This window comes from Arachis stenosperma, chromosome 7, assembly GCF_014773155.1.
Source record: "Arachis stenosperma cultivar V10309 chromosome 7, arast.V10309.gnm1.PFL2, whole genome shotgun sequence".
In the NCBI taxonomy this organism is placed as follows: Eukaryota; Viridiplantae; Streptophyta; class Magnoliopsida; order Fabales; family Fabaceae; genus Arachis; species Arachis stenosperma.
In genome coordinates this window covers 25,461,213-25,533,301 of record NC_080383.1, presented here as the reverse complement: position 1 = coordinate 25,533,301, position 72,089 = coordinate 25,461,213, and the positions used below count along the sequence as shown (strand labels likewise).

Sequence of the window (72,089 nt, the reverse complement as noted above, 5' to 3'; positions counted from 1 at the left end):
GTAAAAGAAAACAGGTGAGATAACAGTAATAATAGTAAGAATGGTGCAGAAAAGGGGATGAAAAGAAAACAATAAGTATGTGCCACTCAAATCAGGTACAATTTAGTTGGGGCTACAGGCACATATACTCAGTTCTTGTGAGTCATCAACATGGGTTTCTAGTTTAAAAAAAATAATAAATCACTCCAAGAGGATAAAACTTCTAGACGCATCAGGATGTACTTATATCGTCAACCATTCATTACTTTGGACGAATATTAACAGACCCAGAATATATTGATGCATAATAAGTGAAATACTCCTCTTATCTATTTATCAGTGCCTTTTAAGGATTTTGCATCAGATTAAGGGTGTTAAACAGGTAAAGATATAGAATAAATATGGCTTTTACAATTTATGACTGGATTGACAAAGCAGAGATGCATTGTACTTTGGATGTTCAATGAAATCAAATCCTGGTTCCAGGTAAATCCTCTCTCCGTGATGATTTCTATGGCTTCCGGATAATCTGACTAATTTGAACACAAGATAATCTCAAAAACACCAAAATAGGTCTCTGCATATAAACAGATTCTAATTGTATATCCAAACATACCATGGAAGCAAAATAGAAAACAAGTCTGAAGTGAAGGTGTCCACTGTTATTTTAAATTTTTTTCAAAAACATACCCAAGAAAACACTTATCTAGAACCTGCTATGCCAAAAAGGGGACTTACATCCTTACAATTTACAACTCAGGATACTATCTATCCTAGTCAATAAAAAAGATGAAGCAGTGTTAATCAATAAAACTGAAAGTTCAACTTAAAATGTTTTATATATAGAAAGGTGATTTTTGCTATACACCTGCTGGTAAATCTCTTCCAACTCATCCGAAGCTACAGCCTTGTCAGATAAATTTTGTGGTGTGAGTTTTAGGTTTTCTTCTAAATACATGAATATCTCTGTTGTGCATAAAATCAAAGCATCAAGTCTTTTTTCGTGTGCGGGGAAGGCTGCCTGCCAAAATTAAACAAAGAATCAACCATATATATCACAAAACATAATTGAGGATCATTGCAAATCATTTTGAACACCAAGCCATAGTTCATAAATATCTTTTACATATATATGAGGACTTTACAAAGTTAAGTGCAACTTTACAGGTTAGAGTATATGACCGTGACACTACTATCCAGAAAACCTTTCCTCCATCATAGAACTTCATCTGAGAGCAGTGGAGGGGAAAAATAAACAAATAAAAGATTTTATATTTCAACCAAAACAAGAACTACAATCTAGGATTTAACGAATATATCAATCAACCGGAAAATCAAAAGGAGTTGAGTCTTTTCTAATGTAAAATCACTAATCATAGAGGAAGATTCTCATTGTGGCTCCTTCCTCAATTCCACAAAAACTGTAATATAAAAATTAAAGTGAACACTAGAAGTTCTGAGCAATAGCTAGCCATTAATCCTTCTACACATAATACTCAAGTAAATATTCGACAGATCATTTGTGTTACCCACAGAACGAAGTTGAAACCACATGCATGAATGAAACAAGCAACAGATTCATAAAAAATATAGCTAATCTTTTCTACTTCCAACAATGAAATGGGATCATTTAAAACAAACAGTAGTTAGATAAAAACCAATGTAGCAAACCTGCAAAGACCTTTTTGCTGCCTGAGAAACTTCATAGGCTGGATCAAATTGCGCAAACCACCATGGTCCCATCAAAGTCTTCAGATGTGGAGCCAAATCTCTCCTGAGAAAGGGGTGAGAAGTCAAATATAAAATCTCTATGTGAATGTTGTCCACTCCAGCATATTCAGATAAGGATCAGGTATTGATGGACAAATAATATAAATAAATAACTAACAATGAAATTCATTCAAAAAAACTTTTGTTGTTGGGTACACCTAAAGAAAAGGATATCCATTCCAGCATATTCAGATGTATTAATGGACATATAACACAAATAAATAACTAACAATAAAATTCTTTCAAATAAAATTTAGATGCTGGGTACACCTAAATAAAAGGATATCTGGTTACTAAAAGCTCCCACCTAGTCAGAAAAGCTTTTGTAGATGTTGGTAGACTACATAGATATTTGGCTTCTCAGAAGCTATTGATGAAAGCATTCAAATGGCAGAATTAAAACTAGAAGTTCAGTGAGTATCACACCTACTAACATCCAGCAATGAAGTGTGAAAATAACTTAGATTAATATTACTTAAGAAGGGTAAAAAATACCAATATATTTTTCAAACTTGCAAGCATTCAGATAGCATAAAGTTATACAGTAGAAAAGGCAAGATGTGCCTGGAAAAAGTTCTAACCCAATAGAGACAACGAGAGTGGTCATTGTATCATGAGTGGCCCGCCGAACCTCCCTATTGTAGTCCATCAATAGCTTTTTATATTCAAATGCCTACATAAGAGCAATTTACATAACATGATATCAAAATAAGTGTCTTTGACACATGAGATGAGCACATTTATCATTTTTAATTAGTAAGGTCATAAAGCCATTTGATGGCACAAATGAATTATCATCATATTAAAATTGCATACCCATTGAGGAACAATTAGAAGAACGTCCTTTGCAGATTTTTGTTGAAGCAGCACAGATAAAGCTCCCAACGCCTTAAGCTGCAAATAAAGAATAAAGATAAAAAGGGGGACAGATAAAGGGCAAAAACAGCAAAATCAATGAGATACTGGTACCATATAACATAAGAATAGATTCATGACCAGACCAACCACAATGATCACTGGAGACACTGAATAAATCATTAAGCCAAATTAGAAGCATCTCAACAACAGATAGCAAAATAGTAATAGACACAAGTGGCAGTGGCACCATCATCTTTAAAGGGAACAAAAATCAAAATCTATACAGTTCCATTACCCTTTAAGCATGCTTTATTTTTCATCATCTATGATTGGCTAATTCATAAAGCTGGAAAGTTGCAAGCTCAAAGAGGAACAGGACAAGGTGCACCAAAAGATGCACAAAGAATATCATAACTAGCTCACATGACATTGTCATCAAATAGTACCCCAAGTTGATCCAAAAATTACCTTAGTAGTGGGATCCTTCCTGCCTAGCCTCTTCAAGTGCACCGCGATTTCGCTATCTACATCCTGCATATCAAGACAAAAACAATTTACATATTAAAGAAAGGTATAAAGCATTAATGACAACGTTATTTCATTAAGAGAATGGTCATGACCCAACCAAGAAACTTGGATCCTCTAAAGTGTAGAAGGTAAAGGGTGACATTTAAACCATTGATGGGAAAACTAAAACCATTGATGGAAAAATTGAATTCTCGAGATATAATTAGACATAAGATCATGCACAACCAATCATGTATTTTGTGCCATTAAATTTTTTAAATCGACAGTTCCAATATTACACTTTACTCTTTAAAGTACACACTTCAGAGGAGCCTGATCATTGATTAATAACTGAGATTAAAGCTACTAACATTAATCACAATAGCAATATGCTTATTTGATATACACAAAACAATCATGGTTAATTCAAACTCAGCTCGTACAGTTAGGAATCTAGAATGCTAAATAAAGAGAGAGAAAGAATCCGTAGGGACATACGGGAAATGGGAGAGAGTCGTCGGTAGAAGGAGAAGGATCAAGGCGTGAACTGCCGACATAACCACCGAATCCGACGGCGGCGGCGGCTGCGGCGGCGGAGGAAGAAGAAGTCGACGTCAAGAGCGACGCGGCAAGACTGCAAGAAAGATAAAAATAATAAAAAAAGAAATAAATAAATTGATTATTGGTGTTGAGAGAAGAGAGAGAGAGAGAGAGAGAGAAGGAGACTGAACCTGCTGCTAGAAGGGCGTGCCTTGGTTCTTGCGGCTTCACCTTTTTGCCTTCCCATTCTAAACTGTTTCTTGTTGCTTCTGTGCGATTGGTACTGTAAGTCTGTAAACTTGTCTTGTGTTGTGTTGTATTGAGTCGTGTGTGTGCGAGCTTGTTGCAGCTCCTTCCTTGCAGCTGATGCTGGCAAACACAACTAGTTGGGGTTTTTTTTTCACTTCTTTGGTTTGTTCCCTCTCTCTTCCCTTGCACAAATTCCCAATTTGCTCTATTTTTTGCTTTTCCGCTAATAGCCTTTTTTAAATAATAATTAAAATCTTACTTTATCTTCCTAAATATTTTTTTAGATTAAAGTATTGTTTTTGTTTCTAATATTTGGAATAAGTTTTATTTGTGTTTTTAATATTTAAATTGTTTTATTTATTTTTTTAATATTTATAAAAATGATTTAATACTATTCTCCCATTAATTATACTAGTATGTCAGATTATTTTTATTTGGATGTATTCATTTTCAATTAGATCTCACGTGAATGTATTCAATTTTAATATTATATCCAAAATTTGTGTTCAAGTTCAATTATGTCCCTAAAAAAGTGAATTATGTAAATATTACAAAGATTAGTGTCAATTTTTAATAATTTATTTTTTGGAGTGGATCATCAATTCTGACCCAAACATTTGTATTCTAATTTCAAGAAGACATTTTTAGAACTCCAATTAAAGCTCATTATGTGTAATTGACAGCAGAATAACATTTTGAATCACTTTTACAAACGTTAAGAATGCATATAGGACGATTTAAGCGTTAGAAACACAAATAGAACTTACCCTAAAACGATATTTTACTCTATTTTTTAAAATTTTAAATACATTTTAATTTTTAAAATATTGAAAATATAAAATTTTAAAATTTTATTTATTTTAAAAATAAGAGAACAATTTGAAAATAAATTAAGGCTCTATTTTTATCTTTTATATTTTAAAAACAATGTATCTGATATCTAAAATTACCATTGATTTCATTGTTTGCTACCTAACATATGAAGTACGGACACTTTGCTAAGTTGTCATGTCCACATGTCGAACACATTTTGGACATGATATTCACTGACATTCGTTTAACACGCGTGTCTGCTATATACAACTGTGTCTTAATAAAAAATAAAAAATAAAATTTTGGACACACTTGGACACACATAAATACAATCACGTGTCAGTGTGTCCAATCTTATTCTTAACATGTATTTTTAAAATAAATTTAGAAATAATATATATTATTTATTAAAACAAAAAATATTTTAAATATTTATATAATTAAAATAAGATATTAAAAATAATTAAAAATTAATTTATGTTTTAATATTAATAAAATATCAAAATATATTACAATTTATCTAAAAATACTTTATATTTTATATGTATGCATATTCTCGTATTTTATAAAATTTTAAAATTCGCATGTCAGCATCTCCCGTGTCCGTATCAGTGTCCGTGCATCATAATACCTAAGTGTGGTAATTAACGCGGGCCAAATATCAGTTCAGAATTTCTTTAATAAAAGAATCGCTTTGTTGCAAGTATAGTTCCAAACCGACACATGATTCGAATCAAAGTTTAATTTCTGTTTGTCACGAATGCAAACTAATAAAAATACCAAGAGTATTATATCTCGGGTCGTCTCTCAAAGGAATTGCAGTGAGGTATACGTGTTATCGGTTATGAGAATCAGGGGATCAAAGATGATGATAGGCAAAAAATTAAATGACAAAAAAATAAAGGTAACAAATACTAAAAAAGTTATCTTGGCAAGGATTGAGAATTAAGATTTTCTATCTTTGTTATTAATCATAACATCATAATTACCAGGAATTAATCCTACTTCGTTATCTTGAACATCGGGAGAAGATCAAATAGGCCTAGTTTTCCAATTCATAAATAACATCAATGGAAACAAGATTAATTAACAACTCTAGATTACCAATCCAAATTGGACATTAATGACTCAAGATTACCTAATTTTCATTCCAATCCAACAATACAAAAATATACTCTAAAACTAATTTAAGCATTTCATCAAACACCTAGAGTGCATAAACATAAAATATAATAAATTACAAGAATTAGTAAAATCTAAGACTACCAATTGAAAGAAAACAATAATAATAAATCAAAGGGTTAAGTACTGTTTTCGTCCCTAAAGTTTGGGGTAAAAATCAAAATCGTTCCCGACCTTTTTTTATTATTAAAATCATCCCCAACGTTACAAAACGTTATAAAATTGTCCTTTTGTCCATAAATAAAATTTTTTGGACAATTTTACCCTTAAACAAAAATTAAAAAGTCCCTCCACCTTCACCACTGCCCTCTGCATTACCCTCTGCATTATCATCACCATCACCATCGCTACACCATAACCACCAACAATCCAGCAACACCAACGGCAACAATCACAAAATAAATCAACAAAAATTTCAAATTAAACAATTCAGCAATCATCAACCATAATTTTAGATCCAAAATTAGCAACAACATAAATTAAAAAATTTTAAAAAGAACTCATATGTTCTTCAAAAATATAAAAAAAGAAAAGAAAGAAGAAGAGAGAAAGAGAACAACCGAAGAAAATAGGAACAAGAACTCAAAATTGCAGTATCTCTTCCTTCTATTTTCTATTTCTACCATTTACTCCCCACCCTCAACACTCCTCCCACCTCCATCATACCACTGCCTTGCCCCTTTCTTTTCCTACTGCCAAAAAAATATCACAAGTTTTACTTTAGCTTTGCCCAAAATCAACAACAACAACAGAAACAAAGAGAAAGCGAATCAGAGAAAAATGATACAGAAGAAAGAAAATTAGAAAAAATAAAAGAAATGAAGAACAAATTGAAATCCAAGAAATCAAGTAAAAGGAAGAAAAAAGGGAGCATGAGTTGTTACTACTAGCAATTTCATTATTGGTCCAATAATCCCAATGTGCTTGCTATTGTAAATGATGATCGCGCTAAATCCAACATTATTGTTCAAGATTGAATAAAAATTAAAGAAGAAAAAGTTGAAGAAGTATCATTCCAATGTTCTTGCTGTTGTGGATGATGAACAACATGTTAGTGTTACAAGTGTGAGGAGTGTCGAAGTTAGTCTCACATCAAAGAAAGCAAGGAAGAGTGAAGAGTTTATAAGATGAGAGACCCGTTAACTTGACACCTTAAGGTTTTGAGTTGGATGTGGTGTCTTCTCATCTTATGTTCTCTCACTTGATTTCTCCCCGAAGTCTCCCTGGTTGTCGAGAGCTTTCCACGTTTGGCCCAAAAAGTGGTATCAGAGCTGATGGTTTAATCGGTCTGGTTTAAGGAGTATTCAAGGTGAAGCATCGAAAGTCTTCCACTGTGATGGACGAATACTCATGTGGTAGAGGAGCTAGCAGGGAGTTGATGCTTGATGTAGAGGCTCACACTTGAGGGGGAGATTGTTAGTGTTGTAAGTGTGAGGAGTGTCGAAGTTAGTCCCACATCAAAGAAAGTAAGGAAGAGTGAAGAGTTTATAAGATGAGAGACCCATTAACTTGACACCTTAAGGTTTTGAGTTGGATGTGGTGTCTTCTCATCTTATGTTCTCTCACTTGATTTCTCCCCGAAGTCTCCCTAGTTGTCAAGAGCTCTCCACGGTCGGCCCAAAACAGCATTGAATCCACCATTATTTTTCAAGATTGAAGAGAAATTGGGAACCTAGTTTGCATTGGAGCCATAACTGAAGCAAGCAGTAATAGTGGGCCGGTGAGGCTTGTTCAGAGCAAGGAAGAAAGTGAGAGGGATGGAGGAAGGGTTGGAGAAGGAAAAAAGTGAAGAGATTCACGCAGGGGAAGGGGATTGGTTGGGTTAGGGGGATTATTTTTTGTTTTTAATATTATTTTTATTAATTATTAAGGGTAATTTGGTAAAGAAAATTAAAATTAAAGTAAAAAATGACCATTTTATAACGTTTTGTAACGTTGGGGATGATTTTAATAACAAAAAAGGTCGGGGACGATTTTGGTTTTCACCCAGACCTTAGGGACGAAAACAGTACTTAACCCTAAATCAAACAAACATCAATAAACATGAAAATACTAAATTGCATCAAAGAGAATTGAGATTAACAACAGAGTGCATAATCCAAAATTGACAAAATAAAGAAACTAACAAATAAAACTAAGAGAATTAAGTCAATTGAACAAGGAAAATATAAAAAAACTGCCCTAGAACAAGATCAAAGACTAAAACTAAAGAGAAATTAGCCTAAGTATCCTAAATTCTAGAAAATTATCCTAAAACATGTTCTTAAACTATCCTAATTGCTCCCTCTTTCATCCTTCTTGAGTTTGACTTGAAATACTTTAAAAATGAGTTGGATTGGTCCCAAGGAAGTCTTGAAATCACGACCCACGTGTTCACTTAATTGAAATCATGTGCCTTCAGTCATGCATACGCATGAGGCATGCGTACCCACGATTTCGGAAATTCCAAAACATGCGTACCCACAACTTGAGATATTTGCGTACGCATGACCATGAAATGCTCCAAATGCTATTTTTTCATAAATTCTCCACTTTTGCATACTTTTTATTCACTTCTTCAAGTCATCCTTGTCTTCTAAACTTGAAATCACTCAACAAACATATCAAGACATTGAATGAAATTAAAGTGAATTAAATTTAGTAATTTTAAGGGCCTAAAAAATATGTTTTTAATCATTAAGCACAATTAGGAAAAATTCACAAAACTATGCTATTTTAGTGAATAAATGCAAAATAAGTTGATAAAATTCACTCAATTCAATACAAGATAAACCATAACATTGTGGTTTTTCAACCTCTCCACACTTAAACATAGCATATCCTCATGCTAAATATCAAGAAAGACAAAAAAGAGTATCAACATTTATTCAATGTAAACTATCCAAATGCAATCTATCTAAATGCATGCAACTACTCTACCTAATATATCTAATTATTTATATGTATCTACTTAATTCAAATAAATTAATTTTCAAGAATACATATATAAACAACTAAGGGCTAAAAGCATTAACAACCAAGCCACATCCACAATTGAATTGAGTCATAAAAAAGAATTACAAACTTGCAAGATAAAAGATAATCATAGGTGAAAACATAGAGTTGAGCAATCGAACCTTTCACCGAATGTGTATATGCTCTTGTCGCTCAAGTGTTTAGGGTAGATTCACTCAATTCTCTTCTAATCTTGATTTCTAAGACTTATTTTTCATCTAACAATCAATAATTATTCAATGTATGCATGCAAGTATCATAAGGACTTTTCAAGGGTTGTAATGGAGTTAGGGTCAAGGTGAGGATGTATATGGTTAAGTGAGTTAGAATTTGAATCTTTGATCAACTTAAACTTTCACCCAGCATATAACAACCTATACAATTCTAAAACTAAACCTATTAACTACCCATAATTTCACTTTTTACATATTCTTGCATTCTTTCCAATCCATATCCCATATGCATTGATTATTATTACTTTTCTTTGGGGGCCTTTGTCACCTTTTTATTACTTTATTTATTTATTTATTTTTATATACAAAAGTGAATGCATATGATTTACACAATTAAGACATGAACATGTATCCAATTCTCAAGGTTTTCAATAGAAATATAAAGCACATTTTTATCAACTAATGTTTCCAAATTTTCTCACACTTAGACAAGATTACAAGAACCGGACTGGTCAATAAACCAATAAGATCACTGGTTCAATGGTTTACTGTTTCGATCGAGGTTCAACCGGAATTCAACCGATTTAATAAAATATTAAATAAAATTATTTAAAAAACTTATATATAATTTTAAATATATAAATTCAATAATTTCTAACTTAATAAAATTCAAAATTTCACAATTTCACATAAAAATTATCCATAACTTTGTCTCCCATTATTGCAGGAGCTGGAGGTTGTATAGAATTAGACAATTCACACTCTTCTTGTACTTGTGTTTCCACATCATAACAATCACTTGCAAATTTTTTTCTGCCTTATTTTTTTGTTTTCCTCTAAGAGCCTTTTGAATTTAAGTTCAACAGCTTCAGTGACTTTATTACAAACTTTAATTAGAATAGAAATTTTTGCAAAGTGATCTTTTATTCTATATATCCCCCTCCATTGTAAGTATTCAAGCAGAAAATACATGTATATTGAGCCTTGTTATTTTTGTCATATTTCACTATAAAATATTGCCAAATTGGATCAGATTATCTCTAGAAGAACCAATTTGTGATTCTTGAATAGCATTATCTTGTGGCTGTGAATTGCTTTGTGATTGTTTCATCTGTAACATACAACAAAAAAATTATGAACAGAAATAACAAATAACCAATAACCTCAGCAAAAAATCATAAACAGAAATAATAAATGAAAATCAATAACCTCAGCAAACAATTACTAAACCAGCAAAAATCAATAACCTCAGCAAACAATTACTAAACCACTAAACAATAACAAGAAAAAATTATGAACAGAAAATCAAAAATAACAAATAAATCAATAACCTCAGCAACCAGCAAACAATAACCTCAGAAAATCAAGCTAATCAGAAAATCAATTACTAACACATAATAAGTATTATCAAAATCAATTACTAAACCCTAAACCAGCAAGCAAACGCCGAGGAGATGGTTGCGAAGTGCGAACAGAGTATTATCAACATCCAAGTATTATCAAAATCTAAGTCACAGTGCTTACCGGCAGCGAGGAGGAAGGCGAGTGACGATGACGACAAAGGATGCGACACCGACAAACACAGAGAAGGTGAGCTTGGCGATGACAACGACGCGGTAGGGCTGTGGAGGCTGTGGTGGTCAAAACCGTTGTTGCGATGGTTGCGGGCTACGGCGGCTGCGCGATTGAGGGTTGCGGTGGCTTCTATGGTTCAGTTTCAGAGAAGAGAGGAGAGGAGATGAGTTTGAAATGATGGGTTACGAGGATGAAACATGAAAGCGATTGATTTAGGGTTTTGCCGTTTTTCCTTTTTTTTTTCTTCTAAAGATAAAACGGCGTCATTTTTTAGGGTTTATTTTCGAACCGAAAACCCTCCAAAAAAATCGGCCAGTTCAGCTGGTTCACCAGTTAACCTCCGGTTTGACCAGTTCTATAACCGGTTTTTTGCCAGACGGTTTATAGGCCTAATCGAACCGGTTTGGTGATCGGTTCTCAGTTAACCTAGTTGAACCGGCCAATGCGGTTCGGTTTTTAGAACTATGCACTTAGATATTACACAATCTCACTAACCTAAGCTAATCAAAGATCCAAATTAAGGACATCCATTGTTTTCACTTAAGGCTAGTAATGTGCTAAAATTAAGAACAAAAGAGAATTAAAAAGGCTCAAAGTGGGCTAACAAAAGGTAGATGAAATGGTAGACTATATGGATAAATGAGCTACAATGAAATAAAGGCCTCAATCATGTAAATACATATACACACTAAATAATAGACATAAAGAATCAAACAAATCAAATATTGCAATCATAGAAAGAGAATGACACACAAGAATGAAAATAGTGGTTAATAATATGTAACCACACATTAAGGCATAAAACTCATAAGGTTGTGTGTTCTTAGCTCAAAAACTATGTTTCACATTGTATAATTCAAGCAAGTTTCAATGAAAAATATCCACTCAAATCAATTGAAATGTCAATGCCCTATATAAAAAGAAGTTTTCTTGGAAAATTTCATTATTCAACTAATCTTATTCTATATATGTAAAATGATTAGGTGAAAATCATCAAAAATCCTAAGTTCATTTTCTAATTTCAATCAAACTAAATCATCAAGTATGTAGGAAACTAAACTAGGTGCAATCATCATATTATCCAATCGCAAACAACAACTAAAGTCTAAAAAGCATATATACAAGCCAAAATAAAGATGCATCCAACTATAAAGATACTAGTTATGTTCAAACAAAACTAATAAAAGTGCAATAAACTAAAATGTATCCAAAATAACAAAATGCTAACAAAATATCTAAAAAGCATAATAAAAACCAAAACTGAAGTGTTCGGAATGCAAGAATTGTCACCCAAAATTCGCCGATTGGTCGGACGACTCCCCACACTTAAAATCTAGCTCCGTCCTCGGTGCTCATGAAGTCATGTAGAATGGAAGGAGTTGTCATCATCATCATCTCCACCGTCATCTGTTGGGGCCTACTCTTCCTGCTCACTGGGCTCAGAAGGAGTGTCAGGTTCCTCCGGTGGGAAATCAGTGCAGCCAGAGATCCTCTTCAGGAAGTCAAAACATCGCTTATTGTGACATTCCATCTAATCCATCCGGTAGAAGAGGCTCTGTACAAGGTGGTAAATTGACTATGATGATGCTGAGCATGTTGAAGGTCCTGCCTTTGAAGCGGGTGCTGCCTGACATCTGCCTCTGCATCTGGAGCTTGGCTAAGGCCCGAACCAGTTGCTGTGTAATATTACCTTCTTGCTTCCTGCGATGGTCAATCTCTCATATGTGGCCAGCTAGAGAACCCCTGCCTCCATAACCAACTCAGTAATCAAGCACGAGAAGGCCAAGTTGCCAATATAGTGAGCTCGTCCCATGTACTTTCTAATGAGCCTTGGAAGGTACATCTACTTACCTTCCAGGACACACCAGACCAATACCACCATATTAGCAATAACGACGGTATGTTGGGTGCTCGGCATCACGTAATTGGCCAAGATCTACTGCTAGATCCAAGCCTCATTAGTCAGAGTGTAAGAACCTGCGTTTTCACGTAAAACCGTTTTAATAAAATAATTTTAGTGTCCAGAATAGATTTAAAATTTAGAAGTTTTAATTAGAAAATATAAATGTGAAATTTGGTTTCAGTGAATTTTTCTGACTCAAAAAATGTATTTTCTGAGCAAAACCGAGAAAAGCCGCGAATAGGCAACTGAACCGGCCGAACCGATTTAAGTCTGTCCGATGCTGTGGTTTTATAAAAATAAGATTTTGGAAAATTAGTTTATTGTTTTAAAAGGACAAAAATAATTTTTGAATTGAAAACCGGACACTAATCTTAAAGGTTTTGGCCCAAAGTGGGCCAAACGGACTAAAAATGCTAACGGGTTAGACCGGGCCCAAACCAGGCCCAAGGTCCAACATATATAAGCTCACTTAATGAGCTTTTCAGCTCATTCATGCCCTAATTTGATGAGAGGGGCGCAGCTACCATGAGAGGAGAGGGAGAAGAGAAAACACTATTCACCCTCACCTTTTTTTACTTGTAACTTGAGCTATGGACCTCCGATTGACGAGCCGTTTATGGCCACGCGAAGCCTCGACGAGCTCTTTCTTTCTATCTAAAAAAATTTGGTAAGGGCTCGCACCTCACTCTCCAGTTTTGTGCACTAAGTTTCTGCGCGTTTTTGGTTAAGAGTTTTGAGTAGATTTTGTGGTTTTGCTTGTTTAGGTGATCTCTAGTAGCGAGTAATTGTTGGGTTTTACCCCTACTCTTGTTGGATAAGGTAAGGTTTCACTAAACCCTTGTGTTTAGTTGTTTTGTGTATCTTGGGTTGTGATTTTGGTGATATATGTGTTGTTAGTTTGAGCCTTGGTGTTTGTTGGTGTTGGTTGAGGCTTTGGATCAAGCTTGGTGGCTTCATTTTGGTGTTTGGTGGGTTTGGAAATCGGCCAAGGTATGATTTCGGTTTCCTTTATGTAATATGTAATGTTCATTGACACTGAGGCTAGTGGCCCATAGAATAGGATTGAATTGGAAATGTGGTTGTTGTGGTATATGGATGATGATGGTGATTGTTGAGGATTATTGGTGATAATGATGTATTATGATGTTGGTTAATGTTAGTTATTGTTTGGTGATAAATTGTTGGAATTGATGAGGATTTATAGTAGTTGTTGATGTTAGTTGGTTGATGATGCTTGATGAATTGATTTTTGTAAATGTTGTTAAATAATGATATTGAGGTATGAGGTATATTGAATTTTGATGAGTGTTGAAGGGGTTGATAATTTGAGATACTAAATGTTGGATGTGGTATAGTTGAAGGATGATGGAAGTAGTAAGAAGTCATGTTGATGTTAATAAGGTTAATGAAAATTTGGAAAATGTGAATTAGATTGGATTTAGAATTGTTGGATGGTTTAGAAGGTTATGTGAGTGAGAAAATGATTGAGGTAGTGTTTGTATAAATTTTGGACTGTTTTGGTATGGTTGATATGTGATTGAATTGGTATTGGATTGGGGTTTGCTTAAATTTGAGGTTATGTGGTTTTGGGGTAAAAATAGATTTTTGGTGAATTTTGTCTGATCATAACTTTTGCCTCGATTTTCAAAATCTGATGAAACTTATCTAGAATTAAAGATCTTTGAAAAGCCTTTAAATTGATATAAAGTTTGTAAAATTTGGAATTTTGTAGAGGAAGTTATGATCATTCAAAGTTAGTTTTGGAAATTAAATATGAAATTTTGCAAAGTTGCAGAATTTCAGGATTTCTGATATGTGCGCACGCACAACCCTGCGAAAAGTTAGACCTATGCGGGCGCACAGATCTGTGTGCACGCACATGCAAGGGAAGGCTTACTGTTTTGAGCACTGGCACGGCTGGTGCGTGCACACATCAATGAAGGATTACGACCTGTGCGGACGCACAGCCCTGTGCGCATGCACAAGTCGGGAAGGGTCGTCTGTTGGGGGCGCTTGCACAGCTTGTGCGAGTGAACATACTTTATAAATTTTAGTACCTGTGCATACGCACACCCCGGTGCGTACGCACACTTTGAAAATCTTCCTGGGCGTGTGCACGCACACCCCTGTGCGGACACACACGCCCTATTTCACAATTTTAAACTTTGTTTTCAACTATTTTACCTTCCCAACAAGGTTGTAAACTTCTATGACACCATTTTAAAGCTTTCGGGCCTACTTTCGAGTATGGGAATATGGGAAATAAGATAAGGGCTTTGTTGATGTTTATTATGAAAAGTTAGAGAACAGAGGCTTAGGTTTCTGGTGTATTGCGGATGAGTTAGTTGAGAAAGAAGGAAGAGTGGTGCATAGGGTGATTGTTGATAGTGAATTGAGAAATTGGTGAACTGATGAGTTCGGAATGGAATTGCCTATGATGAGTTTGAGAAATATGAATGTGTAAGGATGTTAATGGAATGATGATAATGATTGAAAGAGAGTGTGCCAGGCACTATATCCTTGGAATATTGAGAGTTGATAATTGGAAGTGATTTAAGATGAGAAATGATGATGATTTGAGGTTAATGGAATTATGGATGCGGATAGTGAGCCAGGCACTAAATCCTTGGAATGATAGTGTGCCAGGCACTATATCCTTGGAATGATTTGTGATGAGTTGTATGTGTTGTTGTTTTTCTTCTCTGCCACAAGAGTGTGCTAGGCACTATATCCTTGGATTGAGCATGCAAGTGGGCCAGGCACTATATCCTCGGAACGATAGTGAGCCAGGCACTATATCCTCGGAACAAGAGCGGGCCAGGTGCTATATCCTCGCAAGTGGCAGAAAGGCGACGTCCGAAAGGGTGTGTCGGATTGGCATTCATAGACCAACAAGTGATATCATGAGCTAATAGGATAGACATTCATCATATGCATCTCTTATGTGCTTGCTTGCTTTGACTACTTGGGTTTGCCTAATTGTATAATATGTTTACTTACTTGCTGAACTACTTGCTGTATATGTATATTATCTTTGTTTTACTTGTTTGCATTATTTGTGTTTGTCTGGTGCTGAGGAGGTTAGGTAGGCGGTGGCGATGGAATCGCACGGAGATTAGGTTGGCGAAGGCTGTGGGATACAACGGCGTGATTAGTATTAGTTAAAAATTCCCTAAGTTTAGATAACCCTGGTTTATGGTTTAAGTTCTTTATGTATTATTTTATTTTGTTCTAAGCTTGAATACTCGTATGCGATGTGAAGTTCTAGGATTGCCTTCGGCGTCCCGGGGCCTTACATCTTACATATTGGGCATTGTTACCATACTGAGAACCTCCAATTCTCATACCATATATTGTTGTTGTTTTTTAGTTGCAGGTTGCTAATCCACCTCGGTGAGATTGCAGATATGGTGACAGAGCGGAGTATGGTTCCTCCTTGGTTTAATTCTATTTTGTTTTGCTATAATTACTCTCACATCTCCTTGTATCTTATTCTTATGGCCTTAGAGGCTTATTTGAGAGATAGGCTGTATAAGCTATTTTTAATTCTAAAACTTTGTATTTTTCTATTTGTAACTAGTCGGCTTAAACTCCGCAAGCTGCGGCTAGTTCTCTATGATTATTATATTCTTATACTTATATATGTTATATTCTCTTACACATATACCTTGTACCTTATGCGTTAATTTCGTGTGAACGTCTCACGCTTTTGTAAATAAAGGTTTTGAGCTTACTCCTTCATCAGGCTTCTAGTTTATATTATTTCCTTATATATATAAATACGTATAAGCCTTAGGATTGTCGTAACCTCTTATTAACCTTTGCTTTACCGCTAGAGGTAAGGCTTCGGATAATTGGGGTGTTACACAGAGCATGGACTGATATTGCCCTGGGAACTGTCTTGTCTGCTCCAAAAATCCACTAGCTCCCAAGCTTAGCGATAACTATCATTACCTCATCCTAGTCAAACTTTATCTGCTTCCTCTCACCTTCTATTTTTTCATAAGCGTCTTTTTCACTGGGTCTAGGAAGAAGGTGGAGGATACACTCTATAGTCTCCTCAGTCACTAAAATCTTCTGAGCTCTGAGGTGAACTACGTTGAAGGCTGCGTTGTAGTAGTTGACATAAAATTTTCGGACCCACGATGTGTTCACAATCACAAGATCCCTTTCTATGAACCCCATCCCCATTAATAATACACAATTTTTTATATCATCTCCTTAAATTCATATACATTTCACTTGGTTTAATAGAAATACAAATTTTAGTAATATGTTAAATTCTTTCCAAATTTAATGACGTACTTAAAAAATTTATATAACTTTTTAAGTATTAATACTTTTTGCAATGTACTTTACATAGATAACTATACAGATAAACAAATAAATAATTATAAAAAAAACATAAGTCCATCACAAAGTTAGTTAAATGTTTTAAAGAGTAGTTATAACAACTAAACACTACTACTATCCGCACGTATGTGCGGGAGCTTCTGCTAGTATATAATCTAAGATCAAACAACAACTCAATGATAAGAAGTCAAGAATAATGAATTAAATTGATTGATACTAAGGGTATTCAGATCTAAATCGATAAAAAAATTACAAAATCGCACCGATCCAAACCGAAAACCGAAACAAGTTGCTCAATTTTGGATTTTTTTAGATTTTGGATTAGTTTTATTGAGGTTTGGTTCGATTTGCATTTTCACTCTGTACAACCGAATCGAACTACATATATATAATGGGAATACAGGTAGTTTGGTATTCACCAATGAGTTATAGCTCAAATGGCATAGTCTCTCCACTCAATTAAGAGGTTGCGGGTTCGAATCTCCTATCTTTGGTAAAAAAAAAATAGTTTGGTATCCAATTCTTTTTTTCTCGTGATTCGACAAGGAAAGCAAGTATAATAATATTCTGTAACAAAATTAATCAAATTAATATACATGATTTATTTTATATTTGAGTACTACTGTTTGATTTTATATAGAAAATTATGCATACACCAGTGTATTTCTTAATCAAATAATACATCAAACAATATATGAAGTTATAAAGTTAATATAAAATGTCAAAATTAAAGTTTGGTGTCCAACTTTTTCAAACATCATTCATCCTTAAAAATTTATTTCATAAAATAAATTTAATAATAATAATAATAATAATAATAATAATTTTTTAATATTTCATCCTCATCATACAATATAAAATATAATATAATATAATATTTATATACTTATATTTATTTAACAAACAAGATTATGAATTTAATTATAAATATTTAAAAAAATAAAAAATATATTCATAAGACTAATAATAACAAATAGAATAAGAAGAAAAAAATATATCTCTTATTTTTTAGTGTGTGTATTTTTGAATTTGAGTGAATAGAAAGTAACAACTATGAAATAAAAATAAATTTATTACTCTAACTTATAAAAAAATGGGTACTTTTCAACTCCTGCTTTTATTTATTACGAAAAAAATATTATTCTGAGAGTTACCTGAAACGTTGATTTGGGCCTGAACGTGAGGTCCAGATCCCTTTGGATGGCAGTGTCCGACCTCTTTGGTGCCAAGGTGCCGCTTGTCCGAGTTCCTCATGAGAAGGTGGGGTTGATACCTGCAAGAGACTCCGATGCTTAAGTTAGCAAGGGATTTAAGTAGGTTTTTAGTAGATTAGAACATGAGTTATATCTGGGGTTCAGTGTATTTGTAGTAGAGTAGATAACCATCTTTGGAGTAGTTTTATCTTTTCTGATAGATAAGTATTTTTTTTATCTTGAGAGTTTATTAGGATCCACCTTCTAGATGAGGTAGGCATAGTATGAGAGATTTAAGAATGCAGTTACTTGTTTAGTCAAGTAAAACTGGACCTTTACGCTTTTGTTTGACTTCTTAAAAGAGGTCGGGTTTATGGTGAGGTCCACCTTTATTGGTGGGCCTTTTATCTTTATTGGGTCTGGCTCTTATCTGCTTGGGTCAGGATATGAATAGTTCCCTTACTTGAGTCTGTTCCTTTGTAGAGGTCGGACTCGAGCATTTTACGGCTTTTGTTATGGACGTCGGGCCTATTTTGTTAGAATGTCTGATTTATTTGAATTTTTAAATGTTGAGACCTTAATGCTACATGAACATTTGTGCGGCAGTTGCTCCTTGGGATCCGCACACGTTTTAATGAGGAGTGAAGGAGCTGTTTGGAGCCGTTTTGGCTTCATTGTTTCTTATAAAAGGACTTCATCAGTTAATTTTTTCCCTTTTTACTCTTGTTTTCTGTAAGAACTACTTTGTTTTTCTTTTCATAAAGAGTTTCTCTATGCCTATGTGATTCATCCACTTCTATTTTGCTTCCAATATTTTCTCTATTTTGGATTTCTACAGCATTTTCGTTTTTGGAGAGGAACGTTCGTGATTTTTGCTGTTTAGACGTGTTCACTCTTTTTTCACAATCTTCCTCAAAGTTGGTTTGTCTCTTCCTTTCTCTTGAATTCTCATTTCAATGTAACATAATTATTTTTAATATTCTTTGATTTAATTTTTTTAATTTTTTATTTTTATTTGTGTTCTCATATTTTAGAATTTTGGTAATGATATATATTTTTTAAAATTTAAAAATAAAATCAAGATATATCTCACTTAAATATAAACACAACGGTTAAAAAAGAGCACAAATATATTTATATTTTATTTAATGTATTTAAAAATACATTGCATAAATAAAGATTAATCCTTTTTGTTATAAAATTTTTGTCCAATTAAAAAATTAACCAATGATAAAATTTGGTAACGGTAAAATGTATCATAATTTAAAAAAAAAGTCTAAAAACTATATTAAATTTTACAAATCAATGGATAAACAACTTTCAAATTTTTGAATTAAAGACATTTATCGAATAACTAATTTGAATACCAACTATTAAAAAATGTTACTATATTAGCCCATGACAATAATCATGAAACATCTAGTATCATTTATACTTACTCTATCTTAAAGTGTTTTTCAGTCAACCACAAAAATTTTAGTCAAAAAAGGAACAATAGATGAAAAAAGCGGACAATTCACAAAGAATGTGGAATTTAAAGAAATTTTGTTACCTACACCTCAGATAATTTATGTGCTTAGCAAATACGTTAGCCTTTTTACAAGTATAATCCGTGTATTATATAATTTTATCATTACAATATCAACATTGGAATAGATAATTTTGTTCATTAATTTTAACAACTAATGACTAATATTTTTAACAGATAAATTAATATCAAAAGAGTCCAGCAAGATATGTAAAGAGATAAGAGAAAGGAACTCAAACATCTGATTTATCCAATAGATACGCACCAACTAAGATTTACATAAATTATAAAAATTATATGATACATTATTAAAATATATCAATATTAATTTTTTAAAAAATTATGGTATGCAATGTTTATATTTACTTTGAAAAAAATTCAAAATTTTATTGCTTTAAATGTTGATATTAATTTCATAATTTTAAAAATAAAATTATAAAAATTAAAATTTTAAAACCAATAAAAAGTAAAGAGATGTCTTATTTGGGATATATCATTACTTAATTCTAAAGTAATATATTCTACACATTCTTTTTGAGAGAATAGAGAATTTGCAGAAATTAAAATTGGTGACTGAATAATGAATTTTTCAGTTACAGGTTTTGCTATTTATACATCAGTTCTCTAAGAAGACTAACTGGCTAATCATAAATAGAACGAGCTAAAAAACTAACTAATTCTAACAAACTTAAAGCAGTGCTAACTAACTTGCTAACTAATCTAATCTAATCTAATCAGGCAAGTTATCAAGTCACACCCTCCCTCAAGTCAGGCGCATATATGTTGAGGAGCCTGAACTTGCGATGACATGAATCGAACAGCTTGGGACACAATGCCTTAGTTAGGATATCTGCAGCTTGTTCGGCAGACTTAATGGGCAGTAGCTTGATTACTTGGTCCTTGGTTTTGTCGCGGACAATGTGACAATCCGCTTCTATATGCTTTGTTCTCTCGTGAAATACTGAATTTGCAGCTATGTATAATGCTGCCTGGCTGTCGCAATAGATGGCTATTGGCTTTATTTGTGGGAATTTGAGGTCATTCATGATGAAGTGTATCCACTGGGCTTCACATGTTGCTGCTGCGAGCGCCCTGTACTCAGCTTCTGCTGATGATCTGGCCACCACATTTTGCTTTTTGCTCTTCCATGTTATCAAACTTGTTCCTAGGAAGAAACAGTAGCCCGTCACTGACCTTCTCGAGTCGGGACATGCAGCCCAATCACTATCCGAATATCCAATTACTTCAAGATCTGACTTGGTGGAGAAAAATAGGCCTTGTGCTGGGGAGGATTTCAAGTATCTCAGTACTCTCAAGCCAGCTTCGAAGTGTTTATCAGTGGGGCATTCTAGAAATTGACTCAACTTGCCGACGGCATAGCTGATTTCGGGTCTTGTGTTTGCTAAGTAGAGTAGGCGCCCAATTAGTCTTCGATATTCAGTGTTGGTCTCCAACCTTGTTCCTGTGGATTTTGATAGTTGCCTGGAGTAATCCATTGGAGTTGTGGCACTCTTGGCAGCCAGCATGCCATAGTCTTCAAGTAGTTCAAGGCAATATTTACGTTGGTACATTGCGAATCCCTCCCTGCTTCTGGCAAACTCGATGCCTAAGAAGTATTTAAGCTCACCAATGTCCTTGATCTGGAACAATTTGTGCAAGTGATCCTTGACAGCCTGAATCTCAACCATACAATTTCCTGCCAAGACGAGGTCATCTACATATACAAGTAAAGCAGTGAAGGAGTTACCAGAATCCTTGGTGAAGAGACAGTCATCATGTTTCGATTGATGGTACCCAAGACCGGTCAGGGTGGTGGCAAGTTTGGTGTGCCACTGTCTACTTGCTTGTTTTAAACCATAAAGGGACCGTGTGAGTTTGCAGACCAAAGTAGAATCATCAACTTTAAGGCCTGGTGGTACCTTCATATACACATCTTCAGGGAGATCGCCATGGAGGAAGGCCGTATTGATATCAAGTTGATGAACAATCCAATCTCTTGTGGCTGCAACAGCGAGAAGGATTTTGAGTGTGTTCATTTTAACCACAGGGCTAAACGTGTCGAAGTAGTCATGGCCAGGGACTTGGGTGAAACCTTTTGCAACGAGACGCGCTTTGTACCTCTCAACGCTTCCATCAGCTTTGAGTTTAGTTTTGAATATCCATTTGCAGCCAATCGCGCGTTTCCCTTTCGGCAGAGTAGTAAGGAACCAAGTGTTGTTTTTCTCTAGAGCTTCAAGTTCTGCATCAATGGCCTGCTGCCAGCAAGGATACACAATTGCCTCTTGATAGGTTTTTGGTTCTTCGATAGTGGAAAGTGCTAAGGATAGGTTTCTGTGTGACGATGACAGTGACTCGTAGGATAAGACATCACTTAGTGGATATTTGCATTGAGTTGCAGGAGCTGAGGATGATTGGCAAGTTGGTCCTGTGTTCAATAGGGAGCAGTGAAATTCCTTTAAGTAAGAGGGGGGTCTCCGTTCTCTTGAGGATCGCCTAATAGGCCCAGCAGGCAGTGTAGTGTTCTGATGTGGTGCAACAGTGTGTGATGCAGGTTGAAATTCATGTTGTGATGATGAATGGTTATGTGATAATGTATGTGAAGGGGAACTCGAAGCTGTTCGAGAAGATGCACATGGTGTATTATTGGATGGGAAGTGAGTGAAATTTTGTGAATGAGAGTGAATGCTTGAGTCAAAAGGATCTATGAATTGATGAATATGATTTTCTGATGCTGGTGTAAAATCAGAGGTGTCATGAGTAATTGAATGAAAAGGAAAAATGTGCTCATAGAATTCAACATCTCTAGAAAGGAACATTTCTCTAGTCTTTAGATCATAGAGAAGATAACCTTTGACTCCTTGCTTATGCCCCAAAAAAACACATTTTTTGGCTCTTGAATCAAGCTTTTTTCGATGAGCTGCAGTGGTGGTCGCATAAGCAAGACAGCCAAATACTCGAAAGTAGTTGATATCTGGTAGTTTGTCATATAGAATTTGGTATGGGGACTTATTTTTCAAAACGGTGCTGGGAATCCTGTTGATTATATGAATGGCTTGAGCACTTGCATAATTCCAAAAACACTTTGGAATGTTTGCTTGAAACATGAGTGCTCGAGTCACTTCTAGTATGTGTTGATGTTTTCTCTCAACAATGCCATTTTGTTGAGGAGTTTCAACACAACTAGTTTGGTGGATAATGCCCATGGCCTCATAATATGATTGCATTTGGAACTCTAATCCATTATCAGTTCGTATCTTTTTAATTGTTTTGTTGAACTGAGTTTGGATTAGTGTCACAAAGCTCTTGATCAAGTTTCTGACTTCAGACTTTAATTTCATAAAAAAAAGCCATGTATATCTACTGTTATCATCCACAATTGTAAGGAAGTATTGATGACCAGCAGTGGATAAGTGATTAATGGGTCCCCATATATCTAAATGAACCAAATCAAAAATATTTTCTGCCTTTGACAAACTATGTCCAAATGCCAATCGTTTTTGTTTTGAGAAATGACATGAGTCACATGGTTTATTACAATGTGGGTTTTCTATGCAATCATAATATTTTTGCATTACAACAATTTTATTCTTTGGTAAATGACCTAGTCTACAATGCCAGGTGTTATTATGCAATTGTGTGGTGTCCTTTTTGCTGTGGTTGTGTGTGATGAGTGCTGCTGCTGGTACCTTGTTAGTAGACCGAGTTGGAGTTAAGTTTTCAAAAGCATATAGCCCTCTTCTTTGTTCAGCTTGACCAATCATCTTCCTGGAAGAGCAATCCTGAATCTTGCAGCAAACATCATTAAAAACAAATTCACAGTGAATGGAACTAGTTAGTTTAGAAACTGAAATCAAATTGAACTTAAATTCTGGAATGAAAAGGACATTGTTAAGAAAGAATGACTCTGAGAAAACTATGGTTCCTGCTATTGAGGTGTTTGTACGGGTTCCATCTGGAAGTTTGACAGTGATTGGATCAACATGATAATACGATTGAAAAACATCTAAAGAGAATGACACATGGTGTGTGGCCCCTGAGTCTATCACCCAGGCATTGCTGCTAAACACATTGAGAGACATTACAAAAGCTATACCTTGGTTGGATGGGAGTGATACCACTTGGTTTGTTGTACCTATCATCTTTTGGATTTGTTGTGCATCTGATTGCTGCAGCAGAGACAGTAGTGCGCGTTTTTGCTCTAGGGTAAACTCTAGCTCAGCCTTACTTTCCTCTTCAATGGCACTGCTGTTTGTGTCAGGATTCTCTTCAGCAGCTACATTGTTGATGAAGCTTGTTCCACCTTGTTTGAGATGAGGTGGCATTCCGTGTTTCTTGTAACATACATCAACCAAGTGGCCAGTCTTACCACAATATGAACAATGTTTGGAAGGTGTTCTCCCTCTTCCCCTGCCAGCTCCTCTGCCACGCCCCCTTCCTCTATTTGCTTGAGGAGTGTTGCTTGAAGCGCTCATGAGGGTTCTAACATCAAATACAGGTTCAGTCTGATTTATTTGCCGTTCTTGCTGAAGTAGCATGGAGAAGGCTTGATCAATCTTTGGCATTGGCTTCATCAACATGACTTGTGATTTCACATGAGAGTAAGCTTCATTCAATCCTTTCAGGAATCGTACCACATAGGCATCTTCTCTGTACTTTCTGACAATCTCCAGACCACATGCACAGTTAGTTGCTGCACACGTTACACAAGGAGGTATAGGTCGCAGATTTTCAAGTTCTTCCCAAATTGCCTTCAATTTGGTGAAGTATTTTGTGACAGAGAGTTCACCCTGCTTGATTGTGCTTAGTTCATCATCAAGTTCGGCCATCTTGAATATATCCCCTTGACTATACCGGTGTTTTAGGTCTCGCCACAAATCTGCTGCAATATCGTGCCATATCACACTTTGAGCAATTTCTGGACTTAATGCCAAGGTTATCCAAGAAATGACGATATTATTACATCTATCCCATGCTTCATACAGTGAATCATTCTCATCTGGTTTTGCAATTGAACCATCAACAAATTTTACCTTATTTTTTGACCTCAACGCTCTCCACATTGCTCTTTCCCAACTGTGGTAGTTTGAGGATGTCAAGGCTGTAGCGATCAAAGGAGATCCTGGACTTTCACCAGGATGCAGGTAGTACGGGCTTGATGGATCTGTGAGAGGACTCATGTTGTTCCTTGCTTGCTGAGACTGCATGATGTTGAATTGATTCATCATGCTCGCGAAGGTGTGCATGTCCATGTTTGGAAGCTCGTTTCTCTGATCTGGCGCCATATGTATCAATGAATCTTTTAGCGTTCAAGATTCAGAACTTCTTCTCTAAACTCGTTGATCGGAAAACAATTGTTAGCATCGGGAAGACCAGAAATTTGCTAAGCTCATTGTAATCTCATCAATCTCTGTTGTGTGAGTGAAGAGAAGAGGAAGAATTGGGCAGAAACGAAGAATTTGGGGAAGAATCAGAGGAAATTGAATCAAGAATTGAGGTTCAAGGGTTCGAAACAGGACTTTGAGATCGAAATCGTGAATGAGGGACTGATGCGTCGATTACAGTCAGGAATCGAGAGATCTAGGGTTTTGAAGCAAGAAATTGGACTTGTGGTTTCGAATGAGAATTCGATTTGATGCGTCAATCACCTCTCCCTCGCTGTTCGTTCGAATCTACTCAACCTTCAGATTTCAGCTCCACGCTCACCGCACCATGTTAAAGGTGAGTTCAAGCTGTATCTAAAGGGAATGATTCAAGAATCAGTGGAGTGTGGGGAGAATATTTTTCTACACATTCCTTTTGAGAGAATAGAGAATTTGCAGAAATTAAAATTGGTGACTGAATAATGAATTTTTCAGTTACAGGTTTTGCTATTTATACATCAGTTCTCTAAGAAGACTAACTGGCTAATCATAAATAGAACGAGCTAAAAAACTAACTAATTCTAACAAACTTAAAGCAGTGCTAACTAACTTGCTAACTAATCTAATCTAATCTAATCAGGCAAGTTATCAAGTCACAACTATTGAAATATATTGGTATACATATATGCAATAAATTACAAAAAGAAGGATTCTAATTATTATGAAGTATATGGAAGGATGAGAAATTAATTGCATCAATAAGACCAATAGATAATAAAATAAGAATTACTATATTAATAACAGTAACAATTGCATTGATGATACATATTTTTATTTTAATATTATTAATCAAACGTAAAATTGAATCAGGTTCATCCACTCAAAATTTATTCTATTGGTTGGGGAGGTACAATTAAAGTAGACAAAACTTAGTTATGGAAGATGATAAAAAGAGAAATATTAGATCAAAGGAATAAAAGGTAATGCCAAACTTTTGTTATATAATAAATAATACCGTCTATTAAGCAAAATTAATCTTTTGTAAATAACTAACATGCATTTTGGTTTATATATATTCTTTTTAAATTAGGATAACATTTTTGTCGTTATTTTTTAAACTATATTTTTTTCCGATAATATATACATATCTTTATTGTGTGCTTTTATAATTTAGTATTTTAAAGATTTTTTATATTAATTATAATTTTAACAAAATATCATATAAATAAGACTACGTTAAATTTAAAATAATAAAAAAATACTAATCTGACAAATTTAAAAGGTGAATAACATGCTAACAAAAAAAAAATTAATTTATTAAAAAACAATAGAAAAGTGACTAAACAGGTATGGTAGTGCATGTTGAGCCGCTAGTAATAATAATAATAATAATAATAAAAAACCCTAGCAGGCTAGCACAGTGCATGAGCGTCGGACACCCCCAATATTCCATTTCCCTTAGCACAGCGCCGCAGCTCCATTTGGCCATTTCCCTAATCTAAAGAAACCTTAACCTAATGAAACCCTCTTTTCACTCTTCACTCTCACTCACGGTCACCATATTTGTATCTCACAGCCGCATACCTCACTCACTCAATCACTCTCACTCACTCTGAGTCTTTCACCGTCACATGCCGACGTCATCTATCGCCCCCTTTTCTCAATGATATCCTTTGCAGCCTCCTTTTTTCGGTGACGCCACTGGCGCCTCCTCTTCTCGTGACACCGTTATCGCCTCCTCTTCTCGATATGTTTTTGTTTAATTTTGTTTTATTTGGGAGGAAAACGTTCTGATTTTTATTAAATTTTTCTACTATCAGTAAATTCATTTATAAAAAATAATCAGTTATTAAAAATGATTTTTTTAATTAAAAAAATAATTAAAAAAATTATTTTAAAAAATAAAAATAATTTTTTTAATTTTTTTAATTTTTAATTGTTTTTAATTTTTTAATTTTTTAAAAAAAATCATTTATTAAAATTAATCATATATTAATTTTTTAATTTTTTGTTATTAAAAAATCATTTATTAAAAATTAGTTTTTTTGATTGAATTGTGTTATTTAATTAGTAAATTCGTTTGTCGCTTCCTCTTCTCATGATGCCGCCGTTGCCTCCTCTTCTCGATATGTTTTTGCTTGTTTTTATTTAATTTTGTTTTGTTTTGGAGGCGTTTTGATTTTTGTTAAATTTTGTATTAAATAACATTTTAATTATATCCTCTAGCTCCGACAATCTAACTAAAAAAAATTAAATTTTGTATTAAATAAAGTTTTAAAAATCAAATCGGATCGACGGATTCAATCGGATTAATTAAAAACTGATCGCCAAATCAGTCCGATTATATTTATAAACTGCATGACAAAAAATCAGTCAAATCAGTAATTAAGACTAAATTTTCATTTTGGTCCCTGAGATTTACGCGATTACTCATTTTGGTTCTCGAAATTTAAAATTATCTATACTGGTCCTTCAGATTCAAGTTTGGGCACCAATACGGTCCCTCGACTCTTTTCGGTGATGATTAGGCAAACAGAGTGCTGAGATGACACCTTTTCTATCACGTTGGACGCTGTAACGGCTAGTTAATGTGGCGAGGGTTGTATTTGTATCTAATTTAGTCTCCCCTTATTAAAATTGTCATTATAACTCAGATAAATAATAAGATAATTATGATTTTAGGGACTCAATTGGATACAAATACAACTCTTGCCATGTCAGTTAGCCGTGACAGCGTCCAACATGACAGGAAGGGTGTTATCTCAGCACTCTATTTGTCTAATCATCACCGGAAAGAGTCGAGAGACTATATTGGTGCCCAAATTTAAATCTGGAAGATCAGTATAGATAATTTTAAATTTTGGAGACAAAAATGAATAATCGCGTAAATCTCATGACCAAAATAGGGATTTAATCCAGTAATTAACCAATGAATTGGTGAAATGGACTGTTTTTTTTTTAAGGATTTCCGGTTAAAAAATAAACCCTCTAAAAGAGTGCAATTTTTTCTTTAAGAAAAAAAAAAAGAAAAAGAAAAAGGATTTCCGTAACCGAGTCACAGTCACGTACACTCCTCTCCTCTCCTCTCCTCTCTGGAACTGAACAAAAATTTTGAAATTGAGAGAAGCCACCGCATCCCGCATCCCGCATCCCGCATCCCGCAGCCGCCTCAGCCCGCAGCCGCCTCAGCCCGCATCCCACAGCCCGCAGCCACCGCATCGACGGTTTTGATCACCGCAGCCCCCACAACCCCGCAGCACCGCGTCGTTGTCATCGCCGAGCTCTTTCTCTCTGTGTTCGCCGGTGTCGCCTCCTCTGTCGTTCGTCGCTCGCCTTCTTCCTCGCCGCCGGTAAGCACTGTGACTTGGGTTTGGATAATACTTGGATGTTGATAATACTCTGTTCGCACTTCCCAGCCATCTGCTCGTCGTCTGTTTGCTGGTTTAGGGTTTAGTAATTGATTTTGATAATACTTGTTATTTGTTAGTAATTGATTCGCTGATTAGCTAGATTTTCTGATTTTGTTAATAATTGGATTCTGCTAAATTTGTATGCATTTTGCTATACCTAATTGCTATACTAATTTATTTACTATGATTAATCACTTTCATTGCGACGGAATTGAAGTTAAGAAAATTTAAGTTAGTTATACATCACAGGATGGCTTTCTTTAGGAATTTTCTAAATGATAATGTCTCCTATAGCGTCATTAAAGATAAAGACCAAGAACAGAATGCTGATAGAGTACTTAGATCAGTAGGTAATGAGTGTGTGGATGCAACGTCCGGTGAGAAGGAATTTGATATGAACACGGAGGCACAATACCAGAGTGATGGTGAGCCAAATGGGACAAATTAAAGTTTGTTATAGTAGAACATTATGGTCACTATGTGCATTTTGGTTGTTTTTAGTTATGAACTTTTATGTTTGAAGTTGTTTGTGAACTTGTAATATTAAATTATGGATAATTTATTAGGTGAAATTGTGAAATATTGAATTTTATTAAGCTAGAAATTATTAAATTTATATATTTGAAATTATATATAGTTTTTTTAATAATTTTATTTAATATTTAATTAAACCGGTTAAACCCCGGTCAAACTAGTAAACCAGTGACCTTACAGGTTTATTGACCGGTTCGGTTCTCGCAACCTTGGTATTAAACTTTGTTTTAATTTGTTTTATTTAAATTTTATTTTATATTTTTTGTTTTATTTTGTTTTATTTTTTATTTTGTTTTATTTTGTTTTATTTAAATTTTGTTTTATTTTGAATTTTTGATGATGTTGTTTGTGGCCTCCTCTTCTCGCGACGCCGCTTGCCACCTGCTCTTCTCGGTATGTGTTTGCTTTTTTTGTTTAATTTTGTTTTGTTTTGGAGGGTAACGTTCTGGTTTTTGTTAAACTTTGTGTTAAATAACATTTCAATTACACCCTCCAGCACCAGCAATCAAACCAGAAAAGCACAAAATCACAAAAGAAAAAAGAATGCAGGCTCTGACCCTGAGCAAGAGGCTCTCTACATCCAAGCCTCTCTTCAGAATCTCTCCCAACCTCGTCGCTTCAACCACCTCCTCTTCCACCACCTCTCCGCCACCTTCGTCACCGATCTCCGCCGCAGATGGCGGCTCCTCCTGCCATCCCTTGGCTCTCCTCAGCTTACTCCGCGCTCCCAGGTCTGCTACCCAAAGCCTCCGAACTGGTGTCTCTGGATCTGACGTAAGCATAACCGTTTCCTCGATTCTCTTGTATCACTGTCATTTTCTTGCACGATTTCTTGTGGCAACACTGATAGTTAGCAAATACTGTTAGAATATTTTAGTTTCCGTTGTTTTCTTGTTCTCATTATTTATGTTTTTTCCCTGCTTATGGTGCAGGTTAGAGATACGAATCTCGCTGGAGGCCAAGGTTGTGATTTTTATTTCTTTGTTGTTATTTGTTGTTTCTGATTTAGTTTTTGAGATATTTATTGTCACTGATGACTTCAATTTGCGTTGCTATGGTGGTTGATGTGGACGTGTGGTGTGTGTGCTTTTAGTGCGCGCTTATGAGGTACTACTTATTAGTTATTACTATTTGATTGATAGAGAAGTTGGTTGGGTTGTAGGTTTTAGTTAAAGATTTTTGTCTAATGTGTCATTTGATTTGTGTAAATTTCACTAGGTTCTGAAACTTTATCGCCCCTGTTACGGAACCGGAATAGCAACTTTCAAGGTTTCATTCTGAGATTTCATATTTTTTGCTCTTAGCAGATTTTTTATTTGATATGATTACTGTTGCATGTTATGGTTCCTTCAGCTGTTTTATCTTGATTGGAACTACTTCAACTAATCAATGGATTGATTCATCTTAATGAAGGATTTCATTCTTTTGCTAATGTTTGAATTAGAGTGTTGTGTTGTGCACACATTTGTACATATCTATTCAACTTGATAAAATAAGGAAAATAGAATTAGTAAGGATATTGAAAGTGTGATTTTTGTTAGTTGAAGGAACTATTATTGCTAGAGGCTTTCATGTAATTTTTGATATCTTAAGTTAAGGGGAGGGTCTTTTGGACATTTTGTTTGGGGATAATCTTCTGAAAATTTCTTCACTCAGAGAAATAGCTTGGCTTTTAGAGCCAACTTTGTTTCTACATTCCGGTGTCTACCTTATAATATGCTTGGGTAGTGGAACATTTTCATAAATTATCAATAACTTTTTCCCCCTCTTCTGAGCAAGATGATGAAGGAAGTGGATAGAAAACGACAAGTTTTTATTTTGTGTTATGCCTATTATCTCAAGTTATCAACAATGTTTGAGAGATATATCTGTAAAGCTGTTTGCTCCATGCAGAGTCCGTTTTGCTCTATCATAGACAACAACAGAGTTTCTCCTTTCTTTTTCTATCACTAGATGTAATGGCCTGGCAATAGTGTGCTATGTAGTAACTTTCCTTAAAAACTACTACCATATATGTTAATGCTGCATCTTAGATTGTAAATGCTTCAGTCTTGTTAAACCCTGTGACAATGTCTCCCAGGTTCAGCCTCACGGTGCTGCTGGTTATGCCACTGCTACTACTACGGGCGATAGCATCCAGAGGTTAGTTGGTGTAAATTCAAAGCATTCAATGATAAAATTGATTTCAGTTTCAGTTTTTTCCAGCATCACCATCTTCTGTTGTATTAATATGCTTATTTCTTGGCCTGATTGCTGCGACTAGTGGCTTTTCTGGGACCTTGTTTGTTGGAATTTTCAAAGTTTATATGTAAATATTGTCATAACTGCTATTTTTAATAGAATAAAAAAAAAATAACATTCTTGGATAGTTGAAGGGGAAAATATGCAAGAGGATAAGACATGTTGAGTTAGCATCTATGAAGCATGAACGCAGCCTATTGATTTTTCTTTTTATCTTTTGGAGCAATTTCAGACCACATCTTGTCATGAAAGCCCAAAATAAAAATCTTTTTTATTAAAGGGGCATAGAAATAAAGACTTATTTTATTAAAAGGGCATAAAAATAGAGGATAACAATTTTATTAAAAAAAAAAGAAAAAAAAAATCTTTGATACCAAAGATGTATACAACATGCTCCATTTTTTGGTGAGGGACTTAGAATGGATACCTTGTCCGTGTTGGATTTATTTCTTTGATTTTGGTGTGTCGTCAATTATGTGTCCCTGTCGTGTTAGGTGTCCATGTTTGAGTCCCTTTACCATTAATTTCTTTATCAGAACACCGTGCCTGAACATTCTTCATTTTTGTTTGGATAACTTGCTGTTAATTAATCAAGAAGATGTGTATTCATAAAAGAAACCAATTTAATCATCACAGATCAAAACCCACCCACCTCAATGTTGGCAACAGAAGAATCTTGCTCAACCCTAGAAACTTGCTTTTGCATCTCTCTCTTTCCAATCAAGATTTTTAAACCTTGTCCTAATTTTGGGAGTATTTATGATTTTCATCGTCATCCATGTGACGTGACATTGTTTTGATTTTTGAACTGCTACCATAAAACACTTCTCCATATGCCAATCCTTAAGTATATACTCTCCAACTGAATCTATGAAGCTTCACCTAACATGGTTAATTCGTCTCATGTTTACAAAGGCTCAAAGCTGCAATGATTAATTATTGCACTCATACACTTTGGTGCTTGTGATTTATTGGGTAACGGTAAAATGTTTGGGTGTCTTCGATGACGTAAAATCTCTTCTGGATCATGAAACATTTAACTGGAGGTTAGGTTATACGAGGTTACCAAATAAAAATTAACACAATGTATTCCGTGTCATCAAGTGTCTTGTCCTTCAGTTTTAATCAACTAGGCCACTGCTGAAGCAGTTGTGTTCATTAGTTTTAATTTGTGTAATATTGGCTTCAATATCACGTTGATCGATGTTTCCAACACATTATTTTTTATTCTAACGGCCAAATGATTTGGGGGTTTTAGCCTGGATTTGAGTGGATATCTTTGTGAGAAATCCAATTGTAGAGTAAATAGTGTGTTGGATGAGATGTTCGTTTTAACTTGCCTCCCCCCTTCTTTTCTCAAAACCCCCTTTTCCATTTATTTCTTGATAATAATAACCTTGTCTGGGGTATGCATTTGTAAAACCTCAATCTTGGTGCTTGTCTTAATTGGGTTCAGTCTATTCAAGCCTAAAGGGGTCAGCATACTGGTCTTAGGTCTTGAAAATTTGACAATAGAAGCGTCATTGAAACATTTGTGAAATCCTCTTGAAAATAAAAACTGGCACTTTACAAGTCTGGTTTGATTAATTTCCATTTCTCCCTAACAATTGTTCGGCATGTGTATAGGAAGGAGCGAGACAGTGGATTGAGGAATGTAGGTCCGAAGACAAAGAGAGAGCAGCTGCTAAAAGCCACTGCACTTGTCCCACTTCTTTTGATATTCCCGAACGCCTATTCCATGCTCGCAGCGAATCTCTTTGTATTTTGGCACATAAGTGCTGGTATTGAAGAGATTTTGGCTGATTATGTCCACCATGAGATGACCCGAAATTACGTCGTGATTGCTTTCAAATTGTTCCTGATAATTGCAATGAAGGATGTGTTCCTGAAATTCGTATTTGTATAATCAGATAGCTCACTAAAATTGTACTTGCATTTCTGCATAATAAGAGCCCGATGAGGTGTAAACATGAGAAAACCCTTATTTCCAGTTTTCAGTTGGTTATTAGAGGTGAGGCAACATGATAATTTTCTGATTCATAAAGTTAATGAATGGCTTTTAGTGTGTATTGCTCAAATTTTGGCATCTATGGACTATGGTGCTTATGTTATGGTGGTTACGTATTGTTAAAATTAAAGTAATAGTTTTTTAAGATTTAATGTTATTTTTTAATTTAAAAAATAAAAAAGTATTACTAAAATAAAAAATTATATTTTTAATTTTAAAAATATTTGTATAATTATCATAACCAATTAACCAAAGGCACCATAGATACTATTTACATATAGAGGAGGAATTTGTTAACATCAAGTATGAGTTTTGTTGATTTACAATCTCAATTTTGAATTTTATGAAATTTAGCTATACAGTGAAATGTTGGAATTTAACAATTAGATTGGTAAAATTTATCCCGGATAAAATGTTATTAAACTGTGTAAGTTAACAAAGATTACATTTGGTTTATATATGTATTTATATTATAGAAAACTTTTGGAGTAAAGATTCAGAGTGGTTCATAATTCTTTTGAGAAATTTAATTGATATTATATTGTTATTTAAGGATTTAAAATTTAGTGAATTTTATTAAATTTTTTTTCAAATAAAAAGTTATTTATACCCTATGATATTTATTGGATGAAATATATTATATCATCTTAAGTAATACTCATTCTTAATTTACCATGAGTTTTGATAACTTAACTAACTAATGATGGTATTTCAAAATAAATTATAAAATACATAAAAAATTTGTTGTATATAGATAATCAAATTTGAGATAAATATACCAAAAATATTAAAAATTAAAATTTATTAATTTAGAAATAATTATATATAAATAATTTGAAAGAATTATTTTACAATTTTTGAGAAATTATTTTGAGACTTTTTTAACTCTTTGCGAATTATTTTGTACTTCATCTTAGGGACTAATTTGTCCAAATCACACACGTGGATACTTAACGGTTACGTGTACAAGTTAATATTTTGTTAGCAGTCACTATTAGTACCTAACGCAGAAAGAGTTCTTAATCTTATGAACTGGGTGGAACGATAGTACGACTCTTTTCTACATGAGTTCTTGTGATTCTCGAGAGAGTTATCTTGCTTGAACTACAGCTTGAAAGCACTCCTTTTAGACGGCTAATTATACAAATCGATAGGGATAAGCAACATCTATTCAGCCGGTTTGGGTGGTTAGGGTCTTCGTGGTATAAACTAGTTTTTTGAACTTCACCCTCTAATCTGAGTCAAGTGACCATGAGAGTGGCGGTTGATGAAGGTTAGAGGAGGCTAAATCGCTAAGAGATTAAGGTTTAGACACTCATGGTTTGCCATAGAATGAATCATTCATTGTTAAAATAATTGGTAAGACATTTTAATCCGGAAAAGTAAACATCTCTAAAGTCTTAACCGTTTTCTCACTGTTTTTACATCAATACTCTTATTTGCTTTCTTATTCACTTATTTACTGTTTTATACAATTTCAAATCACCAAACAGTCTTTTTTGTTTGCCTAACTAAGCCAATTATTCAACCATTGTTGCTCAGTCCATCAATCCTCGTGGGATCGACTCTCACTCACTTGAGGTATTACTTGGACGATTCGGTGCATTTGCCAGTTAAGTTGTGGATATTCCAAAAATTTGCACCAGAGCACGAAGTAAGCTGAGGAGAGCCAAGGGATGGCAGGAGGAGTCGCCATCTGTAGCAGAGATCGGTGGTAAAGAGGTGGTGCAAGAGGAGGAGGTGGTTGATGATTGGGCGACGAGGTTGGGAGAGATTCTGAAGAGAGGCTTGGATGTAGAGAGCCTCTTGATTAGGGTCAGTGATAGAGACTGCATTCTTTTTTCTTTTTTTTTTTTTGTGATTTGGTGCTTTTCTGGTTGGATTGCTGGTGCTAGAGGATGTACTAGGGTGGTGTGATCAAATCAATAAATTCTTGTACGAGAAGGTGGGGGAGAAATTGGGGAGATTATTGGCGATGCAGATGTTATCGAGGAGCTTGATGACCTAATAGTGTAATACTCGCAAAGCCATTAAGCCCTAACCCCTAACCCCTAGACACTGAACCTTGGATTCGGGACCCTGGACACTGGATCCTGGATCCGAGACCCTGAACCCTGGACCCTGGACTTTGAACCTTGAAACCTGAACCCTGAACCCTAAACCCTAAACCAAACGGACTCTACATGGAGCAAACATCTTTACCAAGGTTGCGAGAACCGGACCGGTCAATGAACCGGTAAGGCAATTGGTTCACTGGTTCAATGGTTCGATTGGAGTTCAATGGTTCGATTGGGGTTCAACCGGTTTAATTAAATATTAAATAAAATTATTAAAAATTAATATATGTAATGCTTGATCACTATCTAGTTGTTCTATCTTCAAAAATAAAAAATTCTAATTAGTAACAACTACAATTTACAAACACAAATTTACACAAATTAAATACAGTTACAGTCAATGACTAAATATTGATTGTTGAACAGATTTATAGAATTTCTAATCACATCAAGAAGCAAAGAATACATGCAGCACCAAAAGTTCAAAACAAAAAAAATATCAATTGCATTCGGCATCAAAAGTTCAAAAAACAAATTCAGAAGTTAGAATCCAAACAATTAGACAATTAAATCAACAATTAACAATCAACAAAATTAATAAGTACCACAAAAAATTAACAAAATTATTTTAAAAGAATTAATTCAAATCGAAAAGAAAAGTGAATATGAACAAAATCACTAAATGAAGTCAATCAAAATACAATGGTTCTCAACAAGCAACTAGAGAGGGCTAATTCCATAATTTCTAGCCTTGAAGATGCCCATAGAATTATGTTGTAGTTGCTGATTATTTTGTGGCTGTTCCATCTAAATTCAAAATGACAGCAATCTAGAATCCAGAAAAATATATCATTCCATATAACTCATACGACATTCATTCAACATAATTAACAGAGCAGAATTGAATTTAAATTTTAAATCCCAAAATTCAACAGAGCAGTATTCAACAGAGCAGAAATAAACAAAACTCAATAGAGCCAAATCCAACATAGCAGAATTGAATTTATATACCGAAATTCAAAATAAACAAAATTGAAAAACAAAACAAGAATAATTAACAAAATAAAAAAATTAATTGAAAAACAGAACAAGAACCCATGAATAAGAACTCAGAAGAAGGAAAAGATTTGAAAAACAGAACAAGAACCATGAACTCAAATCTATCCAATTCATACAGTTTTATCACCAAATAAATGAAATTAATTGAAAGAAGGAAAAGATTGAGGTACTGACTAGTGAGTACTCACCGCCGGACGGCGACCTTCGACCTGGACGCGACGGTGACCTTCGACCCGCGACGGTGATGCTTTGCTCCGGAGTTTGTTGGAGGTGACGGTGGTGTTTGTACTTTGGAGGAAGAAGGTTGAAGAGAGACTGAGAAAGTTAGGGTTGGAAGGCAGAGTATTACCGGCGGCGAGTAAGGGCGACGATGGAGGAGGCGAGCTCAGCGACGACGATGGAGGAGAGGAGCTCGGCGACGACGAAGAGGGGCTGTGGGACGGCTAAGAGGGGCTGTGGGATGTGGGATGCGGTGGCGATGGCGGTGGGATGCGGTGGCGATGGTGGTGGCTATGCGATGGCGAAGAGGGGCTGCTCCATCGTGGGTGGCTATGCGACGGTGGGTCTGCCCGTGGTGGCTATGGTGTCTCTTGTGAGAGTGTGAGAGTTGAGAGTTGAGATTGAGATTAGGATTAGGGTTCGTGCGTTTAGCACTTTAGCTTCTCTTTTTTTTACCTTCAAAACGACGTCGTTTTGAAGTTTAATATCCAAACCAAAAACCGCTAAAAAATTGGACGGTTCTCCCAGTTCATCGGTTAACCGCCGGTTCGACCGATTTTCTCGCCGATTTTTTGTCAGGCAGTTTCTGACTTTATCCGGACCGGCTAGGTGATTGGTTCCCGGTTTTTCTGGTTGAACTGGCTGGTCTGGTTTGGTTTTCAGAATTCTTTACAGATATATATCTCAAATGTTGTTTAGAACTTGAGATAATAGGCATACACAAAAGAAAAGCTTTCTATTTTTTATCCACTTCTTTCATCATCTTACCTAGAAGAGGGAGAAAAGGTTCTTGACAATTTATGAAAATGTTCCACTACCCAAGCATATTATAAGGTAGATGGTGGACGAAATTGTGATCACTTGTTATTTTGTTTATAAAGGATGTATACTCTTATGGCACTGTTTATTTTCTTCACAACTCCGTTCAACTAACCAGCAAGTGTACTGGGTCGTCCAAGTAATACCTTACGTGAGTAAGGGTCGAATCCACAGAGATTGTTGGTATGAAGCAAGCTATGGTCACCTTGCAAATCTCAGTCAGGCGAATTTAAACATGATATTTTATTGGGTTAAATAATAAATAAAAAGGAATAATAAAAGGGATAGAAATACTTATGTAGATTCATTGGTGCATAGGAATTTCAGTTAAGTATATGAAGGTGCTGTATGGCTCAAGGACGCCTGCCTTCCTACTGCTTCTACTCAATCCTTCTTACTCCTTTCCATGGCAAGCTTTGTATAGGGGTTCACCATCAACTGTGGCTACTTTCATCCTCTCGGGGAAATATCCTATGCGGCTGTCACTCGCACAGCTAACCAGTCTGGAGGCATCACCCATGGCTGATGGCTACATCCCATCCTCGCAGTGAAAGCTAATGCTCACGCACTCTGTCACAGTACGGCCAATCACCGGTTGGTTCCCTCCTCTACTGGAATAGAATCCATTGATTCTTTTGCGTTGTCACTACGCCCAGCAGGTTACAGGTTTGAAGCACGTCACAGTCATTCATTACCGGAATCCTACTCGGACACCACAGACAAGGTAGACTTTCCGGATTCCCAGGATCCTACTCGGAACACCACAGACAAGGTTGGACTTTCCGGATCCTCATAAATGCCGCCATCCATCTAGCTTATACCACGAAGATTCTGTTGGGGAATCTAAGAGATACACATTCAAGCTTGTGTTGCATGTAGAACGAAAGTGGTTGTCAATCACGCGCGTTCATCAGTGAGAATGATGATGAGGGTTATTTACTCATCACATTCATCATGTTCTTGGGTACGAATGAATATCTTGGAATAAGAATAAGATAGAGACCGAATAAAAGAAAATAGAACTTCATTAATACTTGAGGTACAGCAGAGCTCCACACCCTTAATCTATGGTGTGCAGAAACTCCACCGTTGAAAATACATAAGCAAAGGGTTCAGGCATGGCCGAATGGCCAGCCCCCTAAACGTGATCAATGATCTCCTAAGATGAAGAATAAAACAAAACTGAGACCAAAGATGTCTAATACAATAGATAAGTGTCCTATATATACTAGACTAGCTACTAGGGTTTACATGAGTAAGTAATTGATGCATAAATCTACTTCCGGGGCCCACTTGGTGTGTGCTTGGGCTGAGCTTGATCAATCCACGAGCTAAGGCATTTCTTGGCGTTGAACTTTGAGTTATGACGTGTTTTGGGCGTTCAACTCCGGATTATGACGTTTTTCTGGCGTTTAACTCCAGACAGCAGCATGAACTTGGCGTTCAACGCCAAGTTACGTCGTCATTCTTCGAATAAAGTATGGACTATTATATATTGCTGGAAAGCCCTGGATGTCTACTTTCCAACGCCGTTGAGAGCGCGCCAATTGGAGTTCTGTAGCTCCAGAAAATCCATTTCGAGTGCAGGGAGGTCAGAATCCAACAGCATCAGCAGTCCTTTTGTCAGCCTTTTTCAGAGTTTTGCTCAAATCCCTCAATTTCAGTCAGAATTTACCTGAAATCACAGAAAAACACACAAACTCATATTAAAGTCCAGAAATGTGAATTTAACATAAAAACTAATGAAAACATCCCTAAAAGTAGCTTAAACTTACTAAAAACTATATAAAAACAATGCCAAAAAGCGTATAAATTATCCGCTCATCACAACACCAAACTTAAATTATTGCTTGTCCCCAAGCAACTGAAAATCAAATAGGATAAAAAGAAGAGAATATACTATAAAGTCCAAAATATCAATGAATATTAATTTAATTACATGAGCGGGACTTGTAGCTTTTTGCTTCTGAACAGTTTTGGCATCTCACTTTTTCCTTTGAAGTTCAGAGTGATTGGCTTCTCTAGGAACTTAGAATTTCAGATAGTGTTATTGACTTTCCTAGTTAAGCATGTTGATTCTTGAACACAGCTACTTATGAGTCTTGGCTGTGGCCCTAAGCACTTTGTCTTCCAGTATTACCACCGGATACACAAATGCCACAGACACATAACTGGGTGAACCTTTTCAGATTGTGACTTAGCTTTGCTAAAGTCCCCAGTTAGTGGTGTCCAGAGCTCTTAAGCACACTCTTTAGCTTTAGATCACGACTTTAACCATTCAGTCTCAAGCTTTTCACTTGGACCTTCATGACACAAGCACATGGTTAGGGACAGCTTGATTTAGCCGCTTAGGCCTGGATTTAATTTCCTTAGGCCCTCCTATCCATTGATGCTCAAAGCCTTGGATCCTTGCTTTAAAATTTTCGCCCCCTTTTTTTTTTTTTTCACTGCTTTTTCTTGCTTCAAGAATCAATTTCATGATGTTTTTCAGATCATCAATAACATTTCTCTTTGTTCATCATTCTTTCAAGAGCCAACAATTTTAACACTCATAAACAACAAGATCCAAAGACATATGCACTGTTCAAGCATTCATTCAGAAAACAAAAATCATTGTCACCACATCAATATGATTAAACTAAATTCAATAATAATTTCGAAAATTATGTACTTCTTGTTCTTTTGATTTAAAACATTTTTTTTTTAAGAGAGGTGAAGGACTAATGGAATTTATTCATAGCTTTAAGGCATGGTTACATACCAATGATCATGAAATAAAGACACAAAACATAGATAAACACAATATTAAAAACCGAAAATAGAAAGAAATAAAGAACAAGGAATGAATCCACCTGAGTGAAGGTGGCGCCTTCTTGAAGGTCCAATGGTGCTCTTTGAGCTCTTTTATGTCTCTTCCTTGCTTCTGTTGAATGATCCATAATAATTTTAGTGTTTCCACCCTTAGTTGCTTCCAATGTTTGTGTGGAGGATAACTTATCCCCTGAGGTATCTCAGGGATCTCTTGATTTGCAGCCACATGTTCTACCACTGAGCTATGACGGCTTATATTTTTAGTCTTTCCATCTCCCATGTCTCAGAGGTGGAAGCTTTTGTCTTCCCTTTGAGGTTTCTCTAGCTTTAGGTGCCATTAATGGTAATGGAAAAGCAAAAAAGCTATGCTTTTACCACACCAAACTTAAAATATTGCTCGCCCTCGAGCAAGAAAGAAAAGAAAAGAAGAAGAAGAAGAAAAATGGAGGTGAGTGAGGGGAGAAGGATTCGGCTATATGGGTGGGATTGGGTGGGAAAGAATTTTGAATTTTGAAGGTGAGTGGGGTTTATGGGAAAGGGTGAGTGGTGAATGAAAAACAGAAGGGATGACCAAGAATGGGGAGAGAGAGAGGACGAGGTAGGTGGGGATCCTGTGAGGTTCACAGATCCTGAGGTGAAACAAATACCATTCCTTCACCATATAGGCATGTAACATGCCTTCATGCATCATTCTGGCGTTCAAACGCCCATTGGTGCATGTTCTGGGCGTTAAACGCCCATGTAATGCTTGTTTCTGGCGTTGAACGCCAGTTTCAAGCTTGTTTCTGGCGTTCAGCGCCAGATTGTCCTCTGTGTGCGCATCCTGGCGTTAAACGCCAGGATGTAGCTTGTTTTGGGCGTTCAGCGCCAGAAAGATGCTCTGTTCTGGCGTTGAACGCCAGCCAGATGCATCTTCTGGGCGTTGAACGCCGGCCCGTGCGTCCTCCAGGGTGAAAATTTTTTTCTTCTATTTTTGACTCTGTTTTTAATTTTTTTTTTTTTTTTTCGTGACTCCTCATGATCATGTACCTAATTAAACACAAAAATAACAAAGAAACAAAATAAAATAAAATTAGATAAATAAAATTGGGTTGCCTCCCAACAAGCGCTTCTTTAGTGTCAATAGCTTGACAGTGGCTCTCATGGAGCCACAAGGTGATCAGGTCAACTTAAGTGTGGTATTCCCAACACCAAACTTAGAGTTTGGATATGGGGTTTGGACACCAAACTTAGAGTTTGGTTGTGGCTTCACAACACCAAACTTAGAGTTTGACTGTGTGGGCTCTTCTTGACTCTGAACTGAGAGAAGCTCTTCATGCTTACTCTCTTTTGTCACAGAGGGATGGCCATGTGCCTGAAACACAAGGTAGTCCCCATTCAATTGGAGGACTAACTCTCCTCTGTTGACATCTATCACAACTCCTGCTGTGGCTAGGAAAGGTCTTCCTAGGATGATGCATTCATCATCTTCCTTCCTAGTGTCTAGGATTATGAAATCAGTAGGGATGTAAAGGCCTTCAACCTTTACTAGCACGTCCTCTACTATTCCATAAGCTTGTCTTATGGACTTATCTGCCAATTGTAATGAGAACAAGGCAGGTTGTACCTCAATGATTCCCAGCTTCTCCATTACAGAGAGTGGCATAAGATTTATTCCTGATTCAAGATCACATAGAGCTTTTTCAAAGCTCATGGTGCCAATGGTGCAGGGTATTAAGAATTTGCCAGGATCTTGTTTCTTTTGAGGTAGAGTCCTCTGGATCCAAGTATCTAGTTCACTAATGAGCAAGGGAGGTTCACTTTCCCAGGTCTCATTACCAAACAGCTTGGCATTCAGCTTCATGATAGCTCCTAAATATAGAGCAGCTTACTCTCCAGTCACATCTTCATTCTCTTCAGAGGATGAATATTCTTCAGAGCTCATGAATGGCAGAAGGAGATTTAAAGGAATCTCTATGGTCTCTAGATGAGCCTTAGATTCCTCAGGATCCTTAATAGAAAACTCCTTCTTGTTTGAGGAACGTCCCAGGAGGTCTTCCTCACTAGGATTTTCGTCCTCCTCCTCCTTGGTGCATTCGGCCACTTTGATTAAATCAATGGCCTTGCACTCTCCTTTTGGATTCTCTTCTGTATTGCTTGGGAGAGTACTGGGAGGAGTTTCAAAAACTTTCTTACTCAGCTGGCCCACTTGTGCCTCCAAATTTCTAATAGAGGATCTTGTTTCATTCATGAAACTAAAAGTGGCCTTTGACAGATCAGAGACTATATTGGCTAAATTAGAATTGTTTTGTTCAGAATTCTCTGTCTGTTGCTGAGAAGATGATGGATATGGCTTACTGATGAGCGGATAATTTGTATACTTTTTGGCATTGTTTTTAGTATGTTTTTGATATCTTTTAGTTAGATTTTAGTACATTTTTATTAGTTTTTATTTAAAATTCACTTTTCTGGACTTTACTATGAGTTTGTGTGTTTTTCTGTGATTTCAGGTATTTTCTGGCTGAAATTGAGGGACCTGAGCAAAAATCTGAGTCAGAGACCAAAAAGGACTGCAGATGCTGTTGGATTCTGACCTCCCTGCACTCGAAGTGGATTTTCTGGAGCTACAGAAGCCCAATTGGCGCGCTCTCAACGGCGTTGGAAAGTAGACATCCAGGGCTTTCCAGCAATATATAATAGTCCATACTTTGTCCAAGATTTGATGGCCCAAACCCGCGAAGCAATCCGGCCTCAGGAATTCCAGCGTTAAACGCCGGAACAGGAATAAAAGTTGGAGTTAAACGCCCAAACTGGCATGGGAGCTGGCGTTTAACTCCAGAAAAGGTCTCTACACGAATTTCCTTGATTGCTCAGCCCAAGCACACACCAAGTGGGCCCGGAAGTGGATTTTTATGTCATTTACTCATTTCTGTACACCTTAGGTTACTAGTTTACTATTAATAGGACCTTCTACTATTGTATTAGTAGACTTTGGTAGCTATCTTCACTTTTATGCTATCTTAGATCTTTGGGAGGCTGGCCATTCGGCCATGCCTGGACCTTATGCTTATGTATTTTCAACGGTGGAGTTTCTACACACCATAGATTAAGGGTGTGAAGCTCTGCTGTACCTCGAGTATTAATGCAATTACTATTGTTCTTCTATTCAACTCCGCTTGTTCTTTATCTAAGATATCACTCGTTCTTCAACCTATGAACAAGGTGACTGACAACCATTCTTGTTCTACAAGCATTCGAGGCTTTAGTGAATATCTCTTGGATTCCTGATTGCACGATGCATGGTTGATCGCCTGACAACCGAGTGCTCGCCTGACAAACGAGCCAGCCATTCCGTGAGATCAGAGTCTTCGTGGTATAGGCAGGACCTGATGGCGGCATTCAAGAGAATCCGGAAGGTCTAAACCTTGTCTGTGGTATTCTGAGTAGGATTCAATGATTGAATGACTGTGACGTGCTTCAAACCCTGAGGGCGGGCGTTAGTGACAGACGCAAAAGAATCACTGGATTCTATTCCGGCCTGATTGAGAACCGACAGATGAATTCCGCTATGACCGTGACAGGGGCATATGCAATCGCTTTCACTGAGAGGATGGGAGGTAGCTGCTGACAACAGTGAGACCCTATACGAGCTTGCCATGGAAAGGAGTAAGAAAGGATTGGATGAAGGCTGTAGGAAAGCAGAGAGACGGAAGGGAAGGCATCTTCATACACTTGTCTGAAGCTCATACACCAATGATATACATAAGTATCACTATCTTTATCTTCTATGTTATTTTCGTTCATCACCATATATATCTGAGTTTGCCTGACTAAGATTTACAAGATGACCATAGCTTGCTTCATTACTAACAATCTCCGTGGGATCGACCCTTACTCACGTAAGGTTTATTACTTGGACGACCCAGTGCACTTGCTGGTTAGTTGTGCGAAGTTGTGTAATGCCATGGTATTGAGCGCACCAAGTTTTTGGAGCCATTACCAGGGATTATGAGAGTTGTGAAAAAGTATAGTTCACAATTTCGCATGTCAAGTTTTTGGCGCCGTTGCCGGGGATTGTTCATGTTTTGAGCAAGCTTTTGGTAACATCAGAGCCAAGATCCGGCAACAACATCAAATTTTTGGTGTTATTGCCCGGGATTGTTTAGGCTGGACAACTGACGGTTCATCTTGTTGCTTAGATTAGGTATTTTTTTTTTCGAAATTCTTGAAGGTGAATTCTAGAGTTTCATGATGATTTGTTGAAATCTGGCTGGCTGAGAAGCCATGTCTAATCTGATTGGACCGAGGTTTCAACTTATCACCACAAGAGCTTGTTGACTCTCATCAATTTTGCTCTTGGAGCAGTGATCTGCTAAGATTTGGCTGACCTTTGGTCATGTCTAGTGTTTTGGACCGAAGCTTTCCTTGAAAGCTTGGCTGGCTGTGAAGCCATGTCTAATTCCTGGACCGGAGTCTTAGACTAGCATTGCACTGATTCCTGGAATTCTCATTAAGAATTTTGATACCTTTTTCCACTTAATTTTCGAAAATCACAAAAAAAATTACAAAACCATAAAAATCCAAAAATATTTCTTGTTTGAGTCTAGAGTCTCATCTTAAGTTTGGTGTCAAATGCATGTCTTTGTTATATTTTTCGAATCCATGCATATATTTTGTGTTCTAATCTTTGAATTCTATTGACTTGAAGTATTTTTTTGTGTCTCATATGCATTCTCATATTGTTAGTGTCAGTAGTACACAAACTGCTAAGTTTGGTGTCTTGCATGCATTGTTATTTGATTCTTGTTGCATTTTGATTATTAAAAATCCAAAAATATTTTTAATTTGTGTCTTTTCAAGTCAATGATACAAAGAATTGAAGATTTAGAACATACTGCAGAGGAATTATACAGAAAAAGCTGAGCATTCAAAAATGCCCAGTGAAGAAGGCAGACTGGCGTTTAAACGCCAGCCAGGGTACCTGGTTGGGCGTTTAACGCCCAAAGAGGTAGCATTTTGGGCGTTAAACGCCAGAATGTATACCATTCTGGGCGTTTAACGCCAGGATGGTGCTAGGGAGAAGATTTTGTTTTCAAATCAATTTTTTTTCAAATTTTTCAAAATCAAATCTTTTTCAAATCAAATCTTTTCAATCAAATGTTTTCAAAATCAATTTCTTTCCTTTTTAAAAGATACTTACTAACAATTAATGATTTGATTGAACATCTCAAATTTGTTACCTTTTCTGTTGAGAAAGGTTTTTAATGTTTGAATCATATCTTTTCTTGTTAGGCAAGTCATCAATTTTTAAAATCATATCTTTTCAAATTGTTTTTAAAATCATATCTTTTCAAATAGTTTTCAAATCATATCTTCTCAATCACATTTTTTTTCATATCTTCTTAACCACATCTTTTTCAAAATAACTTTCAATCAAATCTTCTTAATTTCTAATTTCAAATTCTTTTTCAAAAATCACTTAATTTCTTTTCCACTTTTATTTTCGAAAATTAATTAATGTTTTTCAAAATAATTTCAAAATTTTTTACTTGATTTTCGAAAATAAACTTCCCTCCTTCCCACATCCTTCTATTTATGGAGTGCCACTCCTTCTCAATGCACAATTCGAACCTTATCTAACTAAAGTTCGAATTTATCTTCTCCTTCTTCTTTCTATTTCTCTTTTCCTCTGACACTTAAAGGAATCTCTATACTGTGACATAGAGGATTCCACATTTTCTTGTTCCCTTCTCTTTCATATGAGCAGGAGCAAGGACAAAGGCATTCTTGTTGAAGCTGATCCTGAACCTGAAAGGACTTTGAAGAGAAAGCTAAGAGAAGCCAAAGCACAACTCTCTTTAGAGGACCTGACCGAATTCTTCAAGGAAGAAAACATGGCAGCAGAAAACAACAACAATGCAAACAATGCAAGGAAGGTGCTGGGTGACTTTACTGCACCTACTCCTGATTTTTATGGGAGAAGCATCTCTATCCCTGCCATTGGAGCAAACAACTTTGAGCTTAAGCCTCAATTAGTTTCTCTAATGCAACAGAATTGCAAGTTCCATGGACTTCCAATGGAAGATCCTCATCAGTTTTTAGCTGAATTCTTGCAAATCTGTGACACAGTCAAGACTAATGGGGTTGACCCTGAAGTCTATAGACTGATGCTATTCCCTTTTGCTGTAAGAGACAGAGCTAGAATATGGTTGGACTCTCAACCTAAAGAAAGCCTGGACTCATGGGAAAAGCTAGTCAATGCCTTCTTAGCAAAATTCTTTCCACCACAAAGATGGAGTAAGCTTAGAGTGGAAGTCCAAACCTTTAGACAAAAGGATGGAGAATCCCTCTATGAAGCTTGGGAAAGATACAAACAATTAATCAGAAAATGTCCTTCTGACATGCTTTCTGAATGGAGCATCATAGGTATTTTCTATGATGGTCTCTCTGAACTATCTAAGATGTCCTTGGATAGCTCTGCAGGAGGATCTCTTCATCTGAAGAAGACGCCTACTGAAGCTCAAGAACTGATTGAAATGGTTGCAAATAACCAATTCATGTACACTTCTGAAAGAAATCCTGTGAACAATGGGACTAGTCAGAAGAAAGGAGTTCTTGATATTGACACTCTGAATGCCATTTTGGCCCAGAATAAAATATTGACTCAACAAGTCAATTTGATTTCTCAAAGTCTGTCTGGAATGCAAAATGCACCAAACAGTACTAAGGAAGCTTCATCTGAGGAAGAAGCTTATGATCCTGAGAACCCTTCCATGGAAGAGGTAAATTACCTAGGAGAACCCTATGGTAACACCTATAATTCTTCATGGAGAAATCACCCAAATCTTTCATGGAAGAATCACGAGAGACCTCAACAAGGTTTCAATAACAATGGTGGAAGAAACAGGTTTAACAATGGCAAGCCTTTTCCATCATCTTCTCAGCAACAGACAGAGAGCTCTAAGCAGAATAATTCTGACTTAGCAAACATGGTCTCTGATCTGATCAAAACCACTCAAAGTTTCATGACTGAAACTAGATCTTCCATTAGGAATTTGGAAGGACAAGTGGGTCAGCTGAGCAAGAAAATTACTGAACTTCCTCCAAGCACTCTCCCAAGTAACACTGAAGAAAATCCAAAAGGAGAGTGCAAAGCCATAAACATGGCCGAATTCTGGGAGGAAGAAGAAGCAGTGAACGCCACTGAGGAAGGCCTCACTGGACGTCCACTGGCCTCTAATGAGTTCCCCAATGAGGAACCTTGGGAATCTGAGGCTCAGACTGAGACCATAGAGATTCCCTTGGACTTGCTACTGCCTTTCATGAGCTCTGATGAGTATTCTTCCTCTGAAGAGGATGAGTATGTCACTGAAGAGCAAGTTGCTAAATACCTTGGAGCAATCATGAAGCTAAATGACAAGTTATTTGGAAATGAGACTTGGGAAGATGAACCTCCCTTGCTCACCAAAGAACTGGATGACCTGTCTAGGCAGAAACTGCCTCAAAGAGGCAGGATCCTGGGAAGTTTTCTATACCTTGTACCATAGGCACCATGACCTTCAAGAAGGCCTTGTGTGACTTAGGGTCAAGTGTAAACCTCATGCCCCTCTCTGTAATGGAGAAATTAGGGATCTTTGAGGTGCAAGCTGCAAAAATCTCACTAGAAATGGCAGACAACTCAAGAAAACAAGCCCATGGACTTGTAGAAGATGTTCTGGTTAAGGTTGAAAACCATTACATTCCTACTGATTTCATAGTCCTAGAGACTGGGAAGTGCATGGATGAATCCATCATCCTTGGCAGACCATTCCTAGCCACAGCAAAGGCTGTGATTGATGTTGATAGAGGAGAGTTGATCATTCAAGTGAATGAAGAATCCATGGTGTTTAAGGCCCAAGGATATCCCTCTATCATCATGGAGAAGAAGCATGAAGAGCTTCTCTCAAAACAGAGCCAAGCAGAGCCCCCACAGTCAAACTCTAAGTTTGGTGTTGGGAGGCCACAACCAAAATCTAAGTTTGGTGTTGAAACCCCACATTCAAACTCTAAGTTTGGTGTTGGGAGGTTTCAACAAGGTTCTGAGTGTTTCTGAGGCTCCATGGAGTCCTCTGTCAAGCTAATGACACTAAAGAAGCGCTTGTTGGGAGGCAACCCAATGTTTTATAATTAATTATTTTCTTTTGTTATTTTATCTTTTTTGTAGGTTGATGATCATAAGAAGTCACAAAAACAATGAAAAAAGCAAAAACAAAATGAAAAACAGGAAGAAAAACAGCACACCCTGGAGGAAGATGCTGCTGGCGTTCAAACGCCAGTCAGCCTAGCAGTTGGGCGTTTAACGCCCAGTCTGGCACCTTTCTGGGCGTTTAACGCCAGAAAAGGGCACCAGACTGGCGTTAAACGCCAGTAAAGGGCAAGAACCTGGCGTTAAACGCCAGGAATGGGCACCAGCCCGGCGTTTAACGCCAGAAATGCCTCAAAACGTGATTTTGAGCAACTTTTGGTGCAGGGATGACTTTTCCTTGACACTACAGGATCTGTGGACCCCACAGGACCCTACCATCACTCTCTCTCTTCTTCCCCCATTCACCAATCACCTCAACACCTCTTCCCCAAAACCCCCTCACCTATCAAATCCCATCTTTCTCTTCACCACTCACATCCATCCTTCATAAAACCCCACCAACCTCACCCTTCAAATTCAAACCACTTTACGTCCCAAACCCACCCTCAAATGGCCGAACCCTCATCCCCCTCTTTCCTATATATACCCCTCTTTACCCCTTCATTTTCACACACCTAAACACCATTTCTCCCCCTCCTTGACCGAATACACTACCATCTCCCTTCTTCCTCATTTCTTCTTCTTCTACTCTCGTCTTTCCTCTTTTGCTCGAGGACGAGCAAACATTTTAAGTTTGGTGTGGTAAAAGCGTTGCTTTTTCGTTTTTCCATAACCATTATGGCACCAAAGGCCGGAGAAACCTCTAAAAAGAGGAAAGGGAAAGCAAAAGCTTCCACCTCCGAGTCATGGGAGATGGATAGATTCCTCTCAAAGGTGCATCAAGACCACTTCTATGAAGTTGTGGCCTTGAAGAAGGTGATCCCCGAAGTCCCCTTTTTACTCAAAAAGGGTGAATATCCGGAGATCCGCCATGAGATCCAAAGAAGAGGTTGGGAAGTTCTCACCAACCCCATTCAACAAGTTGGAATCTTGATGGTTCAAGAGTTCTATGCCAATGCATGGATCACCAAGAACCATGACCAAAGTGTGAACCCGAATCCAAAGAATTATCTCACTATGGTTCGGGGAAATACTTGGATTTTAGTCCAGAAAGTGTGAGGGTGGCGTTCAACTTGCCTATGATGCAAGGAGATGAGCATCCTTACACTAGAAGGGTCAACTTTGATCAAAGGTTGGACCAAGTCCTCACAGTCATATGTGAAGAGGCGCACAATGGAGGCAAGACTCAAGAGGAAAGCCGGTTCAATTGAGAAGGCATGACCTCAAACCCGTGGCTAGAGGATGGTTAGAGTTCATACAACGCTCAATCATTCCCACTAGCAACCGGTCCGAAGTTACCATAGACCGGGCCATCATGATCCATAGCATCATGATTGGAGAAGAAATAGAAGTTCATGAGGTTATAGCCCAAGAACTCTATAAGGTGGCGGACAAGACCTCCACTTTGGCAAGATTAGCCTTTCCTCACCTCATTTGTCACCTCTGTTATTCAGTTGGAGTTGACATAGAAGGAGATATCCCCATTGATGAGGACAAGCCCATCACCAAGAAAAGGATGGAATACACAAGAGACCCCTCTCATCAAGAAATCCCTGAGATTCCTCAAGGGATGAACTTTCCTCCACAAAACTATTGGGAGCAACTAAACACCTCCCTAGGAGAATTAAGTTCCAACATGGGACAACTAAGGGTGGAGCATCAAGAACACTCCATTCTCCTCCATGAAATTAGAGAAGATCAAAGAATCATGAGGGAGGAGCAATAAAGACAAGGAAGAGACATTGAGGAGCTCAAGCACTCCATAGGACCTTCAAAAGCAAGGAAGAGCCGCCATCACTAAGGTGGACCCATTCCTTGATTTCCTTGTTCTTTATTCTTCTGTTTTTCGAATTTTATGCTTTATGTTATCCATGTTTGTGTCTTATGATCATTAGTGTCTTAGTGTCTATGCCTTAAAGTTATGAATGTCCTATGAATCCATCACCTTTCTTGAATAAAAATGTGCTTAATTGAAAAAGGAAGAATTGCATGAATTTTGAATTTTATAATAGTTTAATTATTTTGATGTGGTGGCAATATTTTTGTTCTCTGAATGTATGTGTAAACAGTGCATATGTATCTTGAATTTGTGGTTCATGAATGTTGGCTCTTGAAAGAATGATGAAAAAGGAGACATGTTACTGAGGATCTGAAAAATCAATAAAATGATTCTTGAAGCAAGAAAAAGCTATTCAAAAAAAAAAAAAAAAAAAAGAGAAAAAAACCGAAAAAAAAAAATCGAAAAAAAGAAAGAAAGAAAGAAAAGAAAAGAAATAAAGTTGTGATCCAAGGCAAATAAGAGTGTGCTTAAGAACCCTGGACACCTCTAATTGGGGACTTTAGCAAAGCTGAGTCACAATCTGAAAAGGTTCACCCAATTATGTGTCTGTGGCATGTATGTATCCGGTGGTAATACTGGAAGACAGAGTGCTTTGGGCCACAGCCAAGACTCAATAAATAGCTATGTTCAAGAATCATCATACTTTACTAGGAGAATCATTAACACTATCTGGACTCTGAGTTCCTAAAGAAGCCAACCATTCTGAATTTCAAGGGATAGATTGAGATGCCAAAACTGTTCAGAGACAGAAGGTTAAAAGCCCCGCTCATCTAATTAATACTGATCTTCACAGATGTTTTTGGAATTCATTGCATATTCTCTTCTTTTGATCTTATTTGATTTTCAGTTGCTTGAGGACAAGCAACAATTTAAGTTTGGTGTTGTGATGAGCGGATAATTTGTATACTTTTTGGCATTGTTTTTAGTATGTTTTTGATATCTTTTAGTTAGATTTTAGTACATTTTTATTAGTTTTTATTTAAAATTCACTTTTCTGGACTTTACTATGAGTTTGTGTGTTTTTCTGTGATTTCAGGTATTTTCTGGCTGAAATTGAGGGACCTGAGCAAAAATCTGAGTCAGAGACCAAAAAGGACTGCAGATGCTGTTGGATTCTGACCTCCCTGCACTCAAAGTGGATTTTCTGGAGCTACAGAAGCCCAATTGGCGCGCTCTCAACGGCGTTGGAAAGTAGACATCCAGGGCTTTCCAGCAATATATAATAGTCCATACTTTGTCCAAGATTTGATGGCCCAAACCCGCAAGCAATCCGGCCTCAGGAATTCCAGCGTTAAACGCCGGAACAGGAATAAAAGTTGGAGTTAAACGCCCAAACTGGCATGGGAGCTGGCGTTTAACTCCAGAAAAGGTCTCTACACGAATTTCCTTGATTGCTCAGCCCAAGCACACACCAAGTGGGCCCGGAAGTGGATTTTTATGTCATTTACTCATTTCTGTACACCTTAGGTTACTAGTTTACTATTAATAGGACCTTCTACTATTGTATTAGTAGACTTTGGTAGCTATCTTCACTTTTATGCTATCTTAGATCTTTGGGAGGCTGGCCATTCGGCCATGCCTGGACCTTATGCTTATGTATTTTCAACGGTGGAGTTTCTACACACCATAGATTAAGGGTGTGAAGCTCTGCTGTACCTCGAGTATTAATGCAATTACTATTGTTCTTCTATTCAACTCCGCTTGTTCTTTATCTAAGATATCACTCGTTCTTCAACCTATGAACAAGGTGACTGACAACCATTCTTGTTCTACAAGCATTCGAGGCTTTAGTGAATATCTCTTGGATTCCTGATTGCACGATGCATGGTTGATCGCCTGACAACCGAGTGCTCGCCTGACAAACGAGCCAGCCATTCCGTGAGATCAGAGTCTTCGTGGTATAGGCAGGACCTGATGGCGGCATTCAAGAGAATCCGGAAGGTCTAAACCTTGTCTGTGGTATTCTGAGTAGGATTCAATGATTGAATGACTGTGACGTGCTTCAAACCCTGAGGGCGGGGCGTTAGTGACAGACGCAAAAGAATCACTGGATTCTATTCCGGCCTGATTGAGAACCGACAGATGAATTCCGCTATGACCGTGACAGGGGCATATGCAATCGCTTTCACTGAGAGGATGGGAGGTAGCTGCTGACAACAGTGAGACCCTATACGAGCTTGCCATGGAAAGGAGTAAGAAAGGATTGGATGAAGGCTGTAGGAAAGCAGAGAGACGGAAGGGAAGGCATCTTCATACACTTGTCTGAAGCTCATACACCAATGATATACATAAGTATCACTATCTTTATCTTCTATGTTATTTTCGTTCATCACCATATATATCTGAGTTTGCCTGACTAAGATTTACAAGATGACCATAGCTTGCTTCATTACTAACAATCTCCGTGGGATCGACCCTTACTCACGTAAGGTTTATTACTTGGACGACCCAGTGCACTTGCTGGTTAGTTGTGCGAAGTTGTGTAATGCCATGGTATTGAGCGCACCAAGTTTTTGGAGCCATTACCAGGGATTATGAGAGTTGTGAAAAAGTATAGTTCACAATTTCGCCGACCACTTACTATTGTTCAGCCTATTGCGTCCACCATTGTTAAAACCTTGTTGAGGTTTTTGTTGATCCTTCCATGAGAAATTTGGATGATTTCTCCATGATGAGTTATAGGTGTTTCCATAAGGTTCACCTAAGTAATTAACCTCTGCCATGGCAGGGTTCTCAGGATCATAAGCTTCTTCAGAAGCTGCCTCTCTAGTACTATTGGATGCATGTTGCAATCCATTCAGATTTTGAGAGATCATGTTGACCTGTTGAGTCAACATTTTGTTCTGAGCCAATATGGCATTCAGAGCATCAATTTCAAGAACTCCTTTCTTCTGAGGTACCCCATTATTCACGGAATTCCTCTCAGAGGTGTACATAAACTGGTTGTTTGCAACCATGTCAATGAGTTCTTGAGCCTCTTCAGGCGTTTTCTTCAGGTGAATAGATCCACCTGCAGAATGGTCCAGTGACATTTTCGAAAACTCAGAGAGACCATAATAGAATATATCTAATATGGTCCATTCCGAAAACATGTCAGATGGACATCTCTTGGTCAGCTGCTTGTATCTTTTCCAAGCTTCATAGAGGGATTCACCATCTTTTTGTTTGAAGGTTTGAACATCCACTCTCAGCTTGCTCAGCTTTTGAGGAGGAAAGAATTTATCTAAGAATGCAGTGACAAGCTTATCCCATGAGTCCAGGCTATCCTTGGATTGTGAATCCAACCATACTCTAGCTATGTCTCTTACAGCAAAAGGGAAAAGCAAGAGTCTGTAGACTTCAGGATTAACTCCATTTGTCTTTACAGTGTCACAGATCTGCAAGAACTCAGTTAAAAACTGGTAAAGATCTTCAGATGGAAGTCCATAAAACTTGCAGTTTTGTTGCATTAAAGCAACTAGTTGAGGCTTAAGCTCAAAGTTATTGGCTCCAATGGCAGGAATGGAGATGCTTCTTCCATCAAATTTGGACGTTGGTTTTGTGAAGTCACCAAGCATTCTCCTTGCATTATTATTATTATTTTCTTCTGCCATCTCTTTCTCTTGTTCGAAATTTTCTAAAAGGTTGCTTCTGGATTGTTGTATTTTAGCTTCTCTTAATTTTCTCTTCAGAGTCCTTTCAGGTTCTGGATCAATTTCAACAAGAGTGCCTTTATCCCTGTTCCTGCTCATATGAAAGAGAAGAAAACAAGAAAAGAAAAAGGAATCCTCTATGTCACAGTATAGAGATTCCTTTATGTTAGTAGAAGAAGAAGGGGGTAGAAGAAGATTGGAAAAAAGAAACACAACTGTGAGGATGGCAGAGATGTGAGAGGAGATGTTAGGAAATGAATGAAGAGAGGTGAAGAGAAGTGTTAGTAATTAAATAATTAAATAGAAGAAGAAAAGAGGAGGGAGATTTCGAAAATAATTTTGAAAAAGAAGTTAGTGATTTTCGAAAATTAAAGATAATAGTAATTAAAAATAAAATTTGAAACAATTAGTTAATTAAAAAGAATTTTTGAAAAAGAGTGAGATATTTTCGAAAATAGAAGAGAGAGAAGTAGTTAGGTAGTTTTGAAAAAGATAAGAAACAAACACAAAGTTAGTTAGTTGATTGAAAAAGATTTAAAATCAAAATTGAAAAAGATAAGAAGATAAGAGGTTAGATAAGATATTTTGAGATCAAATTTTGAAAAAGATAAAAATTTTTGAAAAAGATAAAATAAAAGATAAAAAGATTTAATTCAAAAATTTTGAAATTATTTACTTCACTAACAAGAAACTACAAGATAAGATTCTAGAATTTAAAGATTGAACCTTTCTTAACAAGAAAGTAACAAACTTCAAATTTTTGAACCAATCACATTAATTATTAGTGAATTTTCGAAAATTACATATAAAGATAAGAAAAAGATTTTGAAAAAAAAATTTTGAAAAAGATTTTTGAAATTTTCGAAAATAAAATAAAAATGAAAAAGATATGATTTTTGAAAAAGATTTTGAAAAGATAAGATTTTTAAAATTGAAATTTTGACTTGACTTGTAAGAAACAACTAATTTTGAAATTTTTTTTTTTGACCAAGTCAACCCAAAATTTCGAAAATTTGGAGGGAAATAAGGAGAAGATATTTTTGATTTTTAAATTTTTAAGGAAAAACACAAAAATGACCCAAAACATGAAAATTTTGGATCAAGACACAAGATGCATGCAAGAATGCTATGAATGTCAAGATGAACACCAAGAACACTTTGAAGATCATGATGAACATCAAGAACATATTTTTGAAAAATTTTTGATGCAAAGAAAACATGCAAGACACCAAACTTAGAAATTTTTAATGCATGGAAAATATGAATGCAAAAATGCACAAGAAAAACAAGAAAAGACACAAAACAAGAAATCATCAAGATCAAACAAGAGGACTTATCAAGAACAACTTGAAGATCATGAAGAACACTATGAATGTATGAGATTTTCGAAAAAATGCAAGAAAAATTTTTAAAGCATGCAATTGACACCAAACTTAAAAATTAACACAAAACTCAAACAAGAAACACAAAATATTTTTGATTTTTATGGTTTTCTAATTTTTTTGTATTTTTATTTTAATTTTTTTTTCGAAAATATTTTTGAAGAAAACGAAAAAGAAAAGAAAAATTTTGAAAAAGATTTTTGAAAAGAAAGTTACCTAATCTGAGCAACAAGATGAACCGTCAGTTGTCCATACTCGAACAATCCCCGGCAACGGCGCCAAAAACTTGGTGTTGTTGCCGGATTAAAAACTTGGCACCATTGTGGGTTGGAAACAATTGTTTGAATTGTTGTTCGAAATTGATTGTTCCCCGGCAACGGCGCCAAAAACTTGGTGGACGAAATTGTGATCACTTGTTATTTTGTTTATAAAGGATGTATACTCTTATGGAACCGTTTATTTTCTTCACAACTCCGTTCAACTAACCAGCAAGTGTACTGGGTCGTCCAAGTAATACCTTACGTGAGTAAGGGTCGAATCCACAGAGATTGTTGGTATGAAGCAAGCTATGGTCACCTTGCAAATCTCAGTCAGGCGAATTTAAACATGATATTTTATTGGGTTAAATAATAAATAAAAAGGAATAATAAAAGGGATAGAAATACTTATGTAGATTCATTGGTGCATAGGAATTTCAGTTAAGTATATGAAGGTGCTGTATGGCTCAAGGACGCCTGCCTTCCTACTGCTTCTACTCAATCCTTCTTACTCCTTTCCATGGCAAGCTTTGTATAGGGGTTCACCATCAACTGTGGCTACTTTCATCCTCTCGGGGAAATATCCTATGCTGCTGTCACTCGCACAGCTAACCAGTCTGGAGGCATCACCCATAGCTGATGGCTACATCCCATCCTCGCAGTGAAAGCTAATGCTCACGCACTCTGTCACAGTACGGCCAATCACCGGTTGGTTCCCTCCTCTACTGGAATAGAATCCATTGATTCTTTTGCGTTGTCACTACGCCCAGCAGGTTACAGGTTTGAAGCACGTCACAGTCATTCATTACCGGAATCCTACTCGGACACCACAGACAAGGTAGACTTTCCGGATTCCCAGGATCCTACTCGGAACACCACAGACAAGGTTGGACTTTCTGGATCCTCATAAATGCCGCCATCCATCTAGCTTATACCACGAAGATTCTGTTGGGGAATCTAAGAGATACACATTCAAGCTTGTGTTGCATGTAGAACGAAAGTGGTTGTCAATCACGCGCGTTCATCAGTGAGAATGATGATGAGGGTTATTTACTCATCACATTCATCATGTTCTTGGGTACGAATGAATATCTTGGAATAAGAATAAGATAGAGACCGAATAAAAGAAAATAGAACTTCATTAATACTTGAGGTACAGCAGAGCTCCACACCCTTAATCTATGGTGTGCAGAAACTCCACCGTTGAAAATACATAAGCAAAGGGTTCAGGCATGGCCGAATGGCCAGCCTCCCAATGATCTAAGAACTAAAATGTTCAAAGATGATCTAGAGATCTAAAAGTGATCAAAAGATTTCTATACAATAGTAAAAGGTCCTACTTATAAGAAACTAGTAGCCTAGGGTGTACAGAAATGAGTAAATGACATAAAAATCCTCTTCCGGGCCCACTTGGTGTGTGCTTGGGCTGAGCAATGAAGCAATTTCGTGTAGAGACTCTTCTTGGAGTTAAACGCCAGCTTTGGTGCCAGTTTGGGCGTTTAACTCCCATTTAGGTGCCAGTTCCAGCGTTTAACGCTGGGATTTCTTGAGGTGACTTTGAACGCCGGTTTGGGCCATCAAATCTTGGGCAAAGTATGGACTATTATATATTGCTGGAAAGCCCAGGATGTCTACTTTCCAACGCCGTTGAGAGCGCGCCAATTGGGCTTCTGTAACTCCAGAAAATCCACTTCGAGTGCAGGGAGGTCAGAATCCAACAGCATCTGCAGTCCTTTTGAGTCTCTGGATCAGATTTTGCTCAGGTCCCTCAATTTCAGCCAGAAATACCTGAAATCACAGAAAAACACACAAACTCATAGTAAAGTCCAGAAAAGTGAATTTTAATTAAAAACTAATAAAAATATACTAAAAACTAACTAGATCATACTAAAAACATACTAAAAACAATGCCAAAAAGTATACAAATTATCCGCTCATCACAACACCAAACTTAAATTGTTGCTTGTCCCCAAGCAACTGAAGATCAAATAAGATAAAAAGAAGAGAATATGCAATGAACTCCAAAAACATCTATGAAGATCAGTATTAATTAGATGAGCGGGGCTTTTACTTTTTGCCTCTGAATAGTTTTGGCATCTCACTCTATCCCTTGTAATTCAGAATGATTGGCTTCTTTAGGAACTTAGAATCCAGATAGTGTTAATGATTCTCCTAGTAAAGTATGATGATTCTTGAACATAGCTATTTATTGAGTCTTGGCTGTGGCCCAAAGCACTCTGTCTTCCAGTATTACCACCGGATACATACATGCCACAGACACATAATTGGGTGAACCTTTTTAGATTGTGACTCAGCTTTGCTAAAGTCCCCAATTAGAGGTGTCCAGGGTTCTTAAGCACACTCTTATTTGCCTTGGATCACAACTTTATTTCTTTCTTTTTCTTTCTTTTTCTCTTTCTTTTTTTTCCGGTTTTTTTTTCTTTTTTTTCGTTTTTTTTTTGAAATGCTTTTTCTTGCTTCAAGAATCATTTTATTGATTTTTCAGATCCTCAGTAACATGTCTCCTTTTTCATCATTCTTTCAAGAGCCAACATTCATGAACCACAAATTCAAAAGACATATGCATTGTTTAAGCATACATTCAGAGAACAAAAATATTGCCACCACATCAAAATAATTAAACTATTATAAAATTCAAAATTCATGCAATTCTTTTTTTTATCAATTAGGCACGTTTTTATTAAGAGAGGTGATGGATTCATAGGACATTCATAACTTTAAGGCATAGACACTAAGACACTAATGATCACAAGACACAAACATGGATGAACATAAGCATTAAAATTCGAAAAACAGAAGAACAATAACAAGGAAATCAAAGAACGAGTCCACCTTAGTGATGGCGGCTCTTTCTTGCTCTTGAAGATCCTATGGAGTGCTTGAGCTCCTCAATGTCTCTTCCTTGTCTTTGTTGCTCCTCCCTCATAATTCTTTGATCTTCTCTAATTTCATGAAGGATGATGGAGTGTTCTTGATGCTCCACCCTTAGTTGTCCCATGTTGAAACTTAGTTCTCCTAGGGAGGTGTTTAGTTGCTCCCAATAGTTTTGTGGAGGAAAATTCATCCCTTGGGGAATCTCAGGGATCTCATGATGAGTGAGATCTCTTGTGTACTCCATCCTTTTCTTGGTGATGGGCTTGTCCTCATCAATGGGAATGTCTCCCTCTATGTCAACTCCAACTGAATAACAGAGGTGGCAAATGAGATGAGGAAAGGCTAACCTTGCCAAGGTGGAGGTCTTGTCCGCCACCTTATAGAGTTCTTGGGCTATAACCTCATGAACCTCTATTTCTTCTCCAATCATGATACTATGGATCATGATGGCCCGGTCTATGGTAACTTCGGACGGTTGCTAGTGGGGATGATTGAGCGTTGTATGAACTCTAACCATCCTCTAGCCACGGGCTTGAGGTCATGCCTTCTCAATTGGACCGGCTTTCCTCTTGAATCTTGCTTCCATTGTGCGCCCTCTTCACATATGGTTGTGAGGACTTGGTCCAACCTTTGATCAAAGTTGACCCTTCTAGTATAAGGATGCTCATCTCCTTGCATCATAGGCAAGTTGAACGCCACCCTCACACTCTCCGGACTAAAATCCAAGTATTTCCCCCGAACCATAGTGAGATAATTCTTTGGATTCGGGTTCACACTTTGGTCATGGTTCTTTGTGATCCATGCATTGGCATAGAACTCTTGAACCATCAAGATTCCGACTTGTTGAATGGGGTTGGTGAGTACTTCCCAACCTCTTCTTCGGATCTCATGGCGGATCTCCGGATATTCACCCTTTTTGAGTAAAAAGGGGACCTCGGAGATCACCTTCTTCAAGGCCACAACTTCATAGAAGTGGTCTTGATGCACCCTTGAGAGGAATCTATCCATCTCCCATGACTCGGAGGTGGAAGCTTTTGCCTTCCCTTTCCTCTTTTTAGAGGTTTCTCCGGCCTTGGATGCCATAAATGGTTATGGAAAAACGAAAAAGCAACGCTTTTACCACACCAAACTTAAAATGTTTGCTCGTCCTCGAGCAAAAGAAGAAAGAAGAGAGTAGAAGAAGAAGAAATGAGGAAGAAGGGAGATGGTAGTGTGTTCGGCCAAGAAGGGTAAGAAAGGGTGTTTAGGTTGTGTGAAAATGAAGAGTTGAAGAAGGGTATTTATAGGAGAGAGGGGGGAAAAGGGTCGGCCATTATGGATGGGTTTGGGAGGGAAAGTGGTTTGAAATTGAAGGGTGAGGTTGGTGGGGTTTTATGAAGGATGGATGTGAGTGGTGAAGAGAAAGATGGGATTTGATAGGTGAGGGGTTTTTGGGGAAGAGGTGTTGAGGTGATTGGTGAATGGGGGAAGAAGAGAGAGAGTGATGGTAGGGTCCTGTGGGGTCCACAGATCCTGTAGTGTCAAGGAAAAGTCATCCCTGCACCAAATGTTGCTCAAAATCATGTTTTGAGCCATTTCTGGCGTTAAACGCCGGGCTGGTGCCCATTCCTGGCGTTTAACGCCAGGTTCTTGCCCTTTACTGGCGTTTAACACCAGTCTGGTGCCCCTTTCTGGCGTTAAACGCCCAGAATGGTGCTAAACTGGGCGTTAAACGCCCAACAGCTAGCATTACTGGCGTTTGAACGCCAGTTTCTTCTCCTCCAGGGTGTGCTGTTTTTCTTCCTATTTTTCATTCTGTTTTTGCTTTTTTCATTGTTTTTGTGACTTCTTATGATCATCAACCTACAAAAAAGATAAAATAGCAAAAGAAAATAGTTAACTATAAAACATTGGGTTGCCTCCCAACAAGCGCTTCTTTAATGTCATTAGCTTGACAGAGGACTCTCATGGAGCCTCAGAAATACTCAGAACCGTGTTGGAACCTCCCAACACCAAACTTAGAGTTTGAATGTGGGGGTTCAACACCAAACTTAGAGTTTGGTTGTGGCCTCCCAACACCAAACTTAGAGTTTGACTGTGGGGGCTCTGCTTGGCTCTGTTTTGAGAGAAGCTCTTCATGCTTCCTCTCCATGATGACAGAGGGATATCCTTGGGCCTTAAACACCAAGGATTTTTCATTCACTTGAATGATTAACTCTCCTCTGTCAACATCAATCACAGCCTTTGCTGTGGCTAGGAAGGGTCTGCCAAGGATGATGGATTCATCCTTGCACTTCCCAGTCTCTAGGACTATGAAATCAGTAGGGATGTAATGGTTTTCAACTTTTACCAGAACATTCTCTACAAGTCCATAAGCTTGTTTTCTTGAGTTGTCTGCCATCTCTAATGAGATTCTTGCAGCCTGCACCTCAAAGATCCCTAATTTCTCCATTACAGAGAGGGGCATGAGGTTCACACTTGACCCTAAGTCACACAAGGCCTTCTTGAAGGTCATGGTGCCTATGGTACAAGGTATAGAAAACTTCCCAGGATCCTGCCTCTTTTGAGGCAGTTTCTGCCTAGACAAGTCATCCAGTTCTTTGGTGAGCAAGGGAGGTTCATCCTCCCAAGTCTCATTTCCAAATAACTTGTCATTTAGTTTCATGATTGCTCCAAGGTATTTAGCAACTTGCTCTTCAGTAACATACTCATCCTCTTCAGAGGAAGAATACTCATCAGAGCTCATGAATGGCAGAAGTAAGTCCAATGGAATCTCTATGGTCTCATTTTGAGCCTCAGATTCCCAATGTTCCTCATTGAGGAACTCAGAGGAGATTGGTACACGCCCACTGAGGTCTTTCTCAGTGGCGTCCTCCTCCTCTCTTTCCTCTCCACATTCGGCCATGTCTATGGCTTTGCACTCTCCTTTTGGATTTTCTTCTGTATTACTTGGGAGAGTGCTAGGAGGGAGTTCAGTAACTTTCTTGCTCAGCTGACCCACTTGTCCTTCCAAATTTCTGATGGAGGACCTTGTCTCATTCATGAAACTTTGAGTGGTCTTTATTAGATCAGAGACCATTGTTGCTAAGTCAGAGGTATTCTGCTTAGAACTCTCTGTCTGTTGCTGAGAAGATGATGGAAAAGGCTTGCCATTGCTAAACCTGTTTCTTCCACCATTATTATTATTGAAACCTTGTTGAGGTCTCTCTTGATTCTTCCATGAGAGATTTGGGTGATTTCTCCATGAAGAATTGTAGGTATTTCCATAGGGTTCTCCTAGGTAATTCACCTCTTCCATGGAAGGGTTCTCAGGATCATAAGCTTCTTCCTCAGATGAAGCATCCTTAGTACTGTTTGGTGCATTTTACATTCCAGACAGACTTTGAGAAATCAAATTGACTTGTTGAGTCAATATTTTATTCTGAGCCAATATGGCGTTCAGAGTGTCAATCTCAAGAACTCCTTTCTTCTGACTAGTCCCATTGTTCACAGGATTCCTTTCAGAAGTGTACATGAATTGGTTATTTGCAACCATTTCAATCAATTCTTGAGCTTCTGCAGGCGTCTTCTTCAGATGAAGAGATCCTCCAGCAGAGCTATCCAAGGACATCTTAGATAGTTCAGAGAGACCATCATAGAAAATGCCTATGATGCTCCATTCAGAAAGCATGTCTGAAGGACATCTTCTGATTAATTGTTTGTATCTTTCCCAAGCTTCATAGAGGGATTCTCCATCCTTCTGTCTGAAGGTTTGGACTTCCACTCTAAGCTTACTCCATCTTTGTGGTGGAAAGAACTTTGCCAAGAAGGCATTGACTAGCTTTTCCCAAGAGTCCAGGCTTTCTTTAGGTTGAGAATCCAACCATATTCTAGCTCTGTCTCTTACAGCAAAAGGGAATAGCATCAGTCTGTAGACCTCAGGGTTAACCCCATTAGTCTTGACTGTGTCACAGATTTGCAAGAATTCAGCTAAAAACTGATGAGGATCTTCCATTGGAAGTCCATGGAACTTGCAATTCTGTTGCATTAGAGAAACTAATTGAGGCTTAAGCTCAAAGTTGTTTGCTCCAATGGCAGGGATAGAGATGCTTCTCCCATAGAAGTCGGGAGTAGGTGCAGTAAAGTCACCCAGCACCTTCCTTGCATTGTTGGCATTGTTGTTGTTTTCGGCTGCCATGGGTTCTTCTTCTTTGAAGAATTCGGTCAGGTCCTCTAAAGAGAGTTGTGCTTTGGCTTCTCTTAGCTTTCTCTTCAAGGTTCTTTCAGGTTCAGGATCAGTTTCAACAAGAATGCCTTTGTCTCTGCTCCTGCTCATATGAAATAGGAGAGAAAAAGAAAATGTGGAATCCTCTATGTCACAGTATAGAGATTCCTTGAAATGTCAGAGGAAAAGAGAAATAGAAAGAAGAAGGAGAAGAAGAATTCGAACTTTAATTAGATAAGGTTCGAATTGTGCATTTAGAAGGAGTGGTACTCCATAAATAGAAGGATGTGAGAAGGAGGGAAGAGGATTTTCGAAAATTAATTAGAAAGATGTTAAAAACATTTTAAAATTGATTGATAATTTTCGAAAATTGAAAGTGAGGAAGAATTGAAGTGATTTTTGAAAAAGATTTTGAAATTAGAAGTCAAAAAGATTTGATTGAAAACTATTTTGAAAAAGATGAGGTTAAAAAGATTTGATTGGTTTTAAAAAGATGTAATTGAAAAGATATGATTTGAAAATAATTTTAAAAGATATGATTTGAAAACAATTTTAAAAGATATGATTTTGAAAACAATTTGAAAAGATATGATTTAGAAAATTAGTGACTTGCCTAACAAGAAAAGATATGATTCAAACATTAAACCTTTCTCAACAGAAAAGGCAACAAATTTGAGATGTTCAATCAAATCATTAATTGTTAGTAAGTATCTTAGAAAAAGGAAAGAAATTGATTTTGAAAACATTTGATTGAAAAGATATGATTTGAAAAAGATTTGATTTTGAAAAACTTGAAAAAAATTGATTTGAAAACAAAATCTTCCCCCTAGCACCATCCTGGCGTTAAACGCCCAGAATGGTATACATTCTGGTGTTTAACGCCCAAAATGCTACCTTTTTGGGCGTTAAACGCCCAACCAGGTGCCCTGGCTGGCGTTTAAACGCCAGTCTGCCTTCTTCACTGGGCATTTTTGAATGCTCAGCTTTTTCTGTATAATTCCTCTGCAGTGTGTTCTGAATCTTCAATCCCTTGTATCATTGACTTGAAAAGACACAAATTAAAAATATTTTTGGATTTTTAATAATTAAAATGCAACAAGAATCAAATAACAATGCATGCAAGACACCAAACCTAGCAGTTTGTATACTACTGACACTAATGAACTGAAAATGCATATGAGACACATAAAATACTCAAGTCAATAGAATTCAAAGATCAGAGCAAGAAATCATCAAGAATTACTTGAAGATCCTTAAGACACATGAATGAATTCATGCAATTGACACCAAACTTAAGATGAGACACTAGACTCAAGCAAGAAACATAAAATCTTTTTGGTTTTTATGATTTTGTAAAATTTTTTTGTGTTTTTCGAAAATTAAGTGGAAAAAGGTATCAAAATTCTTAATGAGAATTCCAGGAATCAGTGCAATGCTAGTCTAAGACTCCGGTCCAGGAATTAGACATGGCTTCACAGCCAGCCAAGCTTCCAAAGAAAGCTTCGGTCCAAAACACTAGACATGACCAAAGGTCAGCCAAGCCTTAGCAAATCACTGCTCCAAAAGCAAGATTGATACGAAATCAACAAGCTCTTGTGGTGATAAGTTGAAACCTCGGTCCAATCAGATTAGACATAGCTTCTCAGCCAGCCAGATTTCAACAAATCATCATGAAACTCTAGAATTCATCTTCAAGAATTTCGAAAAAAAAAATACCTAATCTAAGCAACAAGATGAACCGTCAGTTGTCCAACCTAAACAATCCCGGGCAATAACACCAAAAATTTGATGTTGTTGCAGGATCTTGGCACTGATGTTACCAAAGGCTTGCTCAAAACTAGAACAATCCCCGGCAACGGCGCCAAAAACTTGGTGCGCGAAATTGTGAACTATACTTTTTCACAACTCTCATAATCCCTGGTAATGGCTCCAAAAACTTGGTGCGCTCAATACCATGGCATTACACAACTTCGCACAACTAACCAGCAAGTGCACTGGGTCGTCCAAGTAATAAACCTTACGTGAGTAAGGGTCGATCCCACGGAGATTGTTAGTATTGAAGCAAGCTATGGTCATCTTGTAATCTTAGTCAGGCAAACTCAGATATATGATGATGAACGAAAATAACATAAAAGATAAAGATAGTGATACTTATGTAATTCATTGGTAGGAACTTCAGATAAGCGCATGAAGATGCCTTCCCTTCCGTCTCTCTGCTTTCCTACTGTCTTCATCCAACCCTTTCTTACTCCTTTCCATGGCAAGCTCGTATAGGGTCTCACTGTTGTCAGCAGCTACCTCCCATCCTCGCAGTGAAAGCTAATGCTCAATACTCTGTCACAGTACGGCCAATCACCGGTTCGGTTCCCTCCCCTACCGGAATAGAATAACTCTTTTGCGTCTGTCACTAACGCCCAGTAGGTTACAGGTTTGAAGCACGTCACAGTCATTCAGTCATTGAATCCTACTCAGAATACCACAGACAAGGTTAGACCTTCCGGATTCTCTTGAATGATGCCATCAGTTCTTGCCTATACCACGAAGACTCTGATCTCACGGAATGGTTGGCTCGTTTGTCAGGCGAGCACTCGGTTGTCAGGCGATCAACCATGCATCGTGCAATCAGGAATCCAAGAGATATTCACTAAGCCTCAGATGCTTGTAGAACAAGAATGGTTGTCAGTCACCTTGTTCATGGGTGAGAATGGTGATGGGCGTCAATCATCACCTTCATCATGTTGAAGAACAAGTGATATCTTGGACAAAGAACAAGCGGAATTGAATGGAAGAACAATAGTAATTGCATTAATACTCGAGGTACAGCAGAGCTCCACACCTTAATCTATGGTGTGTAGAAACTCCACCGTTGAAAATACATAAGCATAAGGTCTAGGCATGGCCGAATGGCCAGCCTCCCAATGATCTAAGAACTAAAATGTTCAAAGATGATCTAGAGATCTAAAAGTGATCAAAAGATTTCTATACAATAGTAAAAGGTCCTACTTATAAGAAACTAGTAGCCTAGGGTGTACAGAAATGAGTAAATGACATAAAAATCCTCTTCCGGGCCCACTTGGTGTGTGCTTGGGCTGAGCAATGAAGCAATTTCGTGTAGAGACTCTTCTTGGAGTTAAACGCCAGCTTTGGTGCCAGTTTGGGCGTTTAACTCCCATTTAGGTGCCAGTTCCAGCGTTTAACGCTGGGATTTCTTGAGGTGACTTTGAACGCCGGTTTGGGCCATCAAATCTTGGGCAAAGTATGGACTATTATATATTGCTGGAAAGCCCAGGATGTCTACTTTCCAACGCCGTTGAGAGCGCGCCAATTGGGCTTCTGTAACTCCAGAAAATCCACTTCGAGTGCAGGGAGGTCAGAATCCAACAGCATCTGCAGTCCTTTTGAGTCTCTGGATCAGATTTTTGCTCAGGTCCCTCAATTTCAGCCAGAAAATACCTGAAATCACAGAAAAACACACAAACTCATAGTAAAGTCCAGAAAAGTGAATTTTAATTAAAAACTAATAAAAATATACTAAAAACTAACTAGATCATACTAAAAACATACTAAAAACAATGCCAAAAAGTATACAAATTATCCGCTCATCATCCCTCAATTTCAGTCAGAATTTACCTGAAATCACAGAAAAACACACAAACTCATAGTAAAGTCCAGAAATGTGAATTTAACATAAAAACTAATGAAAACATCCCTAAAAGTAGCTTAAACTTACTAAAAACTATATAAAAACAATGCCAAAAAGCGTATAAATTATCCGCTCATCAGTAGACACCGGAGCGTGGAAACAAAATTAGCTCTAAAAGCCAAGCTATTTCTTTAAGTAAAGAAATTCCCAAAAAATAATTCCCAAACAAAATGTCTAAAAGACCCTCCCCTAACTTAGGATATTAAAAATTACATGAAAGCCTCTAGCAATAATAGCAATAAAAATCACACTTTCAATATCCTTAATAATTCTATTTTCCTTATTTTATCAAGTTAAACAGATATGTATAAATGTGCGCACAATACAACACTCCAATTCAAACATTAGCAAAAGAATGAAATCTTTTATTAAGATGACTTAATCCATTGATTAGTTGAAGTGGTTCCAATCAAGATAAAACAACTGAAGGAAGGATAACATGCAATAGTAATCATATCAAACAAGAAATCTGCTCAGAACAAAAAATATGAAATTCCAAAATGAAACCTTGAAAGTTGCTATTCTGGTTCCGTAACAAGGGCAATAAAGTTTCAGATCCTAGTAAAATTTACACAAACAAATGACACATTAGACAAAAATCTTTAACTAAAACCTACAACCAAACCAACTTCTTTATCAATTAAATAGTAATAACTAATATGTAGCACCAAATAAGTGCGCACTAAAAGCACACACACAACACGTCCACATCAACCACCATAGCAACGCAAATTGAAGTCATCAATGACAACAAATATCTCGAAAACTAAATCTGAAACAGCAACTAACAATAAAGAAATAAAAATTGCAACTTTGGCCTCTAGCGAGATTCACATCTCTAACCTGCACCATAAGTAGGGAAAAAACATAAATCATGAGAACAAGAAAACAATGAAAATTAAAATATTCTAACCTCCACGTATAAATGCATAACAAAATTTCAGAAAAACTGATATGCTGTAGAAAATTCAATTTTTCGACCAAACTTCAAATGCAAATAATTTTTTTCGTTAAAAATCATTTTCCATCCGTTCTTTGAATGTCATAAACTACACGGACCAAATTTTTATTTAAAACCAATTTCATAAAATTTGAGGATCCGAAAACCAAGTTATGACCCATTGAAGTTAGTTAAAAATATGTTTTTACCAAAATTCTTTAGTTTCAAAACTCTCAAACTAAACTAAAATTTTCCATACCAATCTGATTCTATACACTTCTAGACATATCAAATACTCCTCAATCACTTTCCAACCATCCAAACCTAATCACTCATTTCAAACCATTTCGATTAACAAATTCCAAATCCAACAATATTTCACCAAAATTGATTACCAAACCCACATTACCATCAATCATCATCACAATTAAAAATTATCATTCATTTCAATCCATCATACTTATGCAATTCAAACCTATTTTAGGGGCCACTAGCCTAAGTTTCACACAACATTACATAACAAGCCACCAAACCAATTCAACAAGTTTAGCCACCAAAGCTCGCTTCCATGCAATCAAAATCACCAATTCAAAATGAATTTTATCTAGTTTCATGAAATTTTACCAAATCAATAGTAGGGTTCATAAAATTGATAAACCACAATAATTTAGAATTTTCTTACCTTACCCACAGATGTTTGGGGTGAAACCCAAAAATCATCTAAGCTAGTTAACTCCTAAATCATCAAAACCATAAAAATCTAAATCTAACAAAGCCAAAATTTGAATTTGACATTGAACAAAAAACTAGAGCAAGGAATTTGAGTTTCTTACTACTTTGTTTGGATAGAATTGAAGAGCTCAGCGAACTCGTGGTCACCTAATTGATCTCAATACACAAATCCTAGCCAACTCACTAATTAGCTTAGTGAAAGACCAATGCTAGTGGAAATCAAATCAACTAACAACACTAAATCACCAATTAATATTAGACATCAATGACTCAAGGTCACCTAAGTCCTCGATCCTAAGCTAAGAGTGCAAAAATCTACTCAAAAACTAAAAGAGGCATTTCATCGAACACTTAAAAGGCATAAAAGTAAAATATGATAAATTGCAATAATTAATAGAAACTATAACTAACCAAAGCAATAAATCAATACCAACAACTTAAACAAACATATATAGAACTCAAAACATCAATTTTATTGATGGAAATTCAAGATTCAAAGATTCAATATTCATAAACTAAGAAAACAAAAACAAGCTAACTACCACTAAATTCTAAGAGAATTAGGGGGCAAGAATATAAAATTAAGTATCAAAACTACAGTTAAACAAGACTAAAACTTAAAACTAATGAGAAAATAAACTCAAACCTAAGGCATTCTAGAAAGAAGTTGGAGCTTCTCTCTTTAGAATCCTCTTAAAATCTAAAAAAGATGTAAAAATCTAAGTGTATGTGTGTGTGTCTTTCTCCTCTATCCTCTTAGCATCTAAATACATTAGAATATAACAATTAGGGGCCTTTTGGAAGCCCAAAACGAAGATAAACGTGTCTCATTAAACCAGGCACGTGGAAGATTTTTGCGTACGCATACGGCGCTCGCGTAAGTGAGAAACTAGGTTCCTCGAGGTTCGGCTGCCTAGGCGAGACACCCACCAAAGCAAGGAATGCTTGCTTAAGCATGGCTTAAGCTTCAAAGCATGTCAAAAGCTCCTTTTTTACTTCTTTTGAACTTGTTTTGTGCTTTTTGTTTCTTTTTCTTTAATTTTCTACAAAATTCATCAAATCAAAAGATCAAAGTAATATCCAACTTAAGCACCAAAATACTCTATAATTAAACATTATGCATTTATTTCTTATATGAAAAAACATAGAAAAACACAACATGATGCGCATGCATCAGGAACCTTCAATGGAAATGAAGGATGGAATGTTGAACTCCCATGATGGAATGAACGACACTGACGATGATGGTGAGGCTGATAGTGCGAACGAGGTGGATGATGATGGAGGGGCGGTTAATGTGGTGACCCATAGGACAGAATATGGAAAAAGGGAATGGATCAATAACGGGCGAGTGCATGGTGATGGAATAACTAAATTGAAGGGCGATAGGGTAGCATTATTGCATGACAAAGGTGCTAGAGAAAAGGGTATAGTGAGTGACGGGGAATCAGACACAGATGTCATGAGCTTGGGAACCAAAGGTAATCAAAGTCTGGTATTGGAGGAGCAGATGATTAAAAATAGAAAACATAGAAACTGACAGTGGAATCTGGTGCAATATTGTACAGTGAAGAAGATGGCATCATGCTATCCTCCAAGCACAAAATAAAGAAATTGCTCAAAATAGGATATTGGCTAAATAGAAAGAGAAAGCAAAATGATACAGACAAAAAAATTCAAAAAGATATGTAAAAAAATTTATCATGATCTTTAGTTGTTGGAATGTTAGAGGGTTGAGAGGTGATGGAAAATTGAGCATGGTAAAGGACCTTACGAAAAAATATAAGTTACATATGTTAGGTTTGATAGAGACAAGTAGTGACGAAGTTTGACATAACACGGATTTGGGGGTGTGATATTGTGGGATGGGAATATGTAGGATCTGAAGGTGCATCTGGTGGTTTATTGTTGATTTGGGATAAAATAATGTTCAAAATGAGTAAACGCTACAAAAGGGAGAGATAGTTGTATATTGAAGGGGTCTTGTTAAAAAATAATTTCAATTGTACATTTTGCTTGGTGTATGGCACTCATACAAGATAAGAGAAACTTGTTGTATGGGAGAAACTGAGCTATATAGCTGGGTTATGTCAGGTTCCATTATATTTCATAGGTGGTTTCAATGAGATTATGCATGTGGAGGAGAGGAAAGGTGTTGAGAGCTTAACAACGTCTACGAGAGATTTAGGGAATTGGATACAAGATATGCAGCTGATGGACTTGCCGCTATATGATCGCAAATTTACATGGTTCAGAGGTCGATCGTACACTCGTATTGGGAAAGTTCTTATTAATTTGGAATGGCTTGAGAAGTTTCCAGAGATTTGATGGACTAAGGGGGTTATTATATCATTATCCAATGATAGTGAAAGTTATGAAATGGAGAAGCAGACCAAGACCTTTCAGGAGTCTAGACTCTTGGTTTACACATAAGGGCTTTCTGAGGATGATGAAGGAGGAATGGAGAGGCCTAGGGAATGTAAAATTCATAGATAAACTAAAGGCTTCAACAGTTCCATTGAAGAGTTGGCATAAGGACAAATTTGGCGACATGGATAAGAAAATAAAAATGTTTGAGGATTAGATAAAGAAGTTAGATGATATGGTAATCAATGGGGTGTATGATGGAACGGTGGAGGCGAGAAGAAAGGAGTTAGTGAGCTACTATGAGAAATGGTATGTGAGAAAGGAAATACACTGGAAACAGATGTCGCGGTCTCGACATGCGAAATGCATGGACAAAAATACTAAATACTTTCATAGCATAGCTTTAGCAAGAAGGGGGAACAATAGAATTAATGCTTTGGTAATTAATGGTAGGTTGGTGGAATCAAGGAAGAATAAAGATTTCCATTAGAAATTTCTATAAGGACTTGTATCATCAGAAGATGTCTACCATGGTGAGTTTCAGAGATAGATTGGTAAACCGAATAGATGACGATGAATAAAAAGCTTTGGAGATGTTGCTAATAGTTGAGGAGATTAGAGAGGCAGTATGAGACTGTGAATCTTTTAAGGTGCCAAGTAGCGATTGTTATAATATGAACTTCATTAAGAAATGTTGGGATGAGATTGGCTTAGAATTCACGGCGCAATGACGGGTTTCTTTCAGATAGCCATGTTACCTTCTGATGCAAATATCATATGGGTGACGCTAGCACCTATGTTTGTTGGAGCCAAGGAGAACAAAGATCTTTGACCGATTAGTATGGTGGAATGTGTGTACAAGGTGATTTTGAAGGTTTTGGTTAGGAGAATAAGGTCAATGATGCCATGATTAGTAGGAGAGACTCAGAGTGCTTTTGTTAAGGGTCAAAAAATTACATGATGAGGCACTTATTACTTGTGAAATAGTACATTGGCTTAAATTGAGGAAAAAGAAAGCAGCAATTATTAAGGTAGATTTTCAAAAGGCATATGACAGAGTTAAGTAAAGTTTTGTGGATGCAATGTTATAAAAGATGGGTTTTGGTCGAAGATGGAGAGAGTGGGTTATAGAGTGTGTTAGGACTGCTTTGATGTCTATTTTGATAAATGGTTCTCCATCTAAACCATTCAAAATAGAAAGGAGGTTGAAACAAGGAGATCCACTATCTTTGTTCTTGTTTGTACTGGTTGTTGATGTGTTGCATAGAATGATTGGAGAGCCGATTAGAAACGAATGTATATCCCCGTTGTTAAATGGCAGAGATGATATAGAGTTGTCCCATCTTTATTTTACATATGACACTATATTATTTTGCCTACCTGAGGAGGAGAATATAAGGAACTACAAGAGGTTACTACGATGCTTTGAGCTGATGTCAAGGCTAAGCATTAACTTTGATAAATTCAGTTTGATTCCAGTTAATTACGAACAATACTGGATTCAGAATATGTGTAGCATATTAGGTTGAAAAGAGGCTACTCTTCTAGTTAAACACCTTGGAATCTCCCTAAGAGCTAATCCGAGATTGGTGAAGACGTGGAAGTCGATAGTAGACAAAGTGGAGGAAACACTCAGTTTATGAAAAGTTAAAGTGTTCAATAAAGCAGGCAAGTTGGTTCTCATCAAATCAATGCTAAATAGTCTACCGATATACTATTTAAGTTTATGTAAGATTCCGAAGGCGGTTTGTAGAAAGGTT

At 36.8% G+C, this 72,089-nt stretch overlaps 2 protein-coding genes and 2 non-coding genes across 7 annotated transcripts in view; 2 read left to right on the top strand and 2 right to left on the bottom strand.

Annotated features, from left to right (window-relative positions):
• LOC130940713 (E3 ubiquitin-protein ligase listerin) overlaps nt 1-4,078 on the bottom strand; it is a 12,351-nt gene extending 8,273 nt beyond the window's left edge. For both annotated transcript variants that reach the window (XM_057868928.1, XM_057868927.1), the window contains exons 1-7: nt 3,846-4,078; nt 3,613-3,748; nt 3,076-3,138; nt 2,566-2,643; nt 2,331-2,422; nt 1,651-1,753; nt 848-1,000 (exon numbers count right to left, since the gene is read on the bottom strand). In XM_057868928.1, the coding sequence (XP_057724911.1) occupies nt 848-1,000; nt 1,651-1,753; nt 2,331-2,422; nt 2,566-2,643; nt 3,076-3,138; nt 3,613-3,748; nt 3,846-3,901 (681 nt within the window). In that variant the 5' untranslated portion in view covers nt 3,902-4,078. The remainder of the gene's footprint in view (nt 1-847; nt 1,001-1,650; nt 1,754-2,330; nt 2,423-2,565; nt 2,644-3,075; nt 3,139-3,612; nt 3,749-3,845) is intronic.
• Nucleotides 4,079-28,014: 23,936 nt separating this feature from the next.
• Nucleotides 28,015-33,315, top strand: LOC130941801 (uncharacterized). Of its 3 annotated transcripts, none has more exons than XM_057870393.1 (7): nt 28,015-28,327; nt 29,424-29,695; nt 29,854-29,884; nt 30,015-30,028; nt 30,140-30,190; nt 31,002-31,063; nt 32,789-33,315. In XM_057870393.1, exons 2-7 carry the CDS (start codon nt 29,465-29,467, stop codon nt 33,066-33,068), a joined length of 669 nt encoding a protein of 222 aa, XP_057726376.1. In that variant the 5' UTR covers nt 28,015-28,327; nt 29,424-29,464; the 3' UTR covers nt 33,069-33,315. The 3 variants fall into 3 exon arrangements, with proteins under 3 accessions (XP_057726376.1, XP_057726377.1, XP_057726378.1); XM_057870394.1 differs by having other exon boundaries at nt 29,418-29,695; XM_057870395.1 differs by lacking the exon at nt 28,015-28,327 and adding an exon at nt 28,376-29,314 and having other exon boundaries at nt 29,418-29,695.
• Nucleotides 33,316-46,413: 13,098 nt separating this feature from the next.
• On the bottom strand, nt 46,414-46,521 carry LOC130942796 (small nucleolar RNA R71). Its single transcript, XR_009071347.1, has one exon. It is a non-coding gene; the product is annotated as a small nucleolar RNA R71 (small nucleolar RNA).
• A 15,526-nt stretch (nt 46,522-62,047) lies between these two features.
• On the top strand, nt 62,048-62,155 carry LOC130942454 (small nucleolar RNA R71). The gene has a single exon (XR_009071024.1). It is a non-coding gene; the product is annotated as a small nucleolar RNA R71 (small nucleolar RNA).
• Nucleotides 62,156-72,089: the final 9,934 nt, after the last annotated feature.

What these genes read in the sequence shown, in the direction of transcription:
- LOC130941801 (XM_057870393.1), top strand. Translation starts at nt 29,465, where the DNA reads ATGCAGGCTCTGACCCTGAGCAAGAGGCTCTCTACATCCAAGCCTCTC. An exon ending in CTGGTGTCTCTGGATCTGAC is followed by an intron (nt 29,696 to 29,853) that starts GTAAGCATAACC and finishes CTTATGGTGCAG; the next exon opens with GTTAGAGATACGAATCTCGC. An exon ending in CCGGAATAGCAACTTTCAAG is followed by an intron (nt 30,191 to 31,001) that starts GTTTCATTCTGA and finishes AATGTCTCCCAG; the next exon opens with GTTCAGCCTCACGGTGCTGC.